This window comes from Phyllostomus hastatus, unplaced genomic scaffold, assembly GCF_019186645.2.
Source record: "Phyllostomus hastatus isolate PE091 unplaced genomic scaffold, TTU_PhHast_1.1 phas_contig_29, whole genome shotgun sequence".
Lineage (NCBI taxonomy): Eukaryota > Metazoa > Chordata > Mammalia > Chiroptera > Phyllostomidae > Phyllostomus > Phyllostomus hastatus.
Genome location: NW_025333835.1, coordinates 29,760,331 through 29,832,419, shown reverse-complemented (window position 1 = coordinate 29,832,419; position 72,089 = coordinate 29,760,331). Strand labels below are relative to the sequence as shown.

The following is a 72,089-nucleotide window of genomic DNA, read 5'->3' as shown; positions in this document are numbered from 1 at the left end:
AACCATACCTCTTTATTAAAGTTCTCTCCAATTTTACCAATACATATCACACAATATAAATACTTAGAAAGGTTATTATACTTAATATAATGATATTTTGATTATCAATTAATAGTTATAGAGCTACTGTATATAATACTTTTGATTTGTTCAAATTATTCAACCAATGTTAATTTTCCTTAGAAGACTTTATATGGATGAATCCAGTCATCCAAGTTTTTATGCCATGGTAATATTTGCAAAAAAAAAAAAAAGTTAAAATCTAAACTCAAAGTCACCCTTTAAAATAACGTGATAATGCTTCAGGAAAGAGAGTTCCTTACAGAAACCCCAGCCTGTGAGCTTTAGGTGCTGGGCAGGAAACAGGCAGCTCACAGTTCGCTCTGCAAACTTTCGCATTTTATAAATAGAACTTTATAAGTAAGACATTAATGATTTTTTCCATCTGCCTACATAGTATGCTTACAGTCTCCAGGGAATAAGAGAGAAAGGCGAAATCAGAAGTGGCAGCCCCTCAGGGAGGGGTTTCCACAGAGGACAGGAACTGGGACACTGGCCCCGGGCAGGGTGCTCCAGGGAGCAGAGCGGGGCACCCAAGGGCACACCTTGCCGGGGGACGCTCTGTGCGCGTGAGGCCTCTCCAAACCCTGTATCACTTCATTCAAGTAGCGTTTTTTCAGACTTGGCAGAATAAGCCATAAAAGAGTACCCTGGAATCTTAACTTCATTTTCAAGTAGTCCTAATGTTTTCTTACAAAGAAGTACATTAGCAAATATGAATATTCCCTAGAGCAGGTTTAAAATGCTATCAAGAACAGTTTCACTAAAACACAGGTACAGGCTTGGGAAATGCTCATCTCAAACAATACATACTTTAAGGCAAGGACCATTTTTAAAGACAAGTTTTTCATAATTCTGAAGTGTCTGACCCACTCACTATGAGCAGCCATAATAGTTATAATGCTGTATATCTAGTGGCCTAGCTTCAAAACGCATGCAGCAAAAAATTAGCGGAACTAAATTCCCAGGTACTGCATGCAGCCAACTCACTGGGAAGCCAGAGGCTGGTTTAAATTTTTGATAGAAACCCAGCAACATTTATGAGACAATGCACAAACCAGTCATTCAAAGTAGTTTTGCAGCTTCTGCATTAGTTCACATTATGTGTGTTTTCATAATGCCTTATTTTGGTGAAGCTGAGTTTTCAGTAATTTCTGTGATGAAAGAAAGAAGAAGAAAGAAAGGGAGGGGAGAGAGAGAGAAAGAAAAGAAGAAAGAAAGAAAGAAAGAGAGAGAGAGAGAGAGAAAGAAAGAACAAGAAAGAAAGAAAGAAAGAAAGAAAAAGAAAGAAAGAAAGAAAGAAAGAAAGAAAGAAAGAAAGAAAGAAAGAAAGAAAGAAAGAAAGAAAGAAAGAAAGAAAGAAAGAAAGAAAGAAAGAAAGAAAGAAAGAAAGAAAGAAAGAAAGAAAGAAAGAAAGAAAGAAAGAAAGAAAGAAAGAAGCACCACTGGGAAATCAATATGGAACAGGAAACAAGGATGGTGGTGTTGAATCTGATTCCAAGGTTTGAGAGGTTGTGTAGTATCCAGCAGGTGCACTTGTGTCATTGGTGAGTAATTGTGGTTGTCTAAGTATTAGATTAAAAAATTTAAATTATTTTTTCTTAATATAAAAAAATAGGAAGAAGGGGTAGCTCAACAATCCTTGTGAGCTGATTTCAGAAAGCGCACTGTGACTGCATGGGGTGTGTTTTGCACACCTTTGCATACTCAGTCAGGGAAATAGCACCCAATCCAGACCCACTACTTCTATGCAGAATACTATAGGAAGGCCTTGTTGCCTAAAGTCAATTGATTTATTTTCATTAAGTGAAGATATCTTTACAGGTAGACATTAAAACACTCTTTTACTTTTAAGTACCAGAAACCAATCTAGCAAAAATGATGGAAAGGTTTTAGAAAAGCATCTGACATTCAAATCTTTTGAGACTCCAGTTAGGGTTGCTTTGGAAACCTCACCTTTACGGTGAGCCAGTTACCCAAAACTCCTAGCCTCTGTATTTTAAGTTCTGAATTTCTGGAAAGACAGAATCTGATTGGCTCAGCCTGTGTCAGCTGTGCACCTTTGGACCAATGAGCTGTGGCCAGGGGGCTGTAGCAAGAAACCTGACAGCTGGAATAGCACTTCTCCAGTGTGGATGGAATGCTCTTCTTTAAGAAGCAGATACAGGGTTTCAGTAGCCAGGACGTTCATTTTCCCACAAAGGGAGAAAAAGCACAGTTCTAACCTATTGGTTCCTCTGAACCAAGGTCCTCCTTTAAATTTAGCATTATGTTGCAATATTTGTTTTTTCCTCCACAAAGGAAACTACTGTGACAGCACCCACATTTCTGTCACAAGAACGCTGTTAAACTTTGAGTGGGAAGCCCTTCCAAATGTATTAAATCTTGATGAAACTAATCTATGAGACGAAAACCTCTCTCCAAGGGTTGATATTTAAACTTTTATATGTGAGTATTCTAAGATACTTCATTTTATTTGAATGTGTAAGGTTTGGACATAAAATTTTGACCAGGTCTGTATGCCAATAGCCATGTGAAGACATTGAATCTCATAGGCTGTAAGTTCGAGTGGAAAAAAACTTTATTTTTTCTATATCTAAACATTTAATTGTTGAGCCACTTCATTAACTACATAAATATAATGCTCATCAAGCAGAATTTCTATGGTCAATTTGGAACATTTTTTCCCCATCCCTTCTCTATTTCTCGTAGGCTGTGTCTGAGATTCAGAATGATCTGTAACATCCAGGCTTGGGGAGGGGTTCGGAGGCCATCGGGACCTGGCTGTCACCTGCTGATGCTGGCATTTCCTGCTGGTTCTGATTTACACTGGTCCCTGGCGTGGGACATCGCCAGTGCTGTGGTCCCATGGCCCTGTATGGTCCACAGTCTAAACTCCTTTGCAGTTTCTCAGTCTCTCTCTTGTCTTCACTGTGAGACTGCAGGGCAGACAGTCCTCTCTGCCCGACCCTGTGCTCACCATGATTCCCATCCCTTCTCACTTTTGTTTCCAAAGTATCATTATGTATCAGTTGTTCCCAGCTGCAACCATTAGGTCAGCTCTAGCATTGAATGAGAAGCTCTTTTGTTTGTTTCATTTTTAGAAAATTTGTATAGGAATTTGAGTCCAATTGACAACATGCTAGGGAGCAAGATGTCATATGCTCCAAGAAGCTTTTGTTTTATGTTTAAAAATTTCCACATAGGCTAAAGCAGATAGTGTTTTCCTTTTTTTTTTTTAAATCAATGTGCCTAATTTAGTTCATTCTGAAATCACTGTACAGTCAGCCTTCTGTATCCGCAGGTTGTGCACCCATGGATCCAACCAGCTGCACATAGAAAACAGAGGTGTACTTCAGAGACATTGAGGGCTGGGTCCCAGACCACCACAGTAAAGCAAGTACCACGATAAAGTGAGTTGTAATCTTTTTGCCAATGGAGGGTCTTGCCTTCAATTTGTAAGAAACGTAACATCTGTAAAACACAATAAAGCAAAACTCAGTAAAATGAGGTATTCAGGAAAAAACTGTTTCAGTGTTATTCAAGCGAGGCCATGTAGCTGGGTCTGTGATGGTTGCACCTGTACTGAACATGTACAGACGTTTTTCCTCGTCATTATTCCCTACACAATACATCAACTATTACACAGAAATCACATTGCCTTAGGTATTATAAGGAATCTAGAAATTATTAAAGTTGATGGGAGGATGCACACAGCTTAAATGAAATACGATGCCATTTTATGTAAGGGACTTGAGCATCCACAAATGTCGGTGTCTGAGGGGGGTCCTGGAACCAGTCACCCATGGAGACCAAGATACGACTGTACGAAATGCTGCAGGCTGCTGCTGTGAATGCGGGGTTGTGAGTGCGTGTGGTTTGGTTTTTGCTTAAGAGTGTATTCTGTGGCACGTGTTTTTCCCGTCTCGGAAAGGGGAAATACAAAGACAGCGAAGTTACAAGGAAAAAGCTCTCGGTCAACTTGTATTCGCCAGGCTGGAAGGGAGCTTTGCGAACAGGTCACTCATTAGAGGCTTGAGCGGTGAGCTCGGGAAGGCTGATCCTGAGAGGGGCAAGAGGGAAGGTCCGGGGAGCACCGACACGGGCAGAGGCGTGCCGCGGAACCGAGGATCACACAAGCCGCTACTCCGCCAGACACCCATTCAGTCGCTACTGGCCCTTAAGTAAAAACATCTAATTGATTTTTCTTCCTCTCAGCCATCGAAAGAAGACAAACTTGGTTACAAAATTAAAGCTATTTATTTTTCATTATTCTTTACAGATATGGGAATGCTAAAGAATTCCAGACCTGGGGGATGGGAATGATGTCAAATAAATTATTTAAGAAATTTTGGTAGTACTTTTTTGTTTATTTAGGAATGTCGTCTTTTCCATTTTAAAAAATTTTTGGAAGTTTTTAAGAGCATTTTTAATTTTTACTGACAAGGGCAACTGACTAGGTCATTTACTTAGAAAAACACTTTTGCCATAAAAGCTACAAAATATCCTTTCCTCCAAAAGTCTTACTAGCTTTATTTTCCAGGTATTTCTTAAAAAATTACAGAGTACACAGGTCCCATCGTATATATCTGGACTCTCCAGCCTCATAGTTCAAGAGCACGGCAGTACTTCATGGATTCTTAGGAATTGTCTTGTTCCTTTCATTTTATTCTCTGTCCCTGTTCTTATCACCAAGGCTCTATATTTTACATCTTCAGCACAGCATCAAGCTCAGGCTTAATAGTCATAAAGCTTGACCTGCTTCTCTCTATGACCATTCTTGCAATACACTAAGATGGCTAACCCACAACGACTGCAATCATTTGGGTTTTCCTTCAACGTAAGTTACCTGTGAGATTAAATATTTACTTGAATAATCACATGAGCATTTCTTGACTTTTTTTTTTCCTGGTTTAGATTTTAGTAACTGTACAGCGGAAACCCTTGTTAGGATGAGAGATTTTTGGGTGAACCCTGTACATTCCATATCATGTTAAGGGACTCTGGATCTTGCTTACACCCTCTGATTTAGCGGGGCTCCTGTGGTGGAGGAAAGGAGTCACTGCTTCGTTACTGCTGGGGGAGCAGAAGCCCACGGTCCCCGCCTGGCCTGAGCGGACTCTGAAGGAGGGGCCTCCTCCTTGCTGCTGAGGAGGGGAGAGAGCCCTGGCTCCTCCCCACATGGCATCCTCCAACACTGAGGACTGGTGGCTTTGTTATCACTGGCAGAAGTCCTGACTCCCCACTGGGCCTCTTCTGACGCCCAGGGGCACACTCCCAGCGTGGGCTTCTCAACCCAGCAAAGGGCAGGGGGCCTTGTTACAGCCTGGACGGTGGGAATCTAGGTTCTGCATGCAGGTTGTTGGTGGAGGTTGGAATGAGACTACAGTTTTTCTGTGTATTTGGCTACAGTAGAGTGGTGATTGTCTAAATAGGTTACCCCTTTTCCTGTTCCCTGGTGGAAAGGTCTGTTTTGCTGGGGGCTAATTGTGTCAGTGTTTCCAAGTTGCTGGCTTCTTCCGTTCCATGTCTGGGATGGATGGTCAAGGTCAAAGAAAACTCAGGGAACTCACCCCATGATGTTCTTTGAGTCTAAGGGTCCCTAGCTAGTCTTCCTTCTTTCCCCCATCTTTTCTGAGGTCTGTTTTATATAATGTTCAGGTATAAATCTAACAAAATATGTACAAAATTCTTATATGAAGAAAATTATAGAACTGAGATGAATAAAGTTAAATAACTAAACATTTGGAGAGATGGCCCCTGTTCACAGATAGGATGAGTCAGTATTAAGATACTGGTTCTGCCCAACTTGGTCTATAGCTTTAATGCAATCCCAGCTAGGACAGACTTTCACATATTTGGCCGGAATTGCCCTGAAAGCAAAATATTTAGGCTTGAAGTTAGATGGACTTTGAGCATAAATTATGGTCATCTCACAACAGTACAGCTGATTCCGACTTTGTTGTGGGTAAAACAGAATTGGTTCAAGGATTTCAACCGAGGACCCCTGTTTGTAGGAAATGGAATGAGACCTACTCCTGAGGAACTCTTCTAAGGAACTCTTACTTACTAGTATGACTAAAAACCCTGTTTTTGTTACATTCTGCATCAAAATTTCACAAATTTTCATAAATTGTTTTCTTCATTTGGTTCAAAAATTTGTAAATTTCTCGATTTGCGTGATTTGATTTGTGTATTATTTAGAAATGTGTTGCTTAAATACATGTTTTGGCCTTTCCTAGTTACCTTTCTGTACTGATTTCTAGTTTGAATTTACTGTGGTCTGATAACAGACATTTAAGCTGTGCTCTGTGGCCCATAAAATATGTGACCCATATTTTATGGATATCGATTATATCCAGTTAATTGATGGTGTTCTTGAGTTCAACTATGTCCTTAATGATTTTCTGCCTTCTAGAACTGTCCAAAGATCCTTCTCTAAAAGACTTCAAATATAAGAATTCAGATAGTCCTGCATCTGAGTCATGTATTATCAATGACGGCTAATGAGACATCTAGTCAACAGATCTAATGGAATGTATATTGAGAGTTTCTGAGCATCCTAACAAAGTACTTCTCTTCCACACCTGGGTTATGTACACATAAGAAATAAAACAAAAGAATGGCCCATGCAGAACGAGGCTATTAGCTTTATTACTAATAAAAAGATTGGAAGATATAGCTCAGTAAAATGAATTTCAGAACCTCGGGCGGAAGCACCCTACATAGGTAGTGCAACCGTGGCTGGCTTCTGTGGGCAGGGAAGAGCTTGCCCCGGAGGGCAAAGCACAGGTGGAACTCCTGTGCGCTATTAGTTCCCCAGAGCAAGAGGAGACGCTGAGCAGAGCATGCCCAGGGATTTACATTTCAGATTTATCCATCAGGTACGCACATTACTCCCATGGGGAGGAGCTAATGAGGAGATGGAGGGCAGCCAGGAGTTAACGCTAATTAAATTCCCTCCAACATCAAAAAACTAGGAGAGGAACTTCCTCATTTCCCAACAGGACCTTAAATTTTTCAAAAACGAAGAAAACCTCTAGTTTAGTAATATGTAAGCTATTGGCATTATTGGAAACCTTGTCCTAGAATTTGAGGACCAAGGATTTGCCAAATGTAGATACATGGCTGAAGTTAACACACAGGATGGAGTTCATATTACAAGTAATTTCTCTTCCAGAGCTTTTTACATTTGGTTTTTCCTCTTGACTTTGGACAACGATAAGGTAGCATTATGTTAGCAAAGAAATGGTGAGAGAGAGAGAGAGGAGGGGGGAAAGGCAGCAAGAGCAGGAAGGAAGGGGGAGGAACAGAGAAGAGAAAGGGAGAGGGAAAGAAGGAGGTGATCTCTGCTCACAAGCAGGGGTGCAGTCCCAGACTTTTCCCTCCATCTCTCCCACATCCTGCTGCACAGACCTGAGAGGGCTGTTGATTTCAGAATCTGGAGCCTTCACAGGCAAGAGGTGTTTATCTCTGTAGCATTTCTTTACATTTCCTTTTTAATTCTTCTCAAAGCAAAAAATTCTTTCTGGGGAAGAGTTTGGGGTGGGGAAAGGTGTATTTTTAATATTCCAGGGGAGCGTGGAGCAGCAACTCAAAGTAATCTCTGAAAACACGTTATAGGGAAGTGTCTGGGCAAGGCTTTCTTGGCATGGACGACCAACGAATGCCAATGCCAGGGTCATTTATCCTGCAGTCGACCCGAGGGCAGAACTCAGGGCAGGGCGAGAGGGGGCCATGCATGTTCTTTGGGCCTACATGAGCAGCAGGGTCTTTATTTAGAACCCTTCTTGGTGCAAAAGAAGAAATATTTTGTTTTATTTCTAAAAATAAAAAAGTTTATGCATTCAAGATTTGGCATTGTATTTAAAAGGGAGTGACTTTTACCTGGCTCATTCTTTTTTTCTTTTTCTTTCTTTTTTTTTTGCCAAGAAGAGATTTGAAAATGGCACCCACTTGCCCTGGCAGTGTTTCATTGATGGGTAGCATGGAGTAATCTTTGAGCTAGCAGTTGAAGTGTGGCTGCTGACATACTCACTAAACCCATCTCTAGAAGCAATCATTGGGAAGTTAATCTCTGTGGGACTCACAATTGGAAAACGAGGAGAATGAAAGGGTGAAAATAACGCAGATATAAACCCACTGCTTACACAATGCTGCTGTAATGAGCTGACAGACCATCAGCCAGCCATGTGCAAGCAACTGGGTTGGTCAGCAACCCCACCTTGGGCAGGTAAGGCTTGCAACGCTTCTTTTTCACGTTGTCAGCTGCTGAGGCTTGAGCAGCTTTCCTGACAATTCTGGGGAAACGGATACTTATGCCTATGTGTCAGTTTAGATGGCTCCCAAATACCAGTAATTGAAAACCTGACTAATAATAACTAAGCAAATTAAGAATTTATTTTTCCTGTTGAACAAAAAGTTGAAGGGAGGCAGGTCCAGGCCTGGTGCAGCACTCTCTGATGTCAGGGTAGATATTCATTCGACTGTTACCTCAATGGCACAAGACAGCTGCTTTAGCTCCAGATGTCACAGCTGAGCTCAAGGCAGGAAGAATCTGGGAAGAGGAAAGGCGGGGTTCTAACTGTCTCTTTGTGTAGCCAAGGAACAGTAATCACCACATCCTGAGACACAATTTTGGTTCTGCACCAAGGGAAATGCATTTTAAAACCAGAATCACTTCGGTCTTTTCTAAACCCACACAGGCTGGACGTTGTCAATCCCACACCCTTTTCCCCCGAATAACCTGGTTCCAGAGAACTCCTCACCAAAATGCAGCTGTAAGACCATAAAGCAGGATATTTAAACGCTGCAAATACCAATTGCTGGAATAGCCCCCAAAAGCCTGGAAGCCACAAGTCACCCCATCCAGAGACTAAAGAACCGAGGAAATAAATGCTGGTTTCCCAGGAGAAATGAACTGCATTGGCAAGAAGAATCAGTACTCTGTCCTGAGAGCTGTCCCTTGAGACAGAGAAAAGGGCATGCCATCCCCAACACTGTACCTGGGACCAGAGGTCACACTGCCATCGAGAACACAGGGTTATCCCAGTAAAAAAATGTATGTGGAAAAAGTCTCTAAGAGCCATGACAAACTGTTGACAGTGGTCCCTCCTGGAGAGAGAAAGGGAGCTGGGGACATGAGAACATGGGACGTGGACGTACCTGGAAATCTCTGTATTTGAGAGAAAGGGTGGCTACACCGCGGTTGACATCCGAAGTTCACAGTATCTGCAGTGGCAAAGTGCGCGGCTCACAATGACACATGAAAAATGTTGGCCTGGATTCTTTGAAAGGTGCTTGCTATGTGTAAGGCATGCTGGAGGCTATGAGGTAGACTTGCATCCTGTCCTCGAGCAGAAACGGTAAGTCGTGAATGCAATTACTGTGACACACGGGAGGAAGTGGTTGGAAAAAGTGGCTTAGGTGAAGGGTCATGAGAATGAAAAAGACAATTACTTCCTTCTGAGGAGGATGAAGGAGGGCAGAGCATCACTCGAGAGACGGCAAACTAGACACTTTTAACATACTTGCACATTTCTGCTTTTTGACCTAGTTCTCATGCCACCTCTGTAGTGAAGGATGCCCTGGTTGGACACCTGACCTTTGTTCCTACCTCACATGAGCACATTTTCCTGTTTATACATCTTCCCCCATTACACTCAGTGTGAAAGGGCAGAATGCACTTCACCTATCCTGGTTCACACAGAGACAGCCACTAGCACCAACCTCGTCCGTCCGTCCATGCATGCAGCTTCTCCAGTTCTGTGTCCGGTTGGGGAGGCATGCAAAGCTGAGTAAGATATATCTACCACCGAGGGCACCACCACCAAAGCCAATGACAATGCCTGACAGAAACCATGCACAGGGCTTTGGGAACCCAACGGACCAGAATCCGAGGTAAGAAAGGCTTCTCCAAAGACTTGGAACTCACTTAAGCTCTTGTAGAAGGTGGAAAAAGGAACAGGGTAGGAGAGGAGTATCATGTGGAGGCAACAGCATCTCCCCTTTAACCGGCACTCCAAAAATTTCATTGACCCACACTATGATCAAGGTGGAGTCCAAGGGTACTTCCCTTTCATAGTAATAGACATTTCTGAAAATAAATCCAAGATGAAGACCCCAAGATTATAGGAGAAAGCTGGTGAAGTCATTTATCCTAGAATCAGAAAACAACCAGTCCAACAACTTTTAAAGGAAAAGTTTATTCATTTGAGACATGCGGGGGGGGGGGGGCGCTGAGAAACATCAATGGGAGAAACATCGACTGGTACACGTCCCAGTTGGGAGCTGCACCCGCAAACTTCCAGTGTATGGGATGCTGCTACAACCAACTGAGCCCCTGGGGAAGGGCTGACAACCAAGCTATTGTCTGATCACTTCCCAACCAGAATTTTACTGCCCTGAACAAAAGCAATGAGTCACCCATCATCAACTGACACTTAAAAGTATGAGGGACTGGCCCTTCAACTTTCTCAACCAGAAGAGACGTGTGAGCTTCCTCCCTTCTTACCAGCTGAGGTGCTTTCTTTATTGCTTGGTAAACAGGCAACTCCCTTCCCCTCTGCATGACTATGTCCCTTAAAATCAATTGTCATCCAAGCAACTTTTGCTTTAATTCCGCTTGCCGCAGAGATGTTGTTAAGGAGCCAAGGCTAGGTCCACATGATCCTCTTATAATCATGCTTTTCAGAGGGGCTGGCAGGTACAGTGCCCATGTCAGGCCAGGGCTTATCCAAGTCCTGCAGGCATCTGCAAAAGCTACCAGGCAGCCTTGTCAGGAAACACACTCACCAGAGATCTAAGGAGAATGCCTGATTTTTTCAGTTGCGGAAATCTCACCTAATCCTGAGGTACATCCTTGGCTTCTCCAAAAAGCAGGCGAGGAAACTGAGGCTTTGGTTAAGCAAATCACCTCAGCTTGCATAAAAACTGAAATTTGAGTCCAGGGTTAATCTGGCTCCAAAATCCAGTCTTTCTGTTACAGAAAGCTGCCTCAATTAGTACTCCAGACTCCTCAAGCACAGAGAAGGGACGGACGGTGCTAGTAGGAAGGAATTACGTATTTTTTTTCAGGCGAGAAAAATCATCTATGATAATCCAACTCTGTTTGCTTTACGGAGGATTGTGGGGAAAATAGCTGACTTAGTGCAAACAGTTTCATTTCTGTCCCAATTGTGCACACACTGGTGACACAGCCTGCGGAGACCTGTCATGTGCATAAAGACACGAAACCGAAACCGGAAGGGCTCTCAGTCGGAGGTCATAAACAAAGCACTCAAGAAATGCTCGAAATGCTCAACTGCAAAGGAAAAGATCTGCTTCATGCGCCTTTTCCTTTCCCTGCAAGAAGTGCGACTGACACACGGACCCTACCCTTTGTAACTGTCTGTCATGTGTATGCCAGGAGCTAGATCTCAAGAGGTCGTGATGATGAGAAACGAATTGCTGGTCTACTGAGACCCAAATCCCGGAACCTCAGGCTGTGAGAGGCAAGTGGGCCGTCATGGGGCAGACGCACTGCACTGGAACTTCTGGAAATTGAAGCTGGAATGTTCATCTTCCCCAAACTCCAGCTGATGACGACCCACGATGCTGAACAACAGCCACAGCTCTGGGGAAGTCCTAAGAATTGTTCAATTAAGGATTCGTCCCAGGAGATCCCATAGGATTAAGGAGATGCGAGACTCAAAATCTTTTAGAAGTTCCTAACTCTCAATGAACTCACCCTACATAGATTTTCTATAGTTTGCTCCTCATTTAAAAAATCTGGATTTAGGAAGTGATAGTTCACACTCACTTCATCACCACCTGCTATATGCAGATCAGTGGTCACCAATGCTTGCTGGCAGTGAAGAGTCGTCACGTTTTACCAATGAATAAGTAAGATGTGGACTAAAGTTTTAGAGGCCGAGTACCACAGGCTGCAAAGCCAAACCAAATCATTATGCAGGAATTCAAATGACTGAGACACTATGTTTGACACAAAAGGAATAAGAAGTATATTTCCACACGAGTTATTTACGTACACGCACTATTCTTGCACTTCTGAAAAGTTCATGCTTTCCCACAAGGTTATTTAGAACTTTCCCTATTTAGGAGACAGGCTGCCCTCCAAATTTTGTCTGAGCTCTGAGCAAACTGTGGCTTACTTGCTGATCTCGCGATGCGTCTGTTAAGGCTAAAAGAAAAAATACACTATAGCACGTTCTAACGATAGCCTATGTCCCTTCTTGCGTCACTGAAGACAGTGTTGGTTTAATTTTTAAAAACCACCACACAAAAGGCGCGGGGAAGTAATCAGATGATTTTTTAACAGGTGTTGAGAGAGGGGGAAACAGCTTCTAAGATCCTATGAACCAGGAGTGTGTGATTTCAGTTTATTATAATCTTGGCTGTGAAAAGGGTAATACCATCTTTTCTATTTAGCTAATGGACTTTTTAATGGTTTTTGTGAATGGAAGCTAACCTGAAAATATCAAGAAAGTAAAGATAAAACAAGCACACATGCAAAGGGCCCATGGACAAAGCCAGTGGGGGGAAGGACTGAGGGTGGGAGGTGGGGGTGGGGGTGGTGGAGGAAAGTGGAGACAACTGTATTCAAACACTAATTTTATAAATGATAAAAAATATACTATTAAAAAACATGTTGACTTCAAAATAAACATTACCTTTTTAACACTTGTAAAGTATAAAATAAGATTTTTGCTTTCTAAAAAACAAACAAAAAAAAAACCTTGAAAGTTTTCATACTTCAGGTCTCACATCCCGAGTAAGAGGACAAGTCTCCAAAAGCAGGTCTTACCCATAGTAACCACAGATCTTTTGAAAAGCAGAAATGAACATAAGTTATTTCCTTAAAGCTGGCTTTCTTGTATTTAATCTTGTATGTCACCCTAACATAAATTACAGTGACAAGTTAATGCTACACCCTCCAACCTCATCACATGCCAGCTGTGTCCGTCACATAAACATCTTAGGGAGGCCACAGTGGTTCTATATTGTGAATCCAATGATTTTCAAAAGGACGCACCCACAGGTTCACGTTTCCACGTCTGTAGAACTTTATTGACAATAAAACACATCAGCATATTTTATATATGGGCAAGGGCATTCCTAGAATAGTAAATGGCACATCATCATCTAACTGTTGAACTTTATCAAGATGAGGTTTTAAAAAATAATACACTAATATTCCATACGACTACTTGAATTAAATAATAAACAATTAAAATAACATGTAACAGCAGTTTAAAAATATAAAGCTCATTGTTTACTATTTATCATAAGCTAGCATCACTCAAATACAACAATTTCTATTTTTAAAAAAAGACTACACACGTCCCACAAACCAAAGGATGAGGCTAGGAAAGGCTGTGACAGGGGTAACTGGCTCCTGCCCCGGTACCCCAGTCCCTTTTCTCAAAGGGCAGGCGGTTTAGGCAGTCACTTGTCAGTCCAGTGTACAGTTACATATACGGTGATCATATAATCAACCCTCCAAATTAGGCAACTTGAGAGTGAGAAGATGCCCCGTTACGCTGAGAAAATGAAATAACCAAGGCTGTCCTGAGCAAGCTCAGGACACATGGCAATCCAGTGGAATACAGTGTCAGATGCACTATCCTTACTTTTGTGTTTTAGGGGGACAGTACAGATTACCTGAAAAAAATTAGGGAACCTTGAATTTTTCTGCAATTGAATTTTTTGGACTCCACTTTTACTGTTAGAAGAGGTTTTACTGGAAATACATTAGTGATTACTGTGTAAATGGGTAGAAAATCATGAACAATCTCCAAGGCATGGGATATATCTTACAGACTCCAAAAAGGGGCTAGGTTAGTATTTTTTTTTAGTAAACAAAGATGTTCACTTTTACTGAATATAACAGATTTGTCTTTACTTTTCAATTTCTAAAGTCTATCCTTAACACAGAAAATATATTTTTATCTTAGTATCAGTTTATATAAACACATAAAAATGGATTATCTGGCCATAACTAGCTTATTCAAATATAATAGAAATAATTTAATACGTTTTTTAAACGTCCAAGCCCAAGTTCACATTCATTCAAAAATTTAGATACCCTAACAAGGGTTTTGATTTTCAATCTTTAAGGCAGAGTGCAAAGGTGGGTGTGTCCCCAAAACACACCAGCAGCTGTTCCATCCAAGCTCACAAGAAATGAGGGGACATACGTAGGATTTGATAAATCTGAAAGAAGGTGTTAAGTTTTTTTAAATAATATTCCAATTCCCCTGCTTGGATGATGAGGTTTAAGGCTACTACTGAACTATACCAATTATAGAGAATCAGGTAACATACACACTTGAATCACACAGATTTGGAGGAACAAAAATCAAAACAGAAAGTGAAATTTTGATGTTGGACCAAAAGTGACACATCCATATTCAGAAACCAAGTATAAATAACACAAAAATTAAGTGTAATTTTAATAAACTGATATTTAATACCTGATCTAATAATTTTAAATTAGCATGCATCATAGCTTCATTTAGTTACAATTATTAAAAGAACATAGTATAGGTCTATAGGAAACTGATATGAGATAAAGAAGAATCTACTATGAGGTTACATTTCTTATAAGTACATTCTAATTTTAATTAATTTCCAAATCGGGCAACTAAATCAAGTATTTATTGTTTTCTTTACTCCATGCTATTGTTTCTACTTCAAGGGGTGCAACACGGGTACGTAAATCAACAATAAAATTCTATGCAGGGGAGGGGACTATATAAGGGCAAACAAAAAATAGGAGGCACAATTAGCAAAAACAAAAATGTATGTTTTATTATGAAAGACAATGAAATAAATCAGAAAATACAGATAAATACAAAAGAAGCTATAAAGCATAATAAATTTTTTTCCAGCAATGGAAAAATGTCCCTGAATAGTTTTAGGTGTATCTTTTAGTAGTACTCCGTGCCTAATAATAAACAGTCAATTTTATGTGTTCTATTTAGCTGTATTAAATGATTTTTCAGTTTAAAAGATGAGATAATTCTGATCGTTTTAATGTTGGCACTCAAAAGCAAAGACATTAACGGAAAAGAAAAGTAAACAAGACATAAAATGACTTGCAAAATGCAGTAGCTTATGAACGTAACGTCGATTCCAGTTGCAGTAACGGTGGCACACACAGTCTCGCAGCACGCAGACACAGCCCAGGCCCCATACTCCACAGACATTTCCGGAACTTGGAAACATATTTTGCATATCATGATATGAGTTTTACAAGTCAGTCCTACAACCACAAAGCTAGAGCTATTAATAGCACAAGTTTTTATTTGCTAAATTTAACAAACTAAATATCTAAAACTTACTACAATGATAATGAAAAGATACTTTTATTGGCTTTTTAAAAGACAAATGCAAATGAGACTATCTTATTCAAAAAATTAATTTTCAAAACTGTCATAAATGAAATAAATACGACATCTAATACAATCGCTTCCTGTAAGAATCTCTGAGACGGGCAAGGCTAGAAACCACGCTTCTCGTTTGAAGATCCCTAACACCGGCGTGTCCCTTAACAATCTTGTTCTTATAGAGGATATGTGGAACACCCACATTTTCTTAACATTTGTCTTAAAACAAACTAACTTTAACACCCAAATGTTCTGTATATATTAAATTACTTATTTTAAAATTAATGAGAAGATATCTAGACACAATTTCTAAGAAAACAATGCAGAAAGTAATTTATTCTTGGTTATTTACAGAAAGAGCTTTGCTAAATGACGATGTAAAATCATGTTCAAAAATCTGACAAAGCTTTTCTAGTAATCAGCACTGCAGTTTCCAAAAAACTTTACAACAAAGGATGTTTCATGTGTAGTTACTAGATGAATCTCAGAGGCAGGAACTACAGCATTTGACATGGTTAATAATCTCAATTTTATTACACTAAATGTCAGGTCAGAAGTCATGGCATTTACATGCTAGAACACTGTTTATCGCTCAACTCTTCCAATTATATCAAACACTGATCAACCAAATGTGAGTGGACTTCACTGCTGCAACTTCACGGTGTCTTTCAAGTATATGCAAATCTTTTGAAGGGACACATACGCAAATGCACGAAACAAATGAAATATAAATATTTAAGAGAATGAACAGAAATGGCTTTTAAGCATAAACCACTCTGCCATTCAATTTTGAAGCTCTATCTTTTCTTAACTAATTTGTCTTCTGTTATTAGTAGTCTTCTATCCTATTAAAGTTGTAGGTTTACAAGATGATCTGGAAATTTCACATTGGTGTAAGAAAGGAATGTCTGGTTGATGTAGTCTAGAGACAAAGAAAGAATTAGTCTTAAAATGTATTCAGTTGCATTTATCTAAATAATAATACAATAAAACTCCATTTTATAACAGTATTATATCAAGGATACAATCTTATTTTGATAAAAATGACAGTAGCATATATCAGAATATATTCTAAAGTTTAAGAGATCATAAAGGAAATAAGCAAATTTTGAGCTTACATAAAACTCATATAAGTTAAAAATAAAATCGAAGCAATCAAATCACAAACTATACAATTTTTTAAAAGAACATACTTAGTACATGGCAACCCTGAAACACTTGGTACTCGTAGTAGATACATCCTGAAGTGTTTTACCAAGTATTTTGCTGTTCAAATACTTTAAGAGTTCAAATCATTTATACATATGAAGGGTATGGTATTTGCTTTAACAATTAGGATACAAAGCAGTGATATGAGGTCTCTGTGTGTGACGATACTACTAGCTGCACAGTAAATAAATGAATATCACTATATACACAGCCTCCAGAAACTCACTGGACAACTACAAAGACAACCTCTGCTCATTTCTTTATAATTCCCTAAAATTTATTCAAGTTGCAGCCTTCATTGTTGATACAAACTGTCACACATTAAGAAAACAGTAACAGAGCTTCTATTTTTCCCTTCAACTTCCATTCCTTGATCCAGTTTGTCAACCTCAGTGCATGGCCAATTGTTTTTCAATTATAGATTTATTTTCGTCCTTTTAACTAGATGTCTATGAGGATTTCACATCGTTTTATGCAACATGCTCATCCCTTCGGTGTAAGGGCTTTGTCAAGTTTTGTTTTAAAGCCTTCAAAGTGCTTGTGGTTACTTCGTATATATCATGTGGTCAAAGTTTCAGTTCACTCATATATTTAAAAAATTAAAATTTATGAAATTCAATTTTACGAATCTAAGTTATCTTTAGCAGTTCACAACTTATTAAATTTCAATAAACTGCTCACACTATCAAATGTTAAATTTGCTCAATTCAAGTACATAACATGAGCACACATTAAACATTTAATATGTATCTGGGGAATCTGAATAAAGGGAATAAAAAGAGTTAATATGCCCTGGCTGGTGCAGCTCAGTGAACTGAGTACCGGCCTGTGAACCAAAGGATTGCAGTTCAATTCCCAGTCATGGCACATGCCAGGGTTGCAGGCCAGTTCCCAGCAGGGGATGCACGAGAGGAAACCATACACTGATATTTCTCTCCTCCTCTCCTTCCCTTCCCCTCTAAACATAAATAAGTAAAATCTTTAAAAAAAGTTAATATATTAATATGGCTTACCTTTACAATAAGAAGAAATACCTTGTTCTATGAGCAGCTGCCATACTTTCAGACATGTTTCTGACTTTTAGGTAATTAACAAATCCTCTGAAGAAAAGGAGCAGGCCTGAGAAAGTTGAAATAATACAGATTTTGTTCTTACACAGTAAGGGGGATGATATATTTAAAGTACACCATTATAAACAGAATCCTCTTAGCTTAAGAAATTTATCTGTAGAATCCCATTTACTCCATAGTATACTTTATACTAAAATAACTCCATCATGGGGAATGATGATAAAACTTTACTGCCACCTGAAAATTATTTCAATTTATTAACCCTAGATGTAGCTAAAGTAAAAACTAAATCCAGCCATGAAAATCTAGAATTACACAAAAATATACATTTATTGAATGATTTCTTTAAATAGCAAAGTTACCTAATGCACTTAAACTGATTCAACTCCTAGAAATCCCGTTTTACCAAATTTTCAATTACAGTCGCCATTAAGGAAACTAAGATGTGTTTACTGTTAGAAGTCAGAGTTCAAGACAGAGCGTGTGCAAGGTAACGCTAACGACTGTGGGGTAGAATAAGCCTGTCTAGCAACATCAAGTGCCTGTCATCGGTAAAATCTGTGTTTGAAGATACACGTACATTCTATAAATAATTTTAATTATTAGTTCATATTTCTAAGTAATAAAAGACTGACTTATAATAAAAATTAAGAAGAATCAGGAACAAGGACTGGGAAAGAGCCACTCTAGTAATTTCTTAAATGGTTTGGGATATATCTCATATCTCTATCTCAGTGTTCTCCTCAGTAAAATAGTATTTTTAAATAATAGCCATTTATATCACAGGTATCTTTAATAATTATTAGCTAAGTATAAAAAGCAGTAACATTATTAGTAAAATTAAGTCTTTGATATACTTAAACACACGATTCTAAGGAAAACATTTATTAACTCCAGTAAATTTTTAACCAGATAACTGTGGGTGCAAAAACAAAACCAGGAGATACATATGCATGCAACCTTCCTCACCAGGAGGAAGAGACTGTGGGTCTAAAATGCCGAGTCCCAAAGTAATCAAAGCACTAAAACACGGGAAGACGAAGAGCTATACAAACAATGACTTAAATAAGTGGTATGAATTTCACCCAAATCTGATGCCATCTGCTTCCGATATCCTAACTCCTTCCTCTTGTGCCTCTCACTCTGAATTCCACCCCATGTCCTTCCAGGTGCTGCTCAAAGATAATGGGCATTGTGATCCAAATATAAAGCTATTATTGAGTCATGTAAACCAAAATTACTTGTGAAATCCCTTCTTCTGCCTATGAAGCTGCAGTTTCTAAGAGATATTTCACTCTGCTCAGACATTTTCTAAAATAAGACAATCCATATCTAGAAACCAATCACTCAGTGGCTATTATTTCTGAATTCTACCATGCGCCGGACATTCTTGAGTATATGTGACACTTTTACATAGGTTGCATTTCCACATTCCCGAGTGCTAGGTTGTGGCTCTGATGTGAACCTGGCATTGACCTCTGCATTTCACTGTGCCCACAGTTGCCTTCCTAAGCTTCCTCAATCTCTCAATAATATATGTAAGCAAATGTACTCGATTAATATGCTTAACTGCCTAATAAGCTTTATGTTTTTCACTTTTAAGTAAGAAACTCAACTAAAAAACACAGAATTCAGGCAGTCAGAATCTAACTAACAATACAAAAAACTGGCTGAACCCTGTATGAGCCTTACTCCCCAACAGAATCACACCAGAACTTCACTATAATTATTAGAGAAATAATTCAGAATCTTTAGCGACCTTAACTGGTGACCCCAACTGACCACTATGAATTTGTGTCTCAAAAGACCCTAAAGGTCCAATAGCTGGACTAAATGCAAACTCAAGAGAAGACTGCCACCTACTGAAATGCTATTCTTCCCTGGTACAATTATGCTACTAGAAAAATGTGGGCTTTTAAACCTACGTAGAAAAAAATGTGTATTTTATGTCAGTAAATAAATCTGAAATGTGGGTTAAGAGTATGATGTGATTTTAAGATTAACTTAATTGTCATACATCTAAAGTAAAAAACCTAAGAAAACAAGAATTGGATATCCAAAATTCATCAATATAATGAAAAGGCATTCCTTGTAAGAAGGCAATGACAGAAGTCCAGTGACCATTAGCCATAATGCCTGTCCTTATGCCTAGCAGATTAATGATTAATGCAGGGCACATTTCGAAGGTATAAAAAATATTTCCATGATCCAAAAATAACAGAATGACTAGCACATCAGATTATCCTACTTTCAACGTTTTTTAAAACCATTAAAAGAAATTAGGTATGTATATTTTCAAGATAAATAACAATTATTTTTTAATCATATTACGATTTCCAGGTTTTGTAGTATTCAAGTCTCATTAAACCAGTGATTGTTTAAACTGAATGGCTCTGGATTTTCAACCTGAGAAACCTGGAGTACGGACTGGAACAACTGAGATGATTTGAATAGCTGAGATGACAACTTAAGTGTTTGGATATGAGAAATTTACAATAGAATATCTATTTTAACATAAGTTGTAACACAATGTATTTACAACTTACAATTTTGGGAAATACCAAAGTTAAACTAAAAGCAAATTAATCACAGTGAAATGCATCAAGAATAAACTTACCAAGTACAAGAAATATCCACCAAAGCCAATATTGTCCATTGAAATATCCAGTAAAATAATCAGAAAACTATGGAATGAACATAAACATATTAATCATATCTGTGTACCTCAATTTAAAAACTGTAAATTATCATCAGTCTCAGAATAATCTACTTCAAATAATCTTTAGCACTTAAAAACAGCACCAAAAGAGAAAAAAAATTTCATAACATACATATAAAATTATTTGAGAAAAAACCTTTTAGACATAACATACAAAGTATTTGGGAAACAGAATTCAGTTTCCACCTGCTTGTACAAAAAATGGGTAAATGCTATATACATATATGTAAGTCCAACACCTTCTCGTAACGAGTTCACATGTCAGTTCTTTTCTCATGATCTCCCAAAGCCATGACCACCACTCCAAATGCACTGCAGCTACTGGAGATATGAACACCAAAAGCCATGTTAGTTCCATCTTACCAGACGGGTCTGATCTGCTGACCTCTAAAAAAAGGAGCTTTTGACTTTCTGTACACCCCCTACTGTTAATCACTGCCAAGAATACACCCCAAGTCATTAGTGCCTCTTTATTTTCGAACTGATGCTCCAGCGTGCTGTCCCCAACAGTGAGCTGAGAACGGCTGAGTGGGCCTCGCCGCTGCCCCTCAACAGTTCGCGGCAGTGGCCGTGGCAGGCAGTTTCCTCTTCTGGTTAGGCTCTACTCATCAAGATTTATTATTTTAAAGTTTTAAAAAAAAAATCTTTCTAATTTTCTTCAGAGCTACTTAAGATGATTCTTCCCTATTATCCTTTAGCATCCAAACAATGCTTCAAAGAACATTTTTTTGAAGTGTTTACTATAAAATCTACTCCAAAACTACTAAAAATTGGCTTGCTTTATCTACTGTTTTCATTGGTCTCCAAACTGAGTCCGATTTAATGAAAAATGATTTTGTTCAATGCAGATTTGTCCTCAAAACTGAAATTAATTAAAAGTATCCATTTCCAACTTTATAGGTAATTACTTCCAACTGTTCATTGGTAATTTCCATAAAAGCCTAAAAATCCTACAGCTTTTTTAGTAACAAAAATGCTAATGAATTGTAAATAATGATACTATTGAGGAAAGGTATCTATGAAAGATTATCTAAATCTGCTTTTTAAAACCTTTTAAGTATTTCAACAGGAAGTATTAATAATTTATAAATGAACCATAATATAAATTCTCACAGTTTTAGTCAAAGCTTAAAAATTTCCTAGTACCATTAAAGATGCAAATCATGCCTGGCTGGTATAGCTCAGCAGATTGAGCACAGGCCTGCAAAGCAAAGGGTCACAGGTTCGATTCCCAGTCAGGGCACATGCCTGCTTGGGCTGCAGGCCAGGTCCCCAGTAGGGGGTGTGTGAGAGGCAACCACACATTGATGTTTCTCACCCCTTCTTTCTCCTTCCCTTCCCTTCTCTCTAAAAGTAAAATAAATAAAGTCTCTTAAAAAAATAATAAAGTGTTTGGGGGCATCCATTGATGAGTCGTATTTTTTTTAAAAAAGATGCAAATCGCTCATATGCCAACACCTGTAAATATGTACAGTGAAGGGAGAACTAGAAAATTGAGAAAATATAGCTTATAAAGTAGTACTGAACTATACTTTTACTCAAGAGATTAATAATTAGAAATAAAAGGTTTTCATATAGGTTTTATAGACTATAAAACAAAAAGAAATAAAGAGCCAAAGCAATACATTTTCAACTTTTTAATTTTAAAACATATTTAATATACAATGTTACATGGCAAGAGGCAACAATGTAACATTATACATCAAATGTTTTAAAATTAGAAAGTTAAAAAGGTATTGCTTGGGTTCTTCATTCTTCACCCAATATATTTACCTAAAGCTATTCTTTATTTACTTCCAAGTAATAAATATAATTACCTTTGCCCTGAAGTCAAAAAGAAAGACGCATTATGTAAAAAGATAAATAAGCTTCTATTCATTACTGAGTTATCAAAAATGTTTTAAAATAATAAAAATCACAAAGTTGAGTCAAGTTGTTGTTTAAAAAAAAGAAATAAGTGAATCAATCAGAAATTGAAGTCTGGAAAAAATAAGCGAACTAACAAGAAATCTATCTGATTTTACTTTATTAAAATAACACCAGTGTTTTATTGTTTACATCCTGTCGATTTAAAAAAGACTTGTTTTTAATAAAACATATATGCATTTTAAAAGAAACAATAAAAACATCAAAGCCTTAGGGAGAAATAATATCAGAATCTTAGGCTAAAGATATTCACACTAAATCTGAGGTTCATGGCAACTCAGAAACAAAAAAGAAAGCAGCAATATGATTTATAATTTATTGTCTAATAAAGGAAACAGCCAGGCTTTCAGAAGGAAACCTCTCTCTCAGTACTGACCTCCAAGGAAAATTTATTGCTTGGAGCATTACAATGAAAGTCAAAGCACAGAGGCAGGGCAGACTTAGGAGAACAGGCACTGAATTGAGAACGAGCTAGTAAACACAGTACTCGCATCCCTCCACAACCGCATCAAAATTACAACTGAAGGACAGAACAGCCATCATTCAGAACCACCTGAAATTAAGCAGGATCCCACAATTAAGGATATAAAAAAGAAGCCACAGCGACACTGGTAGGCGTGCAGGAGAGATGAACAGGCTGTTTCCACACCTCCTGAGATATCTGAAGGGCTATCTCGGCTGCAGAAGTCCCCCCAGAGAAGTGAGGCGTCCCGGCCCCCCACCCCCAGCTCAGGGTTTCAGTACCAGGAAAAGTCCCCACAATTTCTGGCTGTAAAAACCAGTAGAGATGAAGGCTGAGGGAAATGGGGGGGCTGCTAGAGAACCTGGCAGTTCCTCCTAAAGGGCTCGCACACGGACTTACTTGGACTCACTCCCTCTGAGCTCCAGCACTGGGGCAGCAGCTTGAAAGGCCCAGGGACACACCGGGAAGAAGTGAACTGTCTGGCATTAGGATGACCCCTCCTGTCTGGCAGGAGGGCCACCCTTCTCCCAGGCAGAAGTGCTGGCAGAGGCCACCATTCCCTTTCCGAGCCTTTGTCCTACTGAGCCGGCAAGGGGATGCCGTATCTAAATCTCCATCAGAACTCTGAGAAATTCCAGTCTTTAAATTTAAGTTCCCCATCTTGTCACATTAAGTGCAGTTGATTATTCGACAGTCCAACCTAGGGTTCCATGGGAGAATCAGGATCTAATGCCCTCACGGCATGGCTGAATGTAGTGGACTGATTTCTTTTGTATGACTCTAGAACGATATTAGAAATTTACCAACCTTAGGAGAAACTGAGAAAACAGTCCTCAAATTATTTTCTGAGTTCTATAACTTAGATGAGAAATACCATTTGAGTAATAGTAACTAAATTTCCTACTAATATCACCAAGGTTGGACTTAGCTCCAACTATTTTGAGGTTTTTCCTAACTTCTGCAAGGACAGAGATTCTCTCTTTACCTCTGTATGTTCAATAACACCCAACAGATTTATGCTTATGGTGGGAACCCACTTTACAATTTTTTAAATAAAATTAAGACAAGATTCTGTCAGAAAGCAACTTTTACAATGGCTTGAATTTTAATCACCCTAGAAGAAGCCAATCCACAGGTCCCTGCCAAGAACTAACTGATTAATAACCAAAACCTATGAAAAGATTACTGAAACCCTGAGAAGTGATAAAATAAGTTTTAAAATAATGAAGAAGCATATTAATCCACTGGGTTCCTACATACTAACAATGAACTTCAAACAAAGAAATTATTGTAAAACAATTCCTTTTGCAACTCCAACCAAAAGAATAAAATACCTAGGAATAAACTTAACAAAGGACGTGAAAGATCTATATACTGAAAACTACAAACCATTATTAAGAGAGACTGAAAAAGACACAATGAAATAGAAAGATTCGTATTCATGGAGTAGAAGAGTCAACATGACCATATGATCCAAAGTAATATACAGATTTAATGCAAGATCCTCATCAACATTTCAGTGTCATTTTTTAAAGAAATGGAACAAAAAAAACCCCATCAGATTTGTATGAAACCATAAAAGACCCTGAATAGCTAAAGCAATCTAGAGAAAAAAGAATGAAGCCACAGGTATCACACTACCTGACTTCAAATTATACCACAGCACTACAATACTCAAAACAGTATGGTATTGGGGGCAGGGGTGGACACAGACCAATGGAACAGAAGTGAGCCCAGAAATAAAACCACCTGTATAAGGGCAAATAATTTTTTTTAAGATTTTATTTATTTTTTTAGAGAGAGGAAGGGAGGGAGAAAGTGAGAGAGAGAAACATCAACGTGTGGTTGCCTCACACACGCCCACCACCGGAGACCTGGCCTACAACCCAGGCATGTGCCCTGACTGGGAATCAAACTGGCAACCCTTTGGTGTGAAGGCCAGCACTCAACCACTGAGCCACATCAGCCAGGGCCTAGGGATAATGATTTTTGAAAAAGGAACCCAAAACACACAATGGTGAAAAGAAAGCCACTTCAATAAACAGTGCTAGGAAAATTGGGTAGTCACATGCCAAAACATGAAACTAGATTACAGTTTGTTCCCATGTACAAAAATTAATTCAAAATAGATCAAGACCTAAATATAAGATCTGAAACAGTGTATTACACAGAAGAACACGTAGGTACTAAACGTATGGACTTTGGTCAAGATTTATGATTTTGACCCCAAAGGCAAGGGAAGTAAAGGCAAAAATAAGTGAATGGGGCTATATCAAACTAAAAAGTTTCTGCCCAGCAAAAAACTGACAAGGCAACCAGCAAAATGGGAGATCTCTGTGAACAACAGCTCCAAGAAGGGATTAACAGCCAAACTATATAGAGAACTCACACAACTCAACAGCCAACAAAAGCCCAATTTAAAAACTGAACAGAGGACCTGAACTGACATCTCTCCCAAGAAGACAAACAGCCAACAAATATATGAAAAGATGTTCGACTCCACTAGCTATTAGGGAAATGCAAATCAAAACTACAACACACCAGTCCGGCCAAGATGGAGGCGTAGGTAGATACACTGGGCCTCCTCATACGACCAAAAGAACAACAACAAATTTAAAAACAAATAACCCCAGAGCTGCCAGAAAATCGAACTGTATGGAAGTCTGACAACCGAGATGTTAAAGAAACATTTATTCAGAGAGGCGGGAGGGCGGAGAAGACGCGTGGCAAGGCAGCAGCTGGAGGACTGGGTGGGTGAGGCAGTGGCTGGCGGAGCTGGCGATCCCACACGTGTGTGCATAAACTGGAAAGAACAACTGGGGAGCGAGACAAGACAAGACCACACCGCCCAGGGTTCCAGCGTGGGGAAGTAAAGCCTCAAAACCTCTGTTGGTAAAATCTGTGGGGGTTGTGGTCATGGGAGAAACTCCCAACCTCACAGGTGAGTTCATTGAAGAGACCCACAGGGTCCTAGAACGTACACAAAACCACCCACCTGGGAATCAGCACCAGAAGGGCCCAATTTGCCTGTGGGTAGCAGAGGAAGTGACTGAAAGCTGGGGAGAGCAGAGCAAGGGGCATTGTTCCCTCTGGGACCCCTCCCCCACAGATGGCACCACAATGCAGTGACATGGGTTGCCCCATCCTGGTGAATACCTAAGGCTCTGTCGCTTACTATATAATAGGTGCCCCAAGACAAAATAATATAGTCCAGATGAAAGAACAAAGTTCCAAAAATAGAACTAAGTGATGAAGACACTGGTCAACCTATCAGATGCAGAGTTCAAGACACTGGTAATCAGGATGCTCACAGAAATGGTTGAGTATGGTTGCAAAATGGAGGAAAAAGTGAAGGCTATGCAAAGTGAAATAAAGAAAAGGTACAGGGTGCTGGGAACTGCCTTGCCTTGTTTCAGAAGCTGTAATTCCCTGTGGCTAAGGCTGAGTAAAGGACCTTGGGACCATAAGCCACTTAGGAGACAAAGCTTATCTTCCTTGTAGAGAGACCACCTCTGCCCCCTTTCTCTTCAACCCTGCTTGGTCCTAGGCGGATGACTGGTTAGGCAATGATGGGTAAGATTCCTCAAAAGAGGGATGACCTAAGACAGGCACAGTCTTGAAGGGGCCCTCAGGGAAGGACTTGGGGGCTACAGAAAAAGGGGGTGATGGACCCTTGCCTTTTGGCTTTGACATAGCCTGAGTCCTCATTCTGTCTTCAAGAAGTCTCCTAATCTTTGGCTGCCTTACTTCCCCTGCCTGACTTAAGCCTGAAACAATGCTGGAGGTAGGTGCGGCCCTGTGCTGGAAAAGGCGGGTTCCCTAGGGCAATCAGGCCTAAGAAAGAATGTGTAAAATCCTGTGAAACCTGCTTTGCTGACACCCTCAATTTAAATGATAAGGGTCCAAGCAGGAAGTGAGTTTGTTTCCCAAAGTTATATTTCTTTAAAAAACTACAATATACAACCTCACATCTATTAGAATGGCTATCATCAACAAGACAGATAATAACAAGTGTTGGAGAGGTTGTGAAGAAAAGGAACCCTCATCACTGCTGGTGGGAATGTAAACTGGTGTAGACACTATGGGAAAACAGTATGGTGGTTCCTCAAAAAAATTAAGAGTAGAGTTACCACATGATCCAGTAGTCCTCCTTCTGGGTATCTACCCAAAATACTCGAAACCATTTATTTGCCAAGATATATACAACCCCTGTTCATTGCAGCATTATTTGCAGTGGCTGAGACACGGGGATAACCACAGTGTCCTTTGATAGAGGACTGGATCAAAAGGATGTGGCACATACACACAAAATACTACTCAGCTGTAAGAAATGAAACACCGCCATTTGGGACAACACGGATGGATCTTGAGAATATCATGCCAAGCGAAATAAGTCAGAAAAAGCTAAGAGCCGTATGATTTCACTCATATACGGAATATAAAGCTGAAACACACGGACAACAGCATGGCAGCTACCAGAAGGAAGGGGATGCAGAGTAGCGAAGGGTGAAGGGGGCCACACACAGAGCGACGGAAGAGGATCTGACTCTGGGTGACGGGCACACAGTGTAGTACACTGAACACGTATCACAGAAATGTGCATTTGAAACCTATATGATCTTATTAACCAATGTCGCCCCGATAAGTTTAATTTAAAAAAAGAAACACATTAAACATTTTTTGTAATGAGTAATGTTTTAATCAATTAGATAATGTAGGTGCATAATGGAAGTGTCTCAACCACTAAAGAGAAGCTGATATATTAGGTTTGTGATTCTACTGAAAATCTGAGGAGGATCTGACAGTCGATTAGAAATCAATGTTTAAATAAATGTGATTAATAGGAGTATATACTTTATTAATTGTACATTGTAGCATTAAAATGTGTGGGTAACTTTTAAAAAGACATTAAAACAATAAAGGCACTTTTAGTCATTCTCCTAGGCCTTATCCTAAGGAAATTAGGAAAAAAGCTTTATAAAAAGTCCAAAAAGGCCTTCAAGAGGCAAAGGTAAAGAGCTAGGGGAGATTATGCTAACAAAAGTAACAGAAAAATCCCTCAGCTAGGAGGGAGAAAAGACTCATCCTTGTGGTCTCCCTGCACAACCATGTATGTAAGAGGTGGACAGCAGGCGACACCCAGGGACAACAGGAAAACGAGACGGCTCGGAAGGAACAAAAGAGGGGGACGATGGGTTCCGATAACCACTTCCAAGGCCTACATTTTACTTTTGAGCTCTTAGGTTAACACCCGTGGTAATTTTACTAAGCAACAGAAATGTTTATGTTTAACTGATTTAGAAAGGCCCGCACCTGACAACAATAGTGGTAGCTATGATTTACTGAGCACATATACAGAGGTGCTACAACTAGGCTCAGTATCTTAATTATATTATTTCCATACATCACAAAAATCTTGAAAGACAGCTATTATCAGCTTATTATGAAGATACTAATGTTCAGAAGAACTTAAAAACAAAGTTAAAACACTGATATAAAAAAGATGAGATCCAAACAAGTTTTCTGCTTTCAAAACTCTTTCCACGTGTGTGGAAAGTCCCCCCTTACCATCAAGGAATATGCCTGAAACGGTGCCAAGTATTGAACCCTATGTACAGGATTCAGCAGAAGTAACGCCTGCTTCAGTGTGGTTGGTAGGGTAATATGGACTGCAATAATTTATAGCTTTAATTTGAACATTTCACCTAAAATGTTTTACGGTGTGCTTGAGTGTGATACTGTTATGTTACATAATTACATGCTTATGATTTTATAATAAAAGATTTTGTAATAAAAAGGGGGGTGTTATTTGTGCCAGACCCTGTATACTATGTTTTTTCCTATATACCAACCTATGATAAAGTTTAATTTATAAATTAGGCATACTAAGACATAACAATAAAACAGAACAATTATTAACAATAAAAGTCATGTGAATGTTTGTCTCTCTCAGATATCTGAAATTTCCCACTGAGTATTTTTGGACCATGGCTGGCCGCAGGTAATGCAAACTGCAGAAAACAAAACTGTGGGTAAGAGGGGACGACTGTACTAACAAGCTCTCACATAAACACAGTTATAAACGTTCACACCAGAGATCACTAAAATAATTAAGTCTAGAAGTTAAGAAAAGTCTCAAAATCATTGAATTCATATCCATAAAATGAACATTCATGAACCCACAGGAAACTTCATATATTTTAATTTTAAAGCTAAAAGTTAGAGAGGTTATCAAGACACTCACCCTGACGATAAGGATCCACTTGATCAATGAAAGGCCAAACCCACAGATGGCACCGTACCTTCCAGCGATGGTATTGGTGATACAGAAGGATAAACAAAATCCGAGCCAGTTGAAAATAAATGCCACTAAAAGAGAAACAATTATTTTAAAAAGCCATACTTTGGAAACAAATTAACAGAGACTTGATATTAATAATTCTTCATTGTGCCCCAGCTGGTGTGGCTCAGTGGATTGAGTGCTGGCCTGTGAACCAGAGGGTCACCGGTTTGATTCCCAGTCAGAGCACATGCCTGGGTTGTGAGCCAGGTCCCCAGTGGGGGGAGTGTGAGAGGCAACCACATGTTGATGTTTCTCTCCCTCCCTTCCCCTCTGTCTAAAAATAAATAAATAAAAATCTTGGGGAAAAAATATGCATTGCCTAATGGTAATAGGTTCCCTTTCTTTTTTGACTTTGGACCAATGAAGTCTTTTTTATAGACTATAGTTTTATCTTTTGCAAATTAAGTCATTACTAAACAGAAACAAATGTGCAAGCTTGCTTTCTTGTCAACTTCATCAACTGGAATCAATCCCTTAAAGCTCATCCCCAATGGGTGGAACATTTTTTAAACCAGTTAAAAACCAGGTCACAATGCAGCTTCCATGTGATCCCACCCAAAAAGCCCAGCCTAAGCTAGTCAACCAATCTGCCAATATTAAAAATGAGCCAAATGAATTACAAAGGAAATTCCCCAGTCGGATATTGTTCACTGCCCTTCCTGCTCTCTAACAAAACCCACCTCTACAGACGCTACAGGGAAGGCTGGATCCCATACTTAGCCCTACAAGGTGGGTCCCAAGTAGTCCGGGGAAAATCAGAATTCCTTTCCTATGATTTTTAAAAACAGGACTTCTGAAAAACATTCCTTGATTGTTATAAACACAGCAAAACACACCAAAAGGAGGGAGGATGGAATACAGGTTAAGTAATTAACAGTGGCTCTAAAGTGATCACTGCTGAAGCTGTGTAATGGCTACATGGAAAAATTTATTTTACTATTACCTACTCTCATGTAAAAACAAAAGAAGAAACGGCCCCTCCTCTTCCTCTGGATGTTTGGACGTGATACCTAGAACTGCTGCTGGGATCCTGCTGTCAGCCTGAGGAACAAACCCCCTCTCCAAGGGGCCGAGTGAAGCAAAGCACAGGAGAGCAGAACCACAACACTGACACTCTCTGAGCCTTCAGACGCTCATCCAGGACTTCTTATCTTGTGAGATAATCTCCTGACTATTTAAAACAGTTGTAGTAACGGGTTTCTATTACTTGTAGCTGAATCAACACTGATGTAGGTCCCTGAGATATAATCAGAGTGCCCTACTTATGTCCAACATATCAGCATTGTCAAAACAACAACAACAACAACAATAAAGCTTCTAAAGATCCATTTGAGCCTAGGTTTGGGTCTGTTCAGTACCTATCCTCTTCCCCTACATATCTCCCAAGAACATAAAGTAAATTACCTAGAGAAATTCTTATGTTTCAGAATTCTGAAGCTAAAGAGGAAGCATAGTAGGATAAGTTTAAATGAAAGAGCTATTTCTTTAAAACAATCTCCCTATTCTAATAATTTCTTCCTTCCTAATGCTTTCTGAAAAGTCTCAGCTTTCTTGATCATTTGTAGGAAGCTGTATTTAAACACAGAGTAAGTTTTGAAATAAGAGACCTGTATTTGAGTGGCAGCGTACTCACTTACTAGATATGTGACCTTGGACTCACTGCTAACTTCCACAAGTTCTCTGACCTGTGAGTACTCACTTTTTACAAAGTTGATAAGAGGATTAAGTGAGACAGTGCATGTAAAGAGCTTAGCACAGGACAGAACCTGGCTTGTGGTAATTGCTGAAGTGTTAGCTGTCATTACTACCCAAGCAAAATGGTCTCTTCACCTTACAGAGTAGGTCCTATCTTTTCTGTACAACAAAAAATTACAAGATACACTATTGGAAATAATTTTTCTTTAACTTTCTACTTTTTCCCTTTTTTCAAACCTACATTTCGATCAGTATTTTGTCGTTCTCCAGATCTGTGCTATCCAATGCCACCAGATACCCTGCCTCTTCCTGGTGCCCCAGGATTCATCCTTCTCTATAGAGGTTACTGAAACTTAAATTAATTAAAACCAGATAAAATTAAGAATACAGTTCCTCCATCGAATCAGCCACATTTCAAGTGTTTGAGTCACATGTGGCTTGTAGTTGTCCTATTACGGGTCAGCAGAGATTTAGAACATTTCCACCAGCACAGAACATTATATTAGACATAACTGCTCCGTATCTAATTGGCTAATATTTGTGTTAGCTGTGGGGGAAAACACAAAACAGGCATCAAAAAATAATTTTGTATCTACTTAAAATAAAGAATTTACATCCATGTGTAGAGGCAGAGATTCCCCACTGGTATGCCACGTGTGCGTCAGTGACAGGTGGAGATGTTCCTCTCCTCAGGTCTCAGGGCAGGGGGCAGGCGAGGTCTGGGGCGGAGGAAGGGCTGTCACCAGCCCCGAGCGCCTTCTGCCTTCATCCCAGTGTGCTGTAAGCGGGCTATCGTTCTGCAAGTGTGCCGTGTTGTGAAAACACAGGAAGCACTGATGCAGAAAATCCAAAACAGCAAAATACTCCAAAACCACATTATAGCCAAGCACTTACCAATTAATTTCTTCCAACCTATTACACTTACCATTGCACCCACACTAGGAATAAAACCCAAAAGGACAGAGAAGTATTCACCGAGCCATCACATTTCCTTCTTGCTCTGCCAGTGGTACGGGTTCCTGTAAGTTGTGCTCAGGCACTACAACTTGTTAGGGACTGAACTGTGCCCCTTCCAAATGTGTAGATTGAAGCCTTACCCCCCAATGTGATTATATTTAGACACAGGAGCTTCGGGGTGATAATTAAGATTAAATGAGGGTATAAGGGTAGAACAGGGGTGTCAAACTCATATTTTTCACCAGGGGCCACAGCAGCCTCTTGGTTGCCTTCAAAGGGCTGAACGTAATTTTAGGACTGTATAAATTTAACTGCTCCTTAACTAGGGGCAAGAAGCTTGGCGCTGCCCAAGGGTAGATGCCGGGCCAGACAAAACAAAGTGGAGGGCTGGATTTGGCCCGAGGGCCTTGTGTTTGCCACCTGTGGGGTAGAGCCCTAATCTGATGGCTTAGTGTGCACAAAGGATGAGAAAAGAGACACTAGAGAGGTCTCTCTCCACATACGTGGAGAGGACAGGCCACATGAGGACACATCAAGAACACAACCATCTGAAAACCAGAAAGAGAACCTCCACCAGAAACCAAGTTTTTTGGAACCCTGATCTTGAACTTCTAGCCTCCAAAACTCAGAGAAAATCAATTTCCATTTGTAAGCCAGACATTCTTTGGTATTTTGCTATGGCAGACCAAACAGACAAATACAATAAACATCTTTAATTGGTGTAAGCACTAAGGAAACAGTGAAGCTGGTGACCACTTGAGCATAGGTAAATTCACGTTTTATGCCCGTTAGCTTGTAAGACAGAAAGTAAAGCTGGATAGGTCTTTAAGAGCAGAATTATTTCTGGATTCATTTCTGGATCCCCCATGCCATGTCAGAGCTGGCAAAAAAGAAAATTTAGTAAGTATACACTAAACTGTAAATCTGTACCATCTATAAAAGAAATGTGTAGTAGAGGCAGGGGAACTTATGCCTAGGAGAGACGACAATACTTTTCTTTCAACTCTACTTCATTCATGCTATGTTCTCCTCGAATATAGAACACCTATTTCCCATACAGCAAGGCCCAAGACGAAACCCAAAGAAGCAAGAAGTGTACATAGCGTACATTCCTCAGGTAAGATCTGGGGGAGCAAGCAGCAGGGAAGCAAGGCAATCAACTCAGAAAAGTTGGTAAAGAATGCTTACTCTTACTCCCCTTACACTTCTCCATATTCACCTTCAGAGTACTCTTCTTTGTAAGAGAGCAAACCAGGCAGGTTCGGACAGATTCATGACATTTGAAAGAAGGCTGCCCATCATTTTAATTCACATTACTTATTACAACTAAAAGGTGAATTCCTGGGTAAGGATGGGGAACTAAAACACTACCACCACCTTCAATCAATAGAACTCTATAATTTGTTTTCATAATTCTCACTCGTTTGTTCCTCACATAAGCTTTTTAAGAAGGGCAAGGTCAAATTAATTCCACAGTACAGAAGAACCAATTGAGAATTAACCGTTAAGCTGCACATAGAGTCATAAAGCAAGTAAGGTATAGTTAGGATTGAAGTATCCCAGTCTTTTATCTGCTATACAGTTTCTTCTTACCATCTACACCTCCCACCTACCCACAAAAGTTAGCAGGATAGCCCAGACAGTAATAGTAGTATTTGTATACTACAGTTTACCCATTAAATAGAAAGGTTGTATGTTTAAATTTTCAGTAGCTATAAGATACTTATTAATTAAAAAGGGGGAAACAGCCCTGGCCAGTGTAGCTCGGTTAGAGCATTATCTTGAAAACTGAAAGGTCACAGGTTCAATTCCTAGTCAGGGCACATGCGTAGGCTGCAGGTTTGGTCCCCAGTCAGGGCCCGTATGAAAGGGAACCAAATGATGTTTCTCTTTCACATCGATGTCTCTCTCTCTCTTTCTCTCTCTCTCCCTTCCTTCCTCTCTAAAATCAATAAACATGTCCTGAAGTGAAGATAATAAATAAAAAATGAAAAAATGAGGGGGAAGAGAGTAACTTTATAGTGAAGAGAGTTCTCAGCATTCCCTCCCGATTCGAAGCACTGAGAAGGGCATTAGTGAGACAGTTGGCAAAATGTGAATAGGATCAGTGAACCAGTTAGTATTTAATTAATATTAATTTTCAAGTGTTGATTATTGGACTGAAGTTACATAAAATGTTAAGACTTGGAAAAGCTGGATAAAGTTACATGGAAGCTTTATTATTTTTACCACTTTTTCCTAAGTTTTAAAGTATTTTAAAATAACTTTAAAAATCTTGATACTTGTTTTGAAAACAAATGAAAATTAGAGGTGATAAATATGCATATAATACAAACACTGAGAACTTATTTTTTTTGGTCAAAGAAAAATTCTCATTACATGTAAATGCACCAGGTTCCTAGGACAGTAAGTTCTCAAAAGGAAGATTAATTTCACTATACTTATTTCTGAACTACACAGGGACTATAAATTTCTGTCTTACCCTTAGGCTCTTTGTTTGAACTATCAGCCATTAAGAAAGACATGATGCTAATAACGTATTAGTTTTAAGACATTTCCACTAAATTATAGAGAATTAAATAAAAATTATTTTTCTTGTAAATAAAACAAATTCAACAAAATTTAATATTTCACAAATACGAAGTTTTAAGTATACAGTTAACAATTTTTAAATGTTGTCTTTCTGGATTCACTTACAATATGTAATGCCATCTAAAAACTATATAAAAACACAGCTTTGCATGCACAGAACGAACCATTAATACATTGTTACTCAGTATGTGTGGTGCTAAGACAGCCCCTTTAACAACTAATTTTTATGACTTGTCCATGGTAGGTACTCAAAAGAATTTACTGAATAAAGATGCTCAACATAATTAACTGTTAGAGAAATGCAAATTAAAACCATAACGACATACCACCACACACCTACTGGGATGTCTTTTTTAAAAACGTCAGTATCAAATGCTGAGGACGATCAGAGCACCAGACGCTCTCACTCAGACAAAGCGGTATGGCCACTGTGACAGTCTGGTCACTGCTTACAAGTCAGATTTTACATTTCTAAACACAGTTCTAATTCTTTTTAAAGGTACAATTAACCTAATTTCTCTTTAATGATGAGATCTTCTACTTTAAAATGGAAATGATGCAGTGATCAATTATTAATATATCACTGAGGGAAGATCACACATGACACAAAAGGCTCACCTTAGAAGACAAAGTTTCTAGATGGAGCCCATGACATTATTAAGTGCTAGAGTTCAGGGTCATTTTCACAGATTGTCAATTATTCAGTAAATAAAATCTTAATTTCTCATTTTTAACTGATAACTGAATTCCACTCCCTTAGAGAGAATATCTGATAAATATACGATCAGAGATTAGCAGGTCAGACATGTAACAGGCATTTTGCAGTGACACGTCAAGGGATTATGAGAAGCTAAATCAACACCAGGGGATACATACATTTTTTATTTATATTTTCTGAACACGCACATGCAATTTTCTTACCATATTTAGGTGTAAACTTATTTTAGGGTTACATGTGGCAAGGGACAGAAATGTAGATATTGAAAACAGAGAAAGCAAGAATTAAACCTACAAAAGATTTTAACTAAAATATTAAAATTGATATTCACTGCAGTTTTACTTGTCCAACTTATATAACAAGAAGTGCTTAAGTTATAAACCACATTAAAGAAAATCCATTTCTGAACCTTAGGAACACACACCAGAGCAGAATCAAGGTAACACCTGCTAGTTTAAGATGCATGGAAAGCTGCATATTATAGGAAGCTGCAATTTGTAGAACAGCCACTAGATGGCAGTGAACACAAATAAATCCATGCTCTCTAAACCAAAGAAACTCAAGCTCTGGCCTACAGTCCACCAGAAAAAAAAATATGTAAGGAAATAAAGATCTAAAATTATTTATAATTTTACTCTTATATTAGTGCAATATTTATAGACTATGAAATAGTCTAAAAATATAAATTGTAAAAGTAGAATTCAGTCAAAATTTAGATAAGTCAGATAATGTACATTAAATTTATTAACCATAAACTTATGTTCACATTAATTAATATGCCATCACTGGCCAAAAATAAACCTAATCAAATGTCTAGTTTATCATGCATCTGCAACACTGTGACATCAGTGAACTGTTTTCAAATCTAAAACCATGAATTACAGAGAAGACGGTAGGGTTCAGTGAACTACGGAAATGGAGAAGTGAGGAAGCTCTGAGTCAGACAATTAGATGGTGTCAGATAACATGTGTTCATTCCTAAGAAACAGGTGTTTATACTACACACAAATTTAAAGTCTTTCTTTTCTAATTAAGGAATCAGTGTTTACATGACTCTTGTAATCAAAATATGTGGGAAGTGTGCTATCAATATAAAGGGTCATCAGCTGAACTAAAACTAAGGCAAATATATTTACATTAAAGCAAGGTTCAGTAGACTAACAGTAAAATACAGTAGTTATTTGGAGCCAAAGTGTTCATTCGTTTCCTTTACATAGTATCTAACATCGTATTTAACTAGACACTATAACAAAAATATGAGATTTAAATATCCCATCACATTAGCTGGCGCCGACATGAATATAATTTAATAAATTTGAAGAAAATATCTAACTACCCACTCATTCACCCACCCACCTCTGAGAGGTTACCTACTTCTATTCTTCAGAAGATAAAATAAAACAAAGGAAGAAACCATTTCAAAATGGAAGAAGCAGTCAGTGATTTTCTAGACTCAAAAGTAACTCAATTCAAAAAGAGTGCATTTCCCATTTTTAAAGTTGAATGTGGTACTTTAAATAAGTAAACTATTCCTCGGTTTTATTATAAAAATAAGTCATAAATTAAAATGAATTAAATTAGCATTCCATCAAAGAATGTATGAAAACTTGATCATTTAACTAAGTTAAGGGCAGAAATTAACCATATCATAAACTAATAAATTTACTTACATGAATATTAAGTTTCCAAAACAGATTTTAGCAATTTAAAAGTTTGTTTGAGTTTCACAATATTATTTACTGGGTTTACAATGCGCCAATTAGGAACTGAAACAACAAAGACTGTAACACAGCCTTCACTCAAGTATCTTAAGTCTACTTTACAAGTCAAATATTAAATTAAGAATTCAGCAAGAGGTTACAAAATGTAACAGGTTTCTGGGCTTCTAAATACTCACCATTCCCTCCAAATAAGATGTACATTTTCATACTTAGTGTCTCAAATCACACTGTTCTAGCTGCCCAAAATATTTGCTTTTCCAACCTCTCTTTTGCTTTAAAGACACTCAAATGAAAGTCCTCTGCCTCAAAAGAATTTATAGTTCCATTCTATATGCTCCTACAATACTGAATAAACCTGTAGCATTTATCATACAAAACCATATTTAGCTTAAACATACTTATATATCTCCATACAATCAGCATCTAGCATGATGACTATAATACTTCGTTATCTGATAAGTATTCAATAAATTTCAGGATTTGTACTGTAACATATGATCACACTTAGCTAGCTAGGATCAGGAACAATTTACATTTTTAAACAAGGAAGACACATGCTAACAATATTTGCCTTTCTTCACTGTCTGTTATAATACACACAGCCAACATATGCAAATACATACAGATAGTTTGGAAAGGAAAGCTCACTCACTGAAAAATGCCAGCATGAAGATCCCATCATTACCCACTCTGAGCTGGTCTGCATCACTGAAGTCATCTCTTGGTGGACACTCTTCCTCCTGAATCTGTAAAACATATGACATTAGAACAGCTCACTAAATTACAACTTTATTACATTAAATATCAAGATAAGAATTTAAATAAAATCTAATATCCTCAACTTGTTGTATAGTCAAAATACAATAACGTGTACAAACGTGTAGAGAGTGTTAATTTTTAAGGGGCACTCTTGAAAAGAGTAACTTCAAAGGTAAAATACAAAAAAAGATAAAAGGTGAATAATACTGAATTAATGAAAATGATATCAAGAAAAGCAGATGTGACATTGTTGCATTAGTGTCAACTGAAAAACAGGAACTTTCATAATCAATGATGGCAATATTTATCAAACATAAAAATGGACGCACACCCTTTGACCCAGCAATTCCAGCTCTCCAAATACACTGTACAGATATATGAGGTCTGTCCTGAAAGTATCCACCCACATAATATGAAAAATAGACGTTTATTGAAGAAGGTATAAGATACAAGAAATACTGTACACGGGACAATGACATCTCAGTAGCCTTCAAAGTACACACCTTGGGACCTCACACAGTTCTCTGAGCATCTCTTCCACTGTTCAAAATACTCTGCAAAATTCTTTGTTGGAATCGCCATCAGCTGCCACACAGTATTTTCCTGAATCTCATCGAGGGTCTGAAATCTCTTCCTTTTCAAAGGTGATTTTAGTTTTGGGAAAAGCCAGAAGTTGTAGGGCACCAAATCTGAGCTATAGGGCAGCTGAGTGACCTGGGTGATTTGATGCATCGCCAAGACCCTTGGCACGAGATGTGATGCATGATCAGGCACCCTGTCATGATGAAGCTACCCATCACCAGTTGCCCACAGCCATGGCTGTTTTTGTTGTACTACAACTCTGCACTCTTTGCATGGTCCTGAAAGCCTTCTCAATCATCTGAATAGTCTCCATGGAAGAATGTTCAAGCTTAACACAAAATCTGATGCAGGTTCATTGCTCTACTTGCTCAGTCATTTTGAATGTGATGGCCACACAGTACACATGCTCACTTCACAGTGTCTACTGCCCCCACTGACTAGCACAATGAAGTCATCCTTGTTCACACATGTGCATTCCAATCCTCTCTCCTTGGCTGCCAGGTTACATGGATGTCACACAAACCATTCTCATTATATTACCAATGGTTGGACTTTTTCCAGGCAGACCTCATATATACATACTCAAATATTTTTCATAAGAATTTTAAAAATGAGTTAATTTTCATAAATCTATGTGATTATCCCATAATTATACATCCAATCCTATACATGAAAAAGAGAAAAAAGTAGAAAAATAATGTCTCCAAGTTTGGTCACTTACTTTACTGTGAGAACAGATTCAGGAAATCGGCCTCAGCTCACCCAGAAGAGATTCATTTACAGGTGGATACATGGCCTCACATCATTTTCATCGTACTTTGCTTTACTGTGCTTCACAGATGTTTGTTTGTTTGTTTGTTTATTTTAACAAAAATAAAGGCAAGACCCTTCACCAACAGAAACACCGTAACTTGCTTTATTGCGAGACTAGCTTCACTGCAATGGTCTGGCACAGAACCTGCAGCGTCTCCAAGGTATGACTACGTTCGAGTGCCACTTGGACCTTTTCTTTTTTTATATCTGAATACCCTCAAAAGGAAGTAGAATTTTCTTACTCTTTGAGATGTTTCTGCTGCTGCAGCTGCCATTGCGGCAGCTTTTGCTTTCTCAGCTTCATCATAGGTAGGAAGAGAGGTAGCAACACTGTAGGGAGGTGGCACAGGATAAAACTCACTGTAAACTTCTGTATCTGAAGAAAATGAATTAAAATAGGATAACCATTAAAAGGGAACTATTTGGTATAGTTTTTATAGCCAAAAGTGTAACTTAATGATTTACAACAGGCCACTAAAGACTATGACTGCTTTTGTTTCCTATGTTATAAGGAATGTAACATAGAAATTACTACAATCATATATATAATTTTAGTCCTATATTACAAAGAAAAAGGACTGATAAATATTATCTAAAGGCTGATACATAAAATAAGCATCTTAAAAATAAGATTTTGGAAAGGAGTGCAAGACTCGAGAGGTAAACAACAGTGTTATCCTCAAATAATTCAATTTACTTGCCCATAATCTCAAGACAAAAAAGTAGAAATACCAGAAATAATAAACACATATAGTACTAACCATTTAACTTGCCACTTCTTATGTACATTAATGTTGGCAACTTGTAGGTTCAAAAAGTCAAGTGATTTTGCCTGTATTACACAACCAATGGGTGGCAGAACCCTGGGGATTACCTGACCAAATACTTTGCTCATATAAGAGGTTAATTTTTCTACATATAAGAGGTTAATTGTGTACACATGTCAGTTTTTGTAACTGTTCTAATCTCATCATCAAACTCAGTACTTTTTTTTGCTAAAAGATTGAAGTTTAAGTCTTGTTTACTCTTGTCTCTTTCTCCTCCCATTTTCCAATACTGACCTATTTCTTTTTATGAATAATCCCTCTGATTTTTAAATTTTTTTAAACTATGATCTCCACATATATAATAATAGTAAGTAGAGACTGCTTATATTTATTAAAAAACCAGTTACCACTTACTGCCAACTTAAGTAGTGTAAGTAAAAGGACACAGGTCAGCCAGCTGACTAGACTTAGGCCAGAATGGCTGACATGAAAACACAAGCACATTCTAAAAATAGTACAGACCACAATGTTTGATACTACTTCTGTGCTTTCTTCTATTATAACTACAGTGTTACACTTTCTGCATTGGTTCATAATATTCTCTGTCCTTATCAGAATTTCTTGAATTTACGAAACAACAACACATTTTTCATTAGCAAAATTTTTCCTATTGTGTTTTATGTACATAGGTTTTAAAATAAGTTTTTTAAATGTTGTTTAAAAGAGCGATGAATATGCAGTTAGGTCATTTCTAATTTAATAAGCAAAAGTAGTAGTAACAATATAATACTGAATGTTATCTACCAAAAGGCACAAGAATCCTAAATTCTTAGAAAACACTAATTATTAGGATGTAAAAACACAACAAATAGTTAAGTAAATAAATTTCTTTAGTTCCAAAGACTACAGTAGGAGCAAAATTTACATGAAAATAATAGTTATGAATTTTAAGGCAGTAACACTAAAATGATTTTTGAAACTGGAACAAAGGACCCATTATCCAAGGATATTAGAGTTTTATATTAACAACAGATACATAAGTTTTTGAAAAGTCTTAACATCAAAGATAAAAAAATATTCCCACCAGTAATAATGAAAAGTGGGGAGAAACATTCAACTATAACAGCTTAAATTTTCACTTGTTAATTTTACCTATTTTTCTTCTATCTTTTAAGGCAGTGGTTTTTAACCAGAGGATTTAAAGTCTGGGGAGCTCCAGCCCCACCCCCTCTTCTTAGATTATGTCATCTCAAGCAAATCAGTTAAACACCATGAAGTTCCACTTCCTAATCAATAAAACTGACTCAGCAAGGCTATTACTTTCTAGAATGGGATGAAACAGACGGGTATTCTAGAGGACTCTGAGAACTATGAAGCGTAGTACAGATGTCACCTGCCACTGATACTGCTCTGAGATGTATGAAACCAGCCATTAAGTGACCTATCGAAGAGCACAATCTCCTCAGAAAACGGGCACTCCCCATGCTTATGACAGAACAACAATGAGGGGACCAAGGTGGTGGTGGAGTAGGTTGAAGCTACACTAATCTCTTCCTAAGACCAAAGTGGAATTACAAATAAATTATAGGAAAAAAATCATCCTGAATAACCAATTTAAGACTAGCTTGAAAGAGGCCATCTGACCAAGAAACTTATGGAAGAAGCCATGTCACATTGAGACTGGCAGGAAGTGCGGAGGCACGAGAGGGCTGGCTGGGCTCCCACGGGAACAGCTAAACTTATGGGGAGATGTTTCAGCAGCCACAGGGGGTTCCCCCTGAGAAGTGTGGGATTTAAATGCCAAGCCAGGTTCCCCAGCCTGGAGCACCAGAACCAGGAAAGGTATCCACATAACATCTGGCTGTGAAAAGCAGCAGAGTTTCTGTTCACCAGGGAGAGATGACTAGAGAATCAGAAACCATCATGAAGGACCAACACACAAAATTTCATTTGCATCCATTTACCCTGGGCTTCAGTTAAGGGAGGGCAGAGTGGACAAGAGACACATGAGAGTCTGGGCCTGGTAGCTCTGGGGAGAGGTCTGAAGAGTCAGTCAGCTACCAAGATCCTTGTGCTGAATCATAACCTATATGGCATTATGCTAAGTGAAATAAGCCAGCCAAAGAAAAACAAATACCATATTATTTCACTCATATGTGGAATCTAATGAACAAACTGAATGAACAAGCAAAATAAGGACAAATGCGTGGATAGAGAGCAGGCTGACAGCTCTAGAGGTGGGACTGACAATGGTGGTTCAATCAAAAAAGCAAAAGAACCCTGGCTGGTGTGGCTCAGTGTATTGAATGCTAGCCTGCAAACCAAAGGGTTGCCGGTTCAATTCCCAGTCAGAGCACATGCCTGGGTGGTGGGCCAGGTCCCCAGTAGAAGGTGCACAAGAGGCAACCCCACATTGATGTTTCTCTCCCTCTCTTTCTCCCTCCTTTCCCCTCTCTCTAAAAATAAATCTTTAAAAAAAGAAAAAAGAACAGAACTCATGGACATGGACATGGACAACAGTGTGGTGATTATGGGGGGAAGCAGTGGAAGGAGGGGATAGAGGAAGAAGAGGGTATAAGGGGAATAAACAGTAATGGGAAAAATACCAAATAAATAAATAAATAGAAAATGACTCAGACGCTGAAAAAAATGATGCCAGTAGTTTTCACTAAACGGAGATCCAAAATTCTAGAACTACTCAGTTCTTGTACACCATTATAGTTATAAATGGCCTTTCAGCACGGTTGTAGAAAATAACGCAGTAATCAGAGAAAATTCTAAGAATAACGGAGCATCAAGGTACTAGGCTTCACTTGTTCTACAGTTAGAATTTATTTAACACTAAAAATGTCATGCTACATTACCAAAACTCTTCCAGTTAATAGAAAAATGAGAAGCTTCTCAATTCATTTTATGTTGCTTCTATAATATTAAAACCGAAATCATACATATAGTAAATAAAGTAAGTTACAGATCCCACTAACAAAGCTGCAAAAACATTAAATAAAACTTTAAGAAATCTATATTCAGTAGAAACTAGAATATGAAGACAGAAAGAATTTACTCCAGGAATACAGAGATAGATTAAAGAAGAAACCCATTAATAACATACTTCATTACATCAAAAATTGAAGGAGAATAAGTCTAACTTTATGATAATGTACCAAAAAGATGATTCCAAGGCTTCCGACCTGCTGCAGACACTCACTGAAACAGGGAAGACTATCGAAGGAAAATTTGGGTGCTGGAGGACAGGGCACTAGGCAGGTGCGGTGGTTTTAAACACTAGCCTATCATTTGAAACTCCTCCACAAAGAGGTGGAGACATTTCTCAATAGTCTTGAATAATGAATAAATTTAGTGACTCACTGCTAACAAGCTAAATGTGGCAAATGTGCCACTGTGACTTTTGAGGCAATGTCACAAAAGGTGATTTAGCTTCCATCTGGCAGTCTCTCAGAATACTTGTTCTTGGAACCCAGCCTCCATTCTGTGAGGAAGCCCAGGCACAAGAGGCTGGTATAGGTGAGGGGGAGAGCCTCATCGGAGGCCCTAGGCAAAGCCCTCGGTCAACCGTCAATCATGTGAACAGGAAAGCCTACAGGATACTTCCAAGCCCAGTCACCATCAGATGAAAATCACATGTGACCCTGAGAGAAAACTGCATAGAGTCCAGTCTACCCCCAAAACCATGAGCATTAATAATAATAAATGACTGTTATTATACTCCAGTAACTCTGAGGTGTTTTGGTACACAGCATAGCAATGGTAGTCACAACAAAGAGATTGCAATTTCACTTTTAGTATCTTCCATCATTCATACACATCAAGTATTAATAGATTTTTTTAAAATGTAGGATAGCAAATTCACTGTGTTATATACTCTGGAAACCTGTAAAATAATGAAGAAGAGCTAGCCCATAATGAATTTTAGAAAGCACCAATCTGACTGTTAAATCTTATAGCCAAACAAATAAAACTGATATAAATCAACATAAAAACTGCATCAAACTGGGTGCTGAACAAGCACATTAATCAAATAATATTATATACAAACAGGAGTAAGCCTTTATTAATCTAATTAGTGAAAACACCTTCATGGAGATGATCTTCACTAATTACACGAAAAAGCAAACAAATGTGGTGTAAAAAATACTGGGTCTTTTACATATCCCATGTGGTCTAGATAAAATCTAGACAAGCAAAAATGATAACCAGAGAAAGCTGGCATGAGTTTGAGAAAGGTAGATGACACTAACCATAGAGTAAGGGATCAGAAAGATGATACACTGTGATGGCAGTTTTTTACATTAAACTGTTTTTCAATAACTGATTTTTAAAATATTTCATAATAAGCATATAAAATATTTAGAGGTTATTTACAATACCATACAAGATCATATTTGAAACACTGTAATGATTACATTAGTGTTGCTGGGGGAAAATGTGAACTGTGGCCCGAGAAATAGATGAGAGTAGTTCTTTGGAATGACTGAAGGATAAGATGAGCAAGCAGCAATCACTGCCTTGTGTCCAACAATGATTACCATGTGCATGGGATAATATCACATTCACATTCTATAGCTCTGTTAACACATACCACATGCTCACACTCACCATGAACAACACCTTATTTTATGACTATGTAAGTAGACACACACACACATATATATGTATGTATGTGTGTATGCACACAAAACCATACTGGAAAATCAAAGGAACAAAAAACCTGCACTATTAAAAACACTGTTAGTTGTTTCATAATAAACACAGTACCTGAAGTTGTAGGTACTTCCACAGTAATACTACTGTAAGGTGGCGGAGAAGAGTCTGTTTCGAGTACTAATGCTGCAGGAACAGTCCGCATGGTCTGTGGTGTTGGAGCTGAAGCTGATGGTTGCTCCACTGCAGGTGATTCTGAATTATCCTCTTCATTGTGAAGCTAAGAGAACAAAGGATACAAGAAATTTTAATGTGATTCTATTTTTTTTTAATTTACACTCATTTTTAAAGATTGTTTCAGGCAAAGGATCATTTTTTAGCTGTAAAGAACGTAAAGTAGCATTTAAAAAGATGAACATTTTTAAAGAGATCTAATCAGTCACTAAGAACTGTAGAATTCTTAGTTTCTTTACAAAGTAAAATTCAAATTAATAATTTATAAAGAAAAAATGTTCAGGATTACAACAGATTCCAATTAATTCAATCCCAAGTAAATACTGTCTACCATCCATCAATCACCGTTTATTACAAAGAAAAGTCGAACCCTAACAATACAACCACAGCACCAAGTCAGCACAGCACGAGTGCCCTGGTGTCACAAAGCATCTCCCGTATTTCCCACTACAAGGTACCCAGGAGAAGTCCTGATTTAGTCATCTATAATGATACTTTTAGGAGGAAAATGTCAGATGAGCAAGAAAAGACAAATAAAAGTAGCATACAAAGAGACACTAAGCAGTAGCAACTAAAACAAGTAACAGTAAAGGTGTCAAAAGAGTAAACAACTTTTCCAAACTACTGTTAATGCTGCAAATGCAGATGAATTATGGTAAAGAGAAATATCCTGTATCACAAAACAGCTCTCCTCTAGTTCTTGCAAGTTAACTCCTTAGTACATAAATGTGCTCCCCAGAAGGACCTGCTCATTTTTAAAGCCTGCCATGATTTATTCAAATAATTAAAATAATTACAGATACTTTTGCAAATAATCTCAGAAACAAAGCTCTGGAACTAGTACAACATACCAATTTATTTCAACTGCTCTACCTAAACCTTCAGTTTCATTTTTACAAAATTATAATTTATAGCGAACATTTGATATATGCAAACAGTAAAGCCCAGTAACTAAGTCAACAGTCTCTAGCGCTATAGCACAGAGCTTCCATATTCACTTTTTCATTCACTCGAAAGTATTTATTCTCTTCATTCGATATTATTTTGTATTAATTTTGGTTAGACAATCACCTTACAAAGTACTTCCCCCAATATTTCCAGTACCCCCCAGGCACCATACACAGAGATTACAACATTATTAACTATACTCCCTATGCAGTACTTTACATCCCCGTGACCGTTTTATAACTACCAATCTGTACTGCCAATCTATCCCTTCTCTGTTTTTGCCTAGCCCCTAACCTCCACCCCACCCCTCTGACAAACATCGGTCTGTTCTCTGTATCTGAGTCTGTTTCTGTTTTGTTTTGCATTTATATTGTTCTTTAGGTTCCACATATAAGTGAAATCATATGGTACTTGTTCTTCTCTGACTGACATTTCACTAAGCATAATACCCTCTAGGTCCATCTGTGCTATTACAAATGCTAAGTTTCACTCTTTTTCAACGAGGCCTCAGTTCCCTTCAAAGTAGGCACCTTGGGACCTCACATACTTCTCCCAATCATCAGCAGCTGCCCTGTTGTATTTTCCTGAATCTCATTAATGGTCTGAAATCGCTTCCCTTTCAAAGGTGATTTTACGCCCTGGCTGGCGTAGCTCAGGGGACTGAGCGCGGGCTGCGAACCAAAGTGTCGCAGGTTCAATTCCCAGTCAGGGTACATGCATGGGTTGCAGGCCATGACCCCCAGCAACCGCACACTGATGTTTCTCTCTCTCTCTCTTTCTCCCTCCCTTCCCTCTCTAAAGATAAATAAAATCTAAAAAAAAAAAAAGGTGATTTTAATTTGAGGAAAAGTCAGAAGTCACATGGCACCAAATCTAGGCTGCAGGGGGGCTGAGTCACCTGGGTTATTTGATGTTTCATCAAAAAACTGTATGAGATGTGATGCATGAGCAGGCATGTTTCATGATGAAGTTGCCAATCACCAGTTGTCCATAGCTACAGCCTTCTGAATCATCCAAATAGTTTCCATGGAGGAATATTAAAGCTTAATGCAAAATTTGATGCAGATTTACTGCTCTGCTCAGTCATCTTGAATGTGACAGCCACACATTACACATGCTCACTCAACAGCATCTACCCCACCCCATGACTAGTACAGTGAGGTTGTCATTGTTCACACATGCACATTCCAGTCCACTCTCCTTGGCTGCCAGATTATATCAATGTCATGCAAACCATTCTTGTTACATTAACAATGGCTGGATTTTTCTGGACAGACCTTTGTATATGGTCTCTGACTAATCTCTTCACTTCGACTATATTTAATGCCAAAGGACATAACTGGGAAGAAAAGTTATATTTGCAAAGAGATCTATTTTAGCTCAACGAAAGAACTTTTTTAATTTTTAAATTAGAACTTTGTCATTATTAGAACACTAGTTTGTGTGGGGTGGGGCAACAAATACTTTAGGAAGACCCCAGATGATTATCTAGCAAGGCTGGTGTATAACTAGGATGACCACACACCTGTTTATCTCAGGACAGTCTCACTTCACACCTACTGCTGCAGGGCCCCACTGAAAGTAACATTCTCTCCACCCCTTTCATTCTCAAAAGCAGGAGTCCCCAACTCCTGGGCATGGACTGGGGCCACACAGCAGGAGGTGAGTGGGGCAGGAGGTGAGTGGGGCTGGCGAGCAAAGCTTCATCTGTATTTCCAGGAGCTCCCCGTTGCTCATATTACCGCCTGAGCTCTACCTCCTGTCGGATCAGCATTGGCATTACATTCTCATAGGAGTGCAAACCCTACTGTGAACGGCACAGGCGAGGGATCTAGGTTGTGTGCTCCTTATGACAATCTAATGCTGATGATCTTACGTGGAGCTGAGGCAGTGATGCTGGCGCTGGAGAGCAGCTGCAAATGTAGATTATCATTAGCAGAGAGGTCAGACTGAACAGAGACCATAATAAATCAACTGCTTGCAGACTCATACAGTGAGTGGCAAGTGACAATTAAGCTTCATCTGGTGGCAGGCTTTATAGTGGCAAGTGAGTTGATGTACTTAAACTGTATCGCTGCATCTGGTGGCAGACTTTAAGTCCGAATCTGACACCTATTTTAGTCTGCACATATCCTGCCCATTATTTTATTTATCACTTCTGCCTGCACCTCTTTGCTGCATTGCATACTTGTCTCAGTCACTGTTTTGGTGAGCCCACATGATAACCCTAGCCAGCCAAAAGGAGTAAAAAACAAACGTCACTAAAGTGATTCTTTGCAAAGGGGGAAAGACCCAATGATGAGACACCAGAAGACTCTAAGACTACCACAAAAAGAAAGGTGTATTTAAAAGAAAATACTAAGAATTCTACTTAAATTGCAGGATCATTGCAACAGGTGATTCACATTCTCCAAGCATGCCATGTTTAATATGTGGCAACCAGCTATCCATCAAAGCCATGAAACTGTTTCACCACATGGAGACCAAGCACCCTGCAATTAAAAAAAAAAAAGCCTTTGGGCTTAAAAACAAAAACAAAAACAAAAAAACCTCGAACATGAAGAACAGAAGCAATTACTGAAGGCCACCATTGCATCAACTGTGTCTGCACTGAGAGCATCAGTGGCGAACCACATCACTGAAGCTAAGCAGCCCTATACTATTGGTCAAGAGTTGATCCTGCCTCATGCTAAGGCCACTTGTCGTGAACTTTTAGAACAAGATACAGTTCAAAAGCAGGAACATGTTCCTCTTTCAGCTCACACAGTAGCTAGATGAACTGATGAAATAGCAGAGGATATTGAGGCACAACTGTCAGAGAGGATTAATGAGTCACTGTGTGGTGTACGCAATCCAGGATGACAAGTCTACTGATGTTGACAGCAGGGCAACAATGCTTGTTTTTGTGCGCTGTATTTTTCAGGAGGATGTGCATGAGGATATGTTAGGTACGCTTTTTTGCCAACCAACACCACAGCTGCAGAGCTATTCAAGTCTTTGAATGGTTACATATCAGGAAAGCTGAACAGGTCATTTTGCATCAGTATATGCATGAAGACAGCGGCTGCCATGACTGGACGACTTTCTGGTTTGACTACTCAGGTCAAAGAGGTTGCTCCTGAATGTGAGTCTATGCACTGTCATTCATACAGAAGCGCTGGCTAGCTGAAAATGTCACCTGAACTTAACAATGTTTCTCAGGATATGATTAAAATTATCAACCATGTTAAAGTACATGCCCTTAACTCACCTTTGTTCACTTAGTTCTGTGAGGGGATGGACGCAGAGCACACAAATTTTACACAGAGAAGTGAGATGCTTTCTAAAGGTAGATCACTGGACAGTTTCTGAGTTACGAGAGCCACTCCAGAGATTTCTATCAGAAAAAGTCACCACTGGCAGCACACTTCAGTGACATAAAATGGGTCGCAAGACTTGCTTATTTGTGTGACATATTCAACCTGCTCGATGAACTAAGTCACTTCAGTGGAGAATGAAAACTGTGTTCCAGTCGGAAGATAAAGTGGCTGCATTCAAAGCCAAACTGGAATTATGGGGGTGACAAATGAACACTGGGATTTCTCACATGTTTCAAACATCGAGAGCCATTCTGAAAGAGACCGAGCCAGGGCCTTCTCTCCCAGCTGGTGCACGATCACCTGTCTCAGCTTTGAAAAGAGTTTGAGCATTACTCCCCAACCACAAAAGACCCCCAAACTTGAAAGGAATGGATCCACGACTCATTCCTTACCATGAATAAGCCAGGTGAACTGACTCTGTACTAGAAGACGAACTGCTTGAGATTTCAAACGATGGTGGCCTTAAAAATATGTTTGAGACAACTTCAAATCTCCATACTTTCTGGATTAAAGTCAAGGCAGAATATCCTAAGATTACCACAAAAACACTGAAAAACCTGCTTCCATTCCCAATGTCCTATCTTTGCAACACATTTGCTGCAGGGACAGCAACCAAAACCAAGTTATGGAGTACACTGGACATACGCAGCACACTTCCGGAGTCAGATACTTTCTCAATGTCTGAATGCTATGCGGTAGGAAAGTACAAAAAGGACAGGGACGTGCTGCAAGGACAGAGGAACAGATGAAAGAGACTCCCACCAGTCAAATCTGGAACTGGCTTGAGCCTCAAAATAAACGATCATGATGTAAGATTATAATCAATAGAATGAAATAAAAACCCATGAGTTCCTGATATAAATAAATAAATTGGAGGTGAAGGAATGTTCTTCCGTATAGAATTCTAAATAATAAATGTAGAACAAATGACAGAATTAGAAAATCACCATTTGACATGCATTCACCATAGTTACAACTCTATTAGGCAATAATAACCAATGGATTCTAAAACCACTGGGTAAAAGTATATTTTTTAATCCTAACCTGAGGATGTTTTTTATTGGTTTTTAGAGAGAGAGGAAGGAGGAGAGAATGAGAGAGAAACATCCAGCAGTTGCCTCCTACATGTGCCCCAGCAGGGGATCAAACCCACGGCCTTTTGGTGAATGGGACAACGCTCCAACCAGTGCAGTCGCCCAGCCAGGGCAAAAGTATAAATTTTTTTTAAAGAACATTTGTGGGGTATACTACAAAGTAACTGACTCGAACCTGTCCAAAACATTAATGTCATAAAAGACAAAAAAAGATTAAAGAACTGTTCCAAATTAAAAGAAAGTAAGATACCGTACTGACCGGTGTGGCTCAGTGGGCTGGGTGTCGTCCCACAAACCAGAAGGTTTCCAGTGCAATTCCAGTCAGGGTACATGCCTGGGTTTTCGGCCAGGTCCTCAGCTGGGGGTGTGTGAAAGGCAACTGATTGATGTTTCTTGAGCACATCAATGTTTCTCTCCCCCTCTTTTTCTCCCCTACCCGGCCCCTTTTCCCTCTCTTTAAAAATAAATAAAATCTTAAAAAAGAAACACAAAAAACTAAGATACTAAGAGAGATGATAATTAAGCACAATATCTAATTATGAACTAGATTCTGCTCTTAAAAGGGAGGGTTCTTTATTATAAAAGGCATAAGTAGAGAAAGTGATGAAATATGTTTGCACTTTACAATGTTTCCGTGTTATTTACTTTGATAATTGCACTGTACTTTGAGAGAATGTCTGTTTTTAGAAAACATACACTGAAATATTTAGCTGTAAAGGGATAGCATGTCTGCCACTTACTTTCAGATGTTTCAGAAAAAATAAAGTGTGACCTTGGCCAGGTGGCTCAGTTGGCTGTAGCGCCGCCCTGTACGCTCCAGGGTTTGATTCCTCATCAGGGCACATACCTAAGTTATGAGTTCGATGCTGGGTCGGGGCTCATGCAGGAGGCAACCAACTGATGTTTCTCTCTCACATCCGTGTGTGTGTGTTTGTCTCTGCACCCCCTTCCTCTCTAAAATTAATAAAGCATATTCTCAGGTGAGGATAAAAATGTTTTAATATATATGTAGTATGTATGCATGTATATATACTATATATATACTATATATATATAGTATATGTGGGGGGAGAGGGAGAGAGAGAGAGAGAGAGAGAGAGAGAATGAATCACAAAGCAAATGTGATAAAATGTCAACATTTAAGGAAACTGGGTGAATGCTATACAGGAATTCTTTACTATTTTCCCCACACTTTTCTATAAGTCTAAAATTATTTTAAAGTAAAGTTAAAGCAAAAATAAAACATATGGTAAGGAAATAGAAAAATATATTGTATAAAAACAGATAACTGAAAACGCTACAATCCAGCTTCTAACAAGTTCTACTCTATTGCTTAGTGGAAGCCCAACATGATCATTAAAAACCTCCACATCTTCGGTCACTTTCCAAATTGATTTTTCCACTTTTAATCAAAATCCAGTATTCCTTGGATGGCACACTCCACTCCACAAAGGCCTCTCAAACAAGAATGTTAATCCTCGCACAAAGCCCCCCTTATCTGGCAACAAGAAAACAAGGAAAATTTTCTTGAAGTTGCTGATTCTAGATCAAGAGCCTCTCTTAAGTTCACACTGTCTATCCAGCCTGCCAGACGCTGTCTCATCCTGATCTGATCGGTATCTGCAGGGTTCAAACAATCCCCAGTGAAGAAGACTTAAAAGCCAGCTCCATACCCCCAGTATTACCTCCTCTACCTTAAATCCTACTATATGTAATACAAGATGGAGAAAACCAACTTAACACCTCAAATATAAGACAGGAAGAAGTAATAATACCCAGAGTTGAATGGTCCAGTAACTACATCAATCAGTTCTTCCCTGACCTGATCTAGAACTGCTTCTACTGGAAAATATTGTATTTCTACACCTTACTTCCAGGTCACAATCTCCTGGCTTTTATCTTTCTCACTCCCTTGCTTGCATTATGTCTATTCTTTGGGCCCTCCATTTGCTGCCACCTGGTTACTTTCTAGCCAAGGTAGCCTAGACTATTAAGTGAAAAACTTGCATGACACTCACCCTCCATTTCCGAGTTGCCACATCTGCCCCACGGAGACCCAATGAGAGACAAATGTACTATCTCCTGGTAGAAGGAGGAAAACACGTCCATAACTGTGTAGACTGGTGCCAGTACAAATTTAGTTTCCGATCCCAGCCGGGCTGTCAGAGCCAGTCACCACAATGGCAGGTGTTTTGGCTCCACCGCTCTCCTATTCGCCACTTCCAACCATGAAACTCTTTTCCTACTTCACAGAGGAAAACAGGTTTTCAAGCAAAAATTCCTCCAACTTATCTCCCCCTGCATCTCTAAATTTATCGTTATGGCATCCAGCCTAACTTATAGTCTTTGCTCCTAAATGCCAGACAACTGTACAGAGAAGATCCTGCTTCCCAAAGGATCCTTTTTCCTTTAAATAACATCTCTCCTTTTTCTCCACTAACTTCTTTCTCTCTACCCACACATATACTCTATTCACGCCATACTTAAAAAAAGAAAAAACCTGCCCCCCAGCTGAAATAAAAAACTTTTTTCAGTACTTTTCGACCTATTTCCATCCCTCCCTCTTTCCTTCAGTGACAAACATCCTAAGAGAAAAATATATATCATTGTTCTGTGCACTTCCGATGCTCATTTCCTCCCTAATCCATTACCATCTGGCTTTCACTTCAACAGCTCTTGCTAAGAACATTGACCTTCTTAACTGTTAAACCTAAAAACCTTTACTCAGTCCTCACTCTACCAAAAATCGTTAATATATTCAACACAGTTGAGTGTGTTCTAGCTGGTTTTTCCTTAGCTTCCAGAGAACTATTCCCCCCTTCTTCTCCTCCTACCTTTGACTATTCACTCTGTTCCTTTTATAGGGGCCCTGGATTTTCTTCTGCCAACTTCACTCTTACCTAAAAATGAATCCAGAGACTGCCTCCAACACACAGACCAGAGAGAACTAAATGGAGTATAATTGGCTTCATTTGCAAGGGCATAAGCCAACTAACTCCATATAATATTGTTTAAGTTACAATTACAAGCATTCATTTGTCATCTAAAAAATCAGTATGGTGAACTGTCTTGTTTCATTATTTTAGATGATCAAGTAGTTGTTATACATGACTAGAAAAGAAGGTAATTTGATGCCAGAAGATCTAATTTAAGATATAGATCTACCACCTCCTAGCTGCATAACCTTGACTGGGTCTTGGAGCCTGATCTTGCTGTGATGCATTTATTTTCATTCACTCAGTCAGTTATCAGTCACTCAACCAACTTTACTAAACCACTAATATGTTGTAGCTACTATATTCAGTGCAGGAAATAAGATACAAATCCCAACCCATCAAGCCCTAGAACTTCAAGCTTCTAACAACTAGGAGCTCAGAGGCAAGGGCTGCAGCATGGGGAATAAAGGAAAGGAAAGTTTACACATTCTATTATAGGTAAACCAGGAAGCCAAGAAGGACCAGGCCTGAAATAACACCTTTCTTCAGAGAAAAGTTTGCTCTGCACTCAGCAAAAAGAGGCACTAAGAACAGAATCCCCAAGCAAAACTAAATACAGTAGTATCAATTCCCAGGACACTCTGTTGTTGATGATTCATCCAGGAAGCAGAGCAAATGCCAAGATGCCATTGCAGGCAACAGTTGAAGGGCTCATCCATCAAATTGTTATATGCCAAAACAAGCCCTCAAAAGTTGGCTGATAAACATGTACACATAAGCTGAGTAAGTTCATGATACCAGAAGCCAAATACACAAACACACATTCTCTCTGTTTCTCTTTCAGAAAGTTAGCAATCACAAGCCCATATATATTTATTCCTGTATAAATAATACTTATTTCTTTATTCCTGTATAAATGGTACTAATTCTCATATTACAATGACCACTGTAATGCAACATTTCTAAAGGTACTAGTCAATACAAAAACAATGTTACACCAAGGTTTTCCATAAAACTTGACAGGGCTGGCATTTTCCAATAAAAATTTACACACATAAATTCCATTACTGCATTGATTTGCACCAGAAGTAAATATGCACAAGACAAAAAAAAAAAAAAAATACGACCTGCACCTCTGAAGAAACCACAGCAAAAATAGTATGCAAAGAGAAGCTGAGTAAGTAGTTTTCTATGGAATTCAAATTCCAATTATCAGCACACATAATAAAACAAATTTAGCCCTGCCTGGTGTGGCTCAGTAGATTGAGTGCCCGCCTGAAAACAGAAAGGTCGCCGGTTCAATTCCCACTCAGGGCACATGCCTGGGTTGTGGGGCCAGGTCCCCAGTTGTGGACGTGCAAGAGACAACCAATCAACATTTCTCTTTCTCCCTTTCTCCCTCACTTCCCCTCTCTCTAGAAAAAAAGATAAAATAAAATAAAGAAATTTACCAAGTAGTTTTACAGGAGGAAAAAACCTGGCAATCTAAGTTTTTAACTTCACATTTTGAGAGACAATTTTGCTTTAAAGAGAAACCTTTATTTAGCATACTTAAAACACTGAAAATGACATGGAAGTATTTCATTATACATTAATTTTTAACAAGGGCAATGAAAAAAGCACTATGTAGGATTATGTACAGATAAATGGGAAAAAAACAAAATACTGGCACAAATATTTATGAGCCTATTCAATCACTAACATTGGGCTAAGAATAAGTAGCATACTGGTTAAATGCACAGGCATTGGAATAAACATTTCTAGATCCAAACCTAGGTTCCAGCACATACTCTATTATTGGCCAGAGCCTCATTTTTATAATCTAGAAAATAGGGTCTATTTTCTCATTTAGTTTTTATAAAGAGTACAAAAATGAACACCTGTACATACTCAGAATGTCTGACATAGCAAAAACCCAATAAATTAATAGTGTTTTTTTAAAGCACTTTATATGTATCATCTACTTTAGTCTCTAATAACGCTCTGACCTGAGTAGGATGGAACAAACTTTAACTAACTGGATTGACACACCTAATTAGGGGCAAAGAAATAATCAAATCAGGTTTTACTGTCTCTAAATCCAGGCTCTTTCTTTTCTTTTTTAATTTTGAGAGCACATTTATTAAAGCTGGAGACAGTGAAACAAGGAAGGGCTTAGGACAGAAGCAAAAGGAGACAGCCTAAGTGGGGCTGCTTTGGCTCTCTAAAAATGTTATAGGAAAGAAGAGCTGAGGCAGGCCTGTTTTTAGCTCATGGAGAAGTCAGGGAAAAGGAGACAGGTTCAGGGGGTTAGCCCAGGACGGGCTACCACTGCCCACTGCTCCTCTGGTTGCAAGTCTCATGAGATCCCTTAGAGTTTAGCAGATGCACGCCTGTGGGGAAAGAAGAGGGGAAAGGAAAGGGCGTGGGCGAGCTCACTAAAGGCTCTTTCTATTTCAAGATGCCTCCAATAAAAACGTACATGTAGTCATCTACTCTGCCACAAGATTACCTTTATGATTACTTCTGATGCTGTAAGCACACTACACACACATCTTTGAATTTACTCATCTACTTTTCTTCAATGCTACCATTCTAATCTAAGCCACTATTATCCCTTACCTAAACTACTGTCATAGCTTCCTAACTAAACTACAGATACTGACAGTTGGGAGGCCCTCCATGAAAAGGCTGGCTTACCAAGAAATAACATAAGACTGAAGCACACCAGTCCATAAGTCAAAAGCACACAAAGTACAACTCAGAGTACCTAAAGAGGCAGAGAAGAAACACCCGAATTTGAAAAATAAAAATAAAAACACCTCCAACAGGGAAGAATGGCAAAACAAAACTACCAGGAGGAAAGTTAATGCAGGGAGTAGAAAAACAAAAATCTCGAAATCTGCAGTTAGCTCAAGTTCCAGCAGGACAGTGTAGGCCCTTGCAGGCCAGTCCTCCCACTGACAGCAAATATAAACCTGGAACAAAATACACAAAAACAACTACCTAAAGCATTCTGAACTTTTAAAGAAAACAGGGATGTAGAAGGAAGTTAAAACCTTAAGAAAAGCAACTTGCATCAATGAGAGTTTCTCCTTTTTTTTTTTTTCCCCTCCCAGTTTTGCTCTGAGGTAGAACCTCAGAGCTGAGGAGAGAGACCACAGCTTAGGTTGCTAAAACCCTAATAAAAACCTCGCTATTTCTAGCCAGAGGAAGCATGGAATGGAGACTGGGCAGGACAGAAAATGAAGAGCAATCACTAACCCTTGAACAATGCATGTGCAGGACCCAAAGCAGGTTGGTCAATACCCGAGAAATTAAGCTTATATTTGAACCACTAAACAGTATGTGAGACAGTACTTAGAATCTAAAGTTAGGCTGACAGCCTCTAAAACAAGGTGTCTATATTCTCCAGAGCATCACAGCACAACACTCAGAAGATCCAGGATAAAATCCAAAATTACTAGAAATACAAAATACTAGGAAATATAAACCACTCTCCAGGGAAAAGACAATCAAGAGATGACAGTTCTAAGTGACTCAGATTATAGTTACAAGAATTTTAAAGCAGCATATTGCTATTCCAGGAAGTAAAGTAAAATTACCTTGAAATCAATGAAATGACAGGCAATCTCAGTAGAGAAATAGAAAACAAAAAAAGAACCAGAGAAATTTTGTAATGAAACAAAAAATGTGATATAAAAAAATCCAATGGATGGGATCCATAGTGTGATAAGGACAGAGGAAAAAGCCAGTGAATTTAAACAGACAGAATCTAACCACTCTGAAGAACAAAAAAGGATTGAAAATTAAATAAGTAAACAAAGAGCTACATGGACTTTTTAAAAATTTAAAGGATCTAAAAATAAAACCATGTAATTTGAGGCTCAAAGGAAACAAAAAAGAAGACTAAAGCAGGAAAAAAGGTGAAGAAATAGTGTCCATTAATTCTTCAAAGGAGTAAAGGAAATAAATTTATAAATTCAACCTCAGTGAAGCTAAAACAGAACAAATTCAAAGAAAACCACACCCAAGGCACAACAGAATAAAATTTCTAATAATAAAAGCTTAAAAAAGTTATTGAAAGCAGCCTCAGAAAAGCAATACATTTAATACAGAGAAACAATGATTCAAGTAATTACAAATTCCCCAGCAGAAACCATTTTCTTTCTATCAGAAGAAAATGGAACCATATCTTAAAAAGCTGAGAGAGAATAACTAAGCCAAAAATTCGACATTCACATTATGTATCTATATACTGGAGGAATAAAGGCAAAATAAAGACATTTCAGATAAAAGTGAATTAACAGCTGATCTATACTTTAAGAAATGGTAAAAAGAAGTTATTACCACTGAAAATATTTAATAAAGAGAAATGTTTCTTCAGAAATGAAAACATAGGGAGTGATAAATGTTAAGTATATTAAAAAATTTTTTCCTCTTAAGCACTTAAAAATGTGTTACTATTTAAAACAAATCTGTAACACTGTTGGGGTTTTGAAAGAATGCATATGTAATTATGCATAGGTGGGCAGAGGGCAGAGAGACCTACACGGTTACCAATTTCTACATTCTATATGAAGTTATGGCATTCATGTTAAATATACAAACCTAGCTCTGTACTCTTTATTGTCATCTTGGCCAGCAAAAAATAATGTAAAGAAGAATGGCTAAAATGACCATGGAAATAGGGCAAGGGCAACTGAAAAACAAATTTTAAGTCAAATCCAAAAGGCCACAGAAAAGAGTAAAAAAGAGGGGGGAAAAGCCCAGAAAACAAATAATACAATGGCAGAAACCAACCATATCAATAATTACATTAAATACAAACATTCCAATTACAAGGCAGGGAGGGATATTAGAATGAAAAAAGGAAAACAACAACAACAAAGCAAACCTAACTACATACTCCCAAGAAAGGCACACCTAAAGGATTCAGACAGGTTGTAAGTAATAAATAGACAGACATGCCATGCAAAAATAAGGCTGGAATGGCTATTTTGATATTAAATACAACAGACCTAAAGACAAAGAACACTACCACAGATCAAGAGGGAGCGTTTTATAAAAAGAGTGCCTCAAAATTTAGGAATTGGAAAATTGAGATATTTAAAGGCAACTCCACAGGTAACTCCACAAGGTAGCAGATTTTAACACCCCTTACTCAGCAACTAACAGACTATCACAAAAACAAATATCAGTAAAGACAAAGGTAAGAACAATACTATGAATCACCTTGATTGGACATGGTTAGGATACTATATCCAACAATGGAAGAGTATATAAATTTTAAATGCACACAGTACATCACCAAGATAAATATAATGGATCATAAGACTAAATAAATTTAAAAGGATGAGATTACAGTGAATATATTATCTCACAAAAGAATTAAATTTGAAATGTTAAAAAGATTATCTTAAAAAATCCGAAATAAAAGGAAATTTAATACATGTCTAAATAATGTATGGCTCAAAGAGGAAATCATAAGAAATATTAGAAAACATCTGTACTGGAAGCAAAAAATGCAACATATCAAACTTTGCAAGACATAGCAAAAAAAACTGTTACATGAATGTTTATAGTAGGGAAAAATGATTATAGCAGGGGGAAAAAGTCTAAAATCAATGACCAAGGTTCCACCACTAGAAGCTAGAAAATAAAAAGTAAACCACAAAAAAAGGAAATAGTAAATATATGTGGTAAAAGCAGAAATCGGTAAAATAAAATACAGACATTTAACAAAGACAAAAGCTATTCTTTGGAAAAAATAAACAAAACTGACAAAAACTACAGCTAGACTATCAAAGAAAAAAATAAGAAAGCAAATCCCTAAATGAGAAAGGGGTTACTACCAGACCTACAAACATTAAAATGATAACAAGAGATTATGAATTTGATGCCAACAAAGTCAATACCTTAATTTAGTTTTATTTTCTTAACCCCCAGGCATCTTTTCTTAAGAAATCTACAGAAAATAAGTCCCACTAATATTAGGGGGTAAACCAAAAGCAGAGAAAGATTGAGAATTCAAGAAACAGAGGCTCCACATAACAAAGTGATGAAGGCAAGTGCATCAGGCCTCCAGAACAAACAGTACAAATGGAAACAATGAGGATGGAGGGCTCTAGAAACGCTGTCTTCAAAGAACAAAATAAAGTAACTTATAATTATCTGATGCATTTGACTATGCAAAAAATACAGCTGAAGAGTAAATTTTGAAAAATCACCAAAGGATATGCAAAGAATTAACAACAGATACACAAAAAAATAAAGACGTAAAAATTAGGCAATTCCATGAGAAATTTAAAGTTATACAAAATATACTACCTGACTCAGTTGTGAACAGTATTTTCATAGTCATAAAATGTAAACACTAATTTCTGATATAACTAAAAATTAGATGCTTTTCATATATTCAATCCTCACAATAACACTAGGAGGTAGGTATCTATCCTAGCCTTACTTTATAGATGAGGAAGGTACATCACGGAGAGGGTAGGTAACTGACCCAAGGTTACAGTGCTTATAAGTGACGAGCCATGATTTGAACCCAGTGGGTGAGACTATGAAGAACATGACCTGAGAAGGGAAAGCGGGACATGTAAGAAACAAAAGTAAAATTAATAAATCAGCAAGTAGCTGAAGATGCATATATGCATATATTAAAAATACAGAGTTCAGCCCTGGCTGGATGGCTCAGTTGATTGGAGAGTCAGCCCATTCACCAACAGCTTTCAGGTTCAACCCCCAGCCAGGGCACACACCTAAACTACAGATTCAAGCCCTGGGTCAGGGCACCTACACACGCAACCAATTGATATTTTTCTCTCACACTGATGTTTTTCTTTCCCTTCCTCTCTCTCTAAAAGTCAATAAACATATCCCCCGATGAGGACTTTTTCAAAAAATACAGAATTAAAGCAGTTAAAAAGAGTTAAAGATTGCTTTCTTTTGAGGAGAAAGACTTGAAGGACAACAGGGATGGAAAAAGAAACTGCTATTTCTCATTACTTGTCCTTTGGTACTCAAACTTTTGAAGGTATACCTGCAGTACTTTGATTTAAAAAACATATATACGCACGCACACACACAGGTGAAAGAAAACTTGTCCAAAAGCTGAATTCAGCCCACTGAGTTACGATGAGCTGTGGTTCTGGACAATCTGCGGGGCTCACTTACTAGCCGGGTGACTACCAGACCATGCTGTCCCATCCGTGCTCTCCAGGTCTGGCGTCACCACGAATGAAAGAAGTTAACTGTAAGGAAAGTTCTGCCCCAGGATCTTTGACTTTAACTCAGCTGATAGCTTTACAAGTAACAAAATAAAATCTGTCCTTTAAGGTCTGCTGCACGACCTTAAGCAGATTCTCTTTTAGACAATCTGCTATAAAATTAGAAGGCTAAAAAATGATAACTAACTACATTTCCGTAACATCTGGAAACAGGTTTTCCTTCTTTCTATAGATAGACCAAATGACCTAACCATGGTTAAATATCTTGCAATTGCAAGCAGCCAATCAGATGAGGAATTACATAATACCAGAATCCATTTAAACAGATTCCTTGGCTCTGCTCTAAAAGCAAAATGCATACCCTGATTGTGGATATCAAGAATATCAACACTGTGTGAGTAAGCCAAGGCATTGCTACTGTTACATAATAGAACTCTAGAGAACTATTCATTTTATAAACATAATATACCAGTAACCTCATGTATACTCTTGAAATCATTCAGGAAAGGCATCCATTTATTTCTTCAATAAGTACTATTTACTAGGCACCTATAGTGGGTCTAAAACTATACTATATACTATTATATAAAAGACAGAACTAAACCCTACTTCCCACTGAGTTTACTGAATATATACCATGGAGTAAGGACTATGACAAGTTTAAATGTACAGTGTTAAAAGAAACCAGAACTTGGCACTAAAGGGTAAGAAATGGAGGTAGAGAAGCAGAAAGTAAGGAAAAGTTTTCTGAAAAGAACATTTAAACAGATCGAGATAAAGAATAGATATCAGTCCTAGAGGAGGAAAGGAGAAAAGAGAAAATGGGAAAAATATGTTCAAAAGACATAAGGCAAGAGAAACGTGGTTTGAAGTGGTGGATTAAGAAAGGTGGGGCAAAAAAACAAGTATTATAGTTCAAATATTTATAGCTCATGTACAGTGCCATAATAAATCAAGCAAGGGATGAGGTAAGCAGAGGCTTGTGTTGTTTCTAAAAGTTATGAACAAAAACTTAAAAGGGTCTCTAGGTTATTTCAAGACTCTTCCCTTTTTGGGGAAATCACACACACACACGAAAAGAAAGTCATGCTAATATAAATGAAAGCTCCGCCCACGTGAGAATAAATGTTCTATAAAAACTGTCACTATTGGATTTCTTCAGTCCAAGATCCAACAGAAGACAAATCCTTAGAGCCTTGAAGTTAGTGATGAGGTAAAAACCTTTATTCTCAAAGCCTCTGCCAAACAGCACAATTTCTTTATATAATGTAAAAGGTAATTCTGGAGAAACATCTTAGACAATCTAAACCACAGCACATTCCTAAACTTTAAAAATATTAAATTGTTCATGTTCAAACAAATCTCAAAAGCAAGCAAGTCAAAATCCTGAAATAATCTGAGAGCAAATCTTAGACCACTGCATTTCCCAACTTGCATTTGGCATGTCTTTAACATTTACCCACACCTTAATTCCAGTCCTTAATTCCAGTTTAGTGATCAAACTTTTGAAGAAACCATAACAACATGGCATGAAAACACAGACATGGGATGATTTACAATCACATGGTACGTAGACTAGTCTCAATTACCATGACCTTGTCAGTAAATTTACACTTAATAAATGTAAGCAGAATGTATTCCAGTTACTTAAACTGAAGGTTAAATGTGCTTGTTGTGTGTATAAAGCACTTGGCAGAGTTCTCAGCAAATTACTGACATACTGCAAAGTCATTATTGTTCTATTACTGCTATACTATTATTGATAAAATGTGTTATTTATTCCATTAAACTGCTTCATTTTCTTTAAACCACCTACCACTATCTGAAAGTATGCTTACTTATCTGCCTCTCTTCCACCAAAGTATAACTGTCTTGTTCACCAGCACGTAAAACAGAATTTGGTAGAAATACTGCATAAATTATTATTTATTAAGTGAATACATGAGTTGTAGGACCTTTGTCCTATAGTTAATAATATCTTAAAAACTTCTCCCATACGTTAACTTAAGCATAACTCTCACAAGAGGTACTTAGAACCCTGAAGCACCTGTGAGAAAAAGCACCAGTTTAGAAATACAAAGACACACAAAAACATAATTCAATATAATAAGTTCTCTAATATGGTGATTATCAATTTTTCCTTTGCCTTGATGTTGATGACAAAGGCAAGAAACTCGCCATGCCTCTTTCTTCCAATTATAGTTTGGAAGTATTCACATGAAAGAACAGGACTGTATGAGAGAAACGAACCAGAAGGCTGTAGTACAGAACCTGAGATGAGAAATACACTGGGAAAAATTAAACCGGAAAGAGAGAATACATTATGGTTGAGTAACTAATAATAAGTAGGTCCTGGACTCTATCAGTTAGTGCATAAAAATTAAGGGGGGGGGGGGCAGAGGTTGCTAAGATAAGGCACTGTAAAATACAGGAAGGTCAATTAAAGGAACATGTATGTCTAGAACAGAAATTTATACCACAAAAATCCAATAATCCCACAAGAATGGCTAAAATTAAAAAGACTATAACCCAAATTTTGGAAAGGTAGTGAAGCAACCAAAATTTTCATTCAGTGTTGGCAGAAGTGTAAAATGATATAACTACTTTGGGGAAAAGTCTAGTGGTTTCTTGTAAAATTAAATATACTCCAACCTTATTGCCCACTAATTCTACACAAGAGAAATAAAAACATGCCCCCCCCCAAAACTGTATAAGCCCTGGCTGGTGCCGGCCTATAAACCAAAGAGTCACTGGTTTGATTCCCAGTCACGGTACATGCCTGGGTTGTGGGTGAGGTCCCCAGTAGGGGCACATGACAGGCAACCACACATTAGTGTTTCTCTTCCTCTTCTTTCTCCCTCCCTTCCGTTTAAAACTAAGACTTCTAAAAAAAATTGTGTAAGAATATTCCTAACATTTTTATCCATACTAGCCAATAATTGAAATAACCCAGCCCTGGCTGGCGTAGCTCAGTGGATTGAGCGCGGGCTGCGAACCAAAGTGTCGCAGGTTCAATTCCCAGTCAAGGTACATGCCTGGGTTGCAGGCCATGGCCCCCAGCAACCACACATTGATGTTTCTCTCTCTCTCTCTCTCTCTCTGTATCTCCCTTCCTTCCCTCTCTAAAAATAAATAAATAAAAAAAAAGAAAGAACCCACAGAGCAATGTATAAACAAACTGTACCATATTCATAAAATTTATACAATAAAATAATATGCAGCAATAAAAAGAGATGAGCTACTAATATACACAATAACATGAATCAATCTCCAAAACTTCATGTAGAACAGGGGTATCAAACTCATTTTTACCAGGGGCCACAGCAGCCTTGTGGTTGCCTTGAAATGGCAAAAATAATTTTAGGACTATATAAATGTAACTACTCCTTAACTGTTAAGGAGTTGAAATTACATTTGGCCCTTTAGATGCCCCCGATGTAGAGTGAAAGAAGCTTTGGATACAATATGCTATTTTTATGATTCTAGCATAGACAAAACTAATTGAAGTGAAAAAAATCAGAATAACAATCATGTGGTAGGCAGGAACTAAAAGGGAGGAGCCATGAGGAAACTTTCTAGGGTGATAGTAATACTCTATATGGCAGGTTAGTAAAATTTTTCTCTAAGGAGCAGAATAGCAAAAATTGATTCAAGCTTTGAGGACTCAAATACTCAGTCCTGCCACTGGAAATGAACGGGCGTGACTATTTCACAATAAAACTTTACTTACAAAACAGAAGTTGGAACCTAGTTTGCAGATTCCTTTTCTATTTGAAAGTCATGTGGGTTACATAGGTGTATGCATTTATCAAAACTTATTCAACAGGCAAATAAGACTTGTGCATTTCACTATATGTCAGCTTTCCACCAAAGAGAAAGAACCATAAAGAAATATTAAACTGTAGGCTAATGATAAGCATGCAGTTCATAGTGACATACATGTATATACATTGAACTTAGTTTGAAAGTATCAAAAAATAAGAATTGACAGATATACAGTAATACAAATACAGAACTGTTAGTAACTGTAGACCCTACTTGGTAACTGCACAATCTTTCAACTTTTCTGTATATTTGAAAGATGTAATATTAAATGGAGAGGAAAGGGGAATTCAATAAGAGGTCACTAACATGACTCATGCACTGCATATGACAGGTACACTGGAAGATGGTCAGATGAAGGAAACAAGTAATAAACAGGCTATCACAATAATATATGCCATAGAATGCATCAACATTTAAGCAGCACAAAATAAGTTCACCAAGGGAAGTCAAAGAAGAGTAGAAAGTTTCCTCACATCAGGAATAAGGAAGGAGTTTCAAGGAAAAAGTTTAGTGTCATGTAACAAAAAATGAAGCAAAACAGGAACTGAAAAGTATCTATTATATTAAGCAATGGGCAACCTTGATGATGTAAAAGCAGTGTGGTAAGAATATAAACCAGACAAAGAATATTGATACGTTCAAAGGAGACAAACAAGTGAAGATCAAAGGAACTAAGATGTACCAAGAAAAGGCAGCAATAACTGGAGAACATACAGTAAAAGACTACAAAACTTCTTTAACAGGGAACACAAAAGTAAATCACACTGCACTTAAAAAACAACATTTATTATCTCATCCAGAACATGTTCTGCTGGGCAAGGCAGTCCACCATGGGCCTGGGTGTCCTTGCGCATTCTTGTTGAGTGTGACAGTCTACAAAACTTATCTATTTCCTGATACTGAGTGAATTCTTGTAGTAAGCCACATAGGCAACACAGAAGGTCAAGGTTACAACATGTTAACTGTTCTCCCAAGGTAAGGTAACTAGCTTGTTTGTTTGCTACATTGTCTTCTCCCTGCTAAAAAGTGCAGGGCCCTTGCCCCTGAGTTCCTCAGCTGTGACCCACTAGTGCATCCATCTAGACCAATCACCCTCCTGGGTCCTGGTTGCAAGGAAAACCTACACAGATATGCTGATGATCATGCAGCTTGCTGCACTCTGAGTAATAATCACATCATGTGTCTCTGACCTGGGGAGTCTCCTGTCTCTGCCAGCAATCATGGAACCTTGACATACTAATTTATTACCTCATATATACAGTAAAATAAAATCTTAAAAACTTTTCACAGTTCTTGACACGGACAACAAAAAACTAGCTGATATTCAGGTTCTAAATAAAACAAGACACAAAAGTAGTCATCAGCAAAAACAAATGTTTTAAATATTTTATAATTTATATTATGCCTATTTATTTTCCATGCACCAGTCTCTATACTGTATCTTTTACATAGATTACATAATTCTCATAATAATACTAATGAAGTAGGTACTAATATGAGAAAATTGAGGCTTTAAGACTTTAAGTAACTAAGCTCAACTGTAAACAGCACATCTAAATATAAGCCCAGATGACTTTAACATATTTTTTATTTTTATAAACACTGAATGGTTTATTAACATTTGTTTTATTTTTATTTTTTATTTTAGTTTTAAAAAAGGTTTTACTTTTTTTAGACAGAAGGGAGAAAGAGAGGGAGAGAAACATTGTGTGGTTGCCTCTCACGCACCCACTACTGGGGACCTGGCCCAACAACCCAAGCATGTGCCCTGACCGGGAAATGAACCACAGACCATTTGTTTTGCTGTCTGGTGCTCAATCCACTGAGCCACACCAGCCAGGGCTTTAACACATTTTTTTACTATTCATAGTCAACCTCCCTCCCAGCTGATTTATCAACAGTAACTCTAAGTCTCCAGATAAAAGAGCAAAGTTTGACAGTCAAGACACATACAAGAATTAACCAATGAATGCATCAATAAGGGGAAAAACAAATTGATGTCTCTCTCTTTCTCCCTCCCTCCCAAATAAATATATTTAAAAAAACTGCCAAGTATCTAGATCTTCACAGTGTGAATACTTCATTATGTTCATAGAAAACTAACGTTTAGAAATGTTAACATAATCTTAAAATTTTCTTTAAAAATCTGTGGCCAAGGTGTAAGAACTAGGTTAAATAAATCCAAAGCACCATCTTCAGAATTTCTCATGGTTTTAATACAAAAATGTGTGTTTTATTATGCTAATATGTTACAAATCTTCTAAGACTATTACCATCATTCTGGAATACAGTTTGGGAAACTACTACTAAAATATACAGTGCCAATTTAACTTTTACATAAAATAATACCTTTGAAATCTTAGTAGTCAGCTTGTTACAGGCACATAATCCTTTAAAATACAGAACATCAAAGTTAGAATGTAGCCTAACAGCTTCAAGCCACGTCAACTACTCCTAGTTCGGCAACATTGCTCATTTCCTACAAAACAAAACTGAATTTCCCATAACACAATGAAACTACCTATCGTACCGGCTTTTTCTGAAATTGGACAACAATCAAGGCTTTTTGTAGTTAGCTACTGCTTTACTTAACAAAATTCAGGCCCATTTAACAATGGAAAGGACCACAGAAAAAGCAATTTTCCACAAAAAAAACTTGTGCATTGGTTAATGGTAGTAGGTCTATCTAATGGTCCTGAGCATCAATAACTTTCCAGTATAGAAAGCTAAATTTAAACTCTCCCAATATGTGACAAATTAACACTGCATACCATTTCACCCCTAAGCATGCTTGCCTGTCCCCAACTTTACAACTGAAATTCCTTATTGCTCAAGGTTATTAATCTTTTCAGAATTTTTATATTTTTATTTTTTTAAACTGAGCTAAAGGAAACCACACAAGTTGTGTTCACTGAATATGCCACAGTTGCAGATTAGTCCCTAGATAAATAGTTTACTGGAAACCCATTCAGCTGCTTCTCTGGCATATACCTAGAGTTATTCATCAGGCCATCTCAACAAAACCAGATGAAATTACTATGTAGTAATAAGAATTAAAACCCAAATTTAAATGATGCTAAGATTCACAAACACGTTGCCTTCCAAAGAAAACAAACTGATGTCCTACCGACTTGAAGTGAGTAGTTATCTTCAGAAGAACTGATTTTGCCCTCTGCCCTGAAGGAATGCCTCCACCCATTCAAAGACGGAACTCATTTCCAGTTTGAAAAAAAAAAAACAATAAATATGATGACATTGTGCACTTATTTTGAAATGAGTTATAGAGGGGGAGAAAAACCTTAAAATTAAGAAAGCAAATTTCAGTATTTTGGTATTAGAAATTTTTTTTAAATAATTAAGTCTTAACTGGTCATAACCACTGAAAGCAAATGTGACAATACAACAAATTATTTTAAGGCACAGCTACATCAGTTAAAAATGTTTTGAGTAGTGATTTCTGTATGAGGACATTGTTAATTCTGGTAAGCAAAATCCCCAGAGAAAGAATTCAAAACAGTTAATGCCATCCAGGAAAACAAGTAAGAACAGGAAAGAAAAGGGATTACAAAAATGAACCATTCCTACTGGTAAGAGTATTCAATATTTACTTAATGCATTTCATTTTTGTTAACGTCTGTAAAAATAAGAATGCCTTAAAAAAATAAAACCACCAAACTCATATACACTGAGAACTCAAAAAATGCCTTACATATTAGCAGCAATATTTTCCAAACTGTCCTGGAAAAAAAAACCTAATAAATTTCCAAAGATTTCAGAATATGGATTACTTGGAGGTTTTAAAGGCTGTAAACCAGATGAAATGGAAGCATCACGAGCTTTTGTTGTAGAAAAATTCAAACTTACATTGGGATTTCATCCTTCAGTAATCTTCACATTTGTCAAAAAGCACTTAATTGAAATTCTTAGTTCACAAGTTTCACATGTGCAAATAGATTTGAAAGGTGAAAGCTCCACTAACATGTATACATTTGTAAAATGTTATAAACAGTACTAATAACTGCCCATCAGCTGGAACAAAACAATGAACTATTGCTGAGTCCATCTTTTAAATATGGGTTCCAATGACACCACCAGAATGGGGGGGGGCGGGGAATACAAGGTCGGGCAAAATAACGCCCCTTTTTATTACAAAATGTTACATTACAAAATTATAAACATATAATTCTGTAGCATAACTATCACATTCAAGCACACCATATGACATTTTAGGTGAAATGTTCAAATTAAAACTATAAATTATTATACCCATATTATTACCCTACCAACCACTCAACCAGGCCTTATTTCTGCTGGACCCTGGATATCAGAAAATTTGACACTGAAAATAATACAGGTACAGTTTTCACTCATTTCAACATACAAAGGTTTATACGGTTAAACTGGAAAATTCTGTACTTAATGAAAAACTATTTTTCTAACAAGATTAGCATTTTTCTAGTAAAACATCCTATTTCCTCACATAGGGGTAAGAAAATGTGGTGACAGAAAAAAAGAAGAGTCACTTTCAGTATGTACCAACAAAATGGAAAAGGACAAAATGACAAGGTTAACTAGAGCTCAGAGACCTTATCAGCATCACGACTACTCTCTACCGTTTCACAATTCTTAAATCCCCCCTCCTTTTTTTTCCGCCAAGTCCACATCTGACCCTGCGTAATGCTTACATCTCCAGCCCCTTCCCCCACTCCATTTATGATGGCGTTCACCTTCCCAGCAGGTATAGGAACTCCGTACCGTTTCCAACAGACAATCCAGTGGAATGTCTCAGAAGTGTCTGAATCAGGGAATGAGGAAATGATCGAGAAAAGTGATAAATAAAACAGGTATGTTTTAATGAAGTGGATGCTGTACAGACGGGGACAGGGTGTGGGTGGGGTGTGGGGAGCTGGAAGACTGGTCGGGAGGGAAGGGTCTCCAAGAGGTGCAGAGACAGGCTCCACAGATGTGAAGAAAGCAGGTCCGACCAGAAGAGCCACCAAAAAAAAAAAAGAAAAGAAAAACCAGTGCGTCCCCTCCGGGAACAATCCAAGAAAAAGGACTCTCGGGGACACGGCGGGAGACAGTCGGGAGACAGTCGTGGGTCCCCCAGAGGCGCAGGAGGTCGGGGCGGGGGCTAGGCACTCACCACCTGGTAGCGGCCAGTCCCCGGCTGGTGATAATCCATCCTGCCCGGTTCGGGATCCGGCTTCCCAGCCAGCGAGTCCCCTAGATACTCAGCCCCCTCCGTCACCCCCGTCGACGACGACGTCGCCGCAGGGTCCCTTCCGCCTCTGTTTCTGCCTCCGCGGTCGCCGGGACAGGCCGCTTCACTTCCTGCCGCTCCCGCGGCTGCCGCGGAGACCTCCGCGTCAGCAGCGGCTGGATGAAGCTCCGGGGCGCCGTGCGCGCTACTGAGCATGCTCGGGTTGGTCGCGCATGCCTGCTTGGTCCTCCGGCGTCCCATCCGCGGCGCGAGTGGAGGGGGCGTTGGTTGAGTGGGAGGAGATGGAAGAGTAACACTAATCACTGGGAGCTGTGTAGGTTGTTCGGACGGCCGAGAGTGGGCGGTGGCAAAAGGCGAGGGGCGGAGATCGCTGTCCATGATTGGTCTGTTCTGTTGTGCCATTTTCGCGCAAGCAAGCACCGGCTTGTGCACCATTACACCAGGCAAAAACAGATGTGGAGGGGGGAGGGAACGCATTCCTAGAGTGGGTGGCAGGTCACCAGGTGTAGAACACCTAGAACACCTGGTGACCTGCCACCCATTAACCAGCATTTCTTCTTCTTATTCATCAGGCCTAGGACAATCCAGGGAGATCCATCTCTGTGACATTTATAAAACCCTCATCATCATCAGTAAGATAAGAGATATCTTGAAAATATTTTTTGTTGCTGTTTTTCTCTTAGTACTAAAAGATGTAAGAATCCAAAAAAGGACCCTTCAGCCATACTCATATCTCACCATGGAAAGAGGCCTCTAGAGCCCTAGGTTACTGGGAGGATATAAGAAAATTATGAAATGATAGGAACTATTTTGTGGTTATACATTAATAATCTGAAAGAGTTTAACAGCAAGAAATCACTTTGTGAGTAACGTTGTAAGACACTCTCAGTATATGGTTAACCACACATGACCTATGTCAGCATAGAAGTGTCCAAATTTGTAGACAATTTTTAGAAGACTTCCTCTGAGCCTAATCGATGACATACGCCAGTTAGCAAGATCGCAAATACTCGGGAAGGTAATAGTTTACGCATTTACTATTAACAAGGGGATTTAAAGAAGATTAGAGAAAGCAAGGTGGAGATTGGATTACTGTTAAGATTAGGTGCTCTCTGGATGGTTAATACACCCTTTCAAGGGTGTTACTTCTGGTATTTCAAAGGCGTGTTAACCTAGATGCACAGGAACAATGGGCAGGGCTGGCTTAAAACCTTTCACTAAAGTTATATGCCTGGGTGTTGACTACCCACCATGACCTGCCTGGTTAGGAATTTATGATCAAATCATCTTGTGAGGTTACTTTCCATAGAACCCTTTTCTTTTTAAATCCACACCTACCGTGTGTGTATCTCCCACAGGGCACAGAGCATATTTCTCTGTGGAACACAAGAATGTGATGAGCAATGTAGATCAAGGACCTTTTAACCCAAAGACCTGCCTTCTATAAGCTGAAACTACATTATGATCCCAGGTGATTTAGGCCAGGCATCTTTTTTATTTTAACTCCTGAATTGCCAAAGGGGATTTCTGGAATGAAGAGGCCCAATGGATGAGCCTGATTACTTGCTTAAATTAGTAAGAATAAGATAAAGACAAACTTACTGAAATCAACAACCAAAAAAGAAATTATACCTTCCTAATAGTTTTATTCAAAGCGTTCATCAGCTCTTCCTATCTTTGTCATCTTAACAGATATAGTGGTAGAGAGCATTAATAGACTAACAATATTAAGAGGTAATAATATATTTAAATTTCTTTAAACTTGCTTTCTTTTTAGTTCACTTAATATATTATATATTTAAATAACACAAGACATTTTATCGTTTTACTATATAAGAGCTCACCCTCATAATTTCACCCAAGTGGCATCACCTTTCAGTGATCAAAACAACAGTTACTGATTAAAAAAAACACACACACCATATTATTAAGCAAAATAAAAAGAACATAAATCATTTTGAAAAAACCTAACAGCCAATGTCAGCAGTGAAATTAGATTTCTACATCACTTATGGTCTGTATGGGTTATTTAGAGCTTAATTTAATATGTGCTTTTATTTTCATTAATCATTTATATATCCATTTGCTTTTCAAATAGACTGCTGCTCTGGACAGAGGCCATTTTTTACACCCAGCTCACCCAGAACGGTACTGAGAACACAGCAATGAAAACCAAAGACCTGACCAAAAGCAGACATGCTGAATCCTGTTAGAGTTACAGGCTCTTTCGATTTTACTCTCCTCCCAAATTTTGTGAGCATTTTGCTCATCTAGAGAACAGGTGAAAAAAAATTGAACAAGAAAGCATTTTTTTCCCCAGTGGAGGAGGAAGAGAAAGAAGCAAAAGTGAAATAGAATGACACCTGACAGGTATTGAACACTTCTCAAGCAGGGACAGCATGTGTTATATCATTTCATCCTCATAGCAACTCCACAATGTCGGCACAACTGTAATCCTTGTTTAACAAACCAGGAAACTAAGGCACTGAAGGTTGAGGAACCTGTCTAAAGCCAAATCTCTAGAAAGTGGTGGCACTCCAGACCCTCCACTAGATTGAGCACCATGCTATTATATACCCCCTACACCCCCACTCCCCAAAAGCCCTCATTTCTTTCTGTCCATCACTACTGTGGAACTTGTACAGAAGACCAGAAAAAAGTGGTACATCAAAAAGATCCAATCTGACTTTCTTAAATCCCCCTTCTTGATCTTTGTTTAACAAATGATTCCTTCTCATCTTCCCCCCAAAAAGCCATTCTGAACTCCTTTTGCCCATTTCACAACTAAGGCAACTTGACCTGTAATGGGC

General features: G+C 38.3%; 1 protein-coding gene across 1 annotated transcript; it reads right to left on the bottom strand.

Moving 5' to 3' along the window:
- Nucleotides 1–14,845: 14,845 nt before the first annotated feature.
- On the bottom strand, nucleotides 14,846–69,565 carry NDFIP2 (Nedd4 family interacting protein 2). The gene is made up of 8 exons (XM_045839169.1): nucleotides 69,202–69,565; nucleotides 44,560–44,725; nucleotides 39,259–39,392; nucleotides 37,515–37,608; nucleotides 29,081–29,205; nucleotides 20,346–20,412; nucleotides 17,672–17,777; nucleotides 14,846–16,371 (listed from the first exon to the last, which is right to left on the bottom strand). The coding sequence occupies exons 1-7, from the start codon at nucleotides 69,517–69,519 to the stop codon at nucleotides 17,674–17,676; spliced, it is 1,008 nt and encodes a 335-aa protein (XP_045695125.1). The 5' UTR covers nucleotides 69,520–69,565; the 3' UTR covers nucleotides 14,846–16,371; nucleotides 17,672–17,673.
- Between the last annotated feature and the right edge of the window lie 2,524 nt (nucleotides 69,566–72,089).

Coding starts and splice junctions, on each gene's coding strand:
- NDFIP2 (XM_045839169.1), bottom strand. CDS start 69,519: ATGGGACGCCGGAGGACCAAGCAGGCATGCGCGACCAACCCGAGCATG. Junction 37,609..39,258: donor CAGCAGAAACATCTCAAAGA/GTAAGAAAATTC, acceptor TATGTTTTACAG/ATTCAGGAGGAAGAGTGTCC. Junction 20,413..29,080: donor AGTGGATCCTTATCGTCAGG/GTGAGTGTCTTG, acceptor TTCATTCCATAG/TTTTCTGATTATTTTACTGG.